We start from the raw sequence: 71306 nt of genomic DNA on the forward strand, positions 1-71306 counted from the left end.
GAGCTGCAGGGGCGAATCCCAGCGTGCCCTGTCCCATGGGATCCCATGTTGGGACTCAATGTCCCAGCCCGGGTGAGCACTGGTTGTGGCCCTGGGCTCAGCATGGCAGGCCTGGTGCTCACAGCAGTGCAGACTTCAAGCTGGCCATGCACAGCTCCGTGTTTCTCCCAAAAATATCTCTGCTGCAGCACCTGGGGTTCCCCAGTGCTGGGCTTTTTATCCCCACTGCATGGAGGATCACATGGCAGGGCAAAGGATGGGATCCCATGTGGCCTCCAACCTGCCCTGATCCAGGCTGGGCACAGCCTGATGAAGGATGAGCACATCTCGCAGGGATATGGAAACCTCCCCTGAAAACCCAGTTCAGGCAGAGCCTGAGCTCTTTTGTGGCTCTGGGCAGGAAGATGCTCAGGATCTCCCAGAGAGGCTCAGCGGGCAGTAGGATTGTGCCTGCATCTCGCTCTGGACATGCCAGTGGCTCAAGTGAGAGCTGTGGGAATGATTTATAATGCACCGAGAGGGGCCACAGTCCTGCAAGGCTCTTACATCAGGAGCAAAGAGCAGCCTGCAGGGTGGGGAAGGCTGGAGCTGTAGCACTGTGTGCTCATCCCTCACCTTAATGGGGAGCTGCCCCCAGAGTTGCTATGTATCACTTTGATGGTTCTCCTGTTGGGTGTATTTTGGAGCAGCTGTTATCTGTGGCTTTTTATGGTGATCCTGTGGAAAGCAGCCATTTACCTGCTGTGATGAACTCAAAACTAATACTAACTCTTCATTCCCTTTGGTTTTATTTGGGGTTTTTTTAGTCTCTTTGTTTGATTGGTTAGCATGGGTTTGTTTGTTTCTAGGTTTTGTCTCTTTTGGTTTGAGTCTTTTGTTTGCTTTTTCATAAGACTCAGGTGAAGTTGGCATAGCCGAAGTCAAGAGAATGTACACCAGGCTTGACTTTCCAGAAATTACTTTTGGCTGGGTTTAACTGCATTCTCCAGGCTCAGGATGACCAGTACATTTGCAGGATTTGCTCTGCAACATCAGCTTGCCCAGACTCTGCTCGGTGATTCACAAATGGAGAAGACAATGGATATTGTGCCAAGCTTCCTTTCAAACAGCCAAAACTGCAACGGCATGAGAGAAAAAAAGAAAAAAAACAGAGACTATATTCACCAATTAGAGCAGAAGCAGTGTCCCACCATCTTGCCCTCCACTCTTATTAATTTTGTACATTGAGAGGCAAACCTGGGCCTAAAGCTTCCGTCTCTCAGTTCCTGATGCCATTTGACTCCAGCCTGGACTCCCCCTGATCACACTGCCTGCTTTCCACGTGGGGCTGGGGATGCTCAGCCTGGAAAGAGGAGACCCTGGGGAGGCCTCACTGCAGCTCTGCAGGACTGCAAGGGTGCCACAAGAAAGATTGGGACAGGGTGTTCCACAGGGCCTGTGGCAACAGGACAAGGGGGGACGGCTTTCAGCTGCAGGAGGCTGATTGAAGTTGGATCTGAGGAAGCTGCTCTCTTCCACTGAGGGTGCTGAGGCACTGGCCCAGGCTGTGGATGCTCCATCCTTGGGAACAGGGCTCTGAGCACCATGGTCTGGGGGAACGTTGCTAAGCATGGAACCAAAGGCTCTCTAGCTCAGTGGTCATGTCACAATCCATGTCCCATCTGGAACTGCCAGCAGCCAGCAAGCAGCACAACACGACCGTTGGCCCTGGGCTCAGCACACGCTGCACGCTGCCCCTGCTGCTCCTGTCACCCTTCTTGTTCCTGCCCCCGAGACCTCATCTCATCAGTCTCAAAAGCTGCCTAAGGCCTGGATTGTGTCATCCATCCCTGCAGGATGCTCACATTTGTCCTGAGGAAGGTACGGTGCCATTCCATGGAGGTGGATCCCCCCAGCTGCCCGGGTGTGGGCTGGAGTTCTGGGGGGATGGGGTGGGACAGGGACCCCACTCTGAGGTTTTGCTACCTCTGCAGGCTGTTGCAGGTAGAGAAGACAAGATGGAGGTGGACAGACAGACTGATAGAGAGGAGAAGATGGAAGTGGAGGGAGAAAAGAGAGGAGATGAAGAGATGGAGGTGGACACAATAATGGATACGGAGGAGGAGATGGAGGTGGATGGAGAACAGACTGGAGAGGAAGAGATGGAGGTTGATGAGGATGAGGAGATGGACGTGGAAATGGAAGAGTACACCGAGGAGATGGACATTGATGAGGAAGATGAAGAGGAGGCCATGGTCCTGGGATGAAGAGCAATGCCAGCAGCAGGACAGGCATGTGGTCCCCACAGGCACAATGGGTTCCCTGCAGCCAGGCTGGGGCGGGATTGGGCTGGGTGATCCCTGCTCAGGCACGTGGTACCCAGTGCCTTGGGTTCTGCTGGCCATGCCCAGCCTGTCCTGTTCTTGCTTTGGGCCACACAAGCCCCATGGCAGTGCCTGGGGCCCAGCCCCCAGACCCAGCCAGCCTCAGCTCTGGCAGCAGAGTCCCAGTGTGCCAGCCTGGGGACACACGGAAGAGCCCTCTGTGCCTGACTGGAGTGACCATGGCACCTGCTTTTCTTCCCGGACTGATGGAGATCCTGGACTGAAATGGCACCCTTTTGTACATAGTTTTTAGAGTTTGTTCTTGTTTTTGCCATATAGGTTTTAGGGCTTCGTTTTGTCTTCTGTAAATACATTTCAAATATTGTTGTTAGATATGTTCTTAGGTATATACATTCTATAAATTGTTGTTATTACAAATATTCTTACAAAAGTAAATGTGTTCTGTGTTTTCATTGCTGTTCTTATGTAAATAAACAACCTTGGGTTTTCACACCCCAGTTCTCTTTCCATTTGCTTCCGGCACAGGCAGTATTGGCCAAGTTGTGTTTTCCACTTGCTCCCGGTTCCCAGGGCTGGAGGTTCATGGGGGAGCTGGCACAGCCACCCCAGCGGTGGTCGTCCCACTCAGAGGGTTCCGCTGACAGAGGTCACTGTCTCCTTGCTGTCTCTCTGGACACACTGGGGAGCTGCAGGGGCGAATCCCAGCGTGCCCTGTCCCATGGGATCCCATGTTGGGACTCAATGTCCCAGCCCGGGTGAGCACTGGTTGTGGCCCTGGGCTCAGCATGGCAGGCCTGGTGCTCACAGCAGTGCAGACTTCAAGCTGGCCATGCACAGCTCCGTGTTTCTCCCAAAAATATCTCTGCTGCAGCACCTGGGGTTCCCCAGTGCTGGGCTTTTTATCCCCACTGCATGGAGGATCACATGGCAGGGCAAAGGATGGGATCCCATGTGGCCTCCAACCTGCCCTGATCCAGGCTGGGCACAGCCTGATGAAGGATGAGCACATCTCGCAGGGATATGGAAACCTCCCCTGAAAACCCAGTTCAGGCAGAGCCTGAGCTCTTTTGTGGCTCTGGGCAGGAAGATGCTCAGGATCTCCCAGAGAGGCTCAGCGGGCAGTAGGATTGTGCCTGCATCTCGCTCTGGACATGCCAGTGGCTCAAGTGAGAGCTGTGGGAATGATTTATAATGCACCGAGAGGGGCCACAGTCCTGCAAGGCTCTTACATCAGGAGCAAAGAGCAGCCTGCAGGGTGGGGAAGGCTGGAGCTGTAGCACTGTGTGCTCATCCCTCACCTTAATGGGGAGCTGCCCCCAGAGTTGCTATGTATCACTTTGATGGTTCTCCTGTTGGGTGTATTTTGGAGCAGCTGTTATCTGTGGCTTTTTATGGTGATCCTGTGGAAAGCAGCCATTTACCTGCTGTGATGAACTCAAAACTAATACTAACTCTTCATTCCCTTTGGTTTTATTTGGGGTTTTTTTAGTCTCTTTGTTTGATTGGTTAGCATGGGTTTGTTTGTTTCTAGGTTTTGTCTCTTTTGGTTTGAGTCTTTTGTTTGCTTTTTCATAAGACTCAGGTGAAGTTGGCATAGCCGAAGTCAAGAGAATGTACACCAGGCTTGACTTTCCAGAAATTACTTTTGGCTGGGTTTAACTGCATTCTCCAGGCTCAGGATGACCAGTACATTTGCAGGATTTGCTCTGCAACATCAGCTTGCCCAGACTCTGCTCGGTGATTCACAAATGGAGAAGACAATGGATATTGTGCCAAGCTTCCTTTCAAACAGCCAAAACTGCAAGAGCATGAGAGAAAAAAAGAAAAAAACAGAGACTATATTCACCAATTAGAGCAGAAGCAGTGTCCCACCATCTTGCCCTCCACTCTTATTAATTTTGTACATTGAGAGGCAAACCTGGGCCTAAAGCTTCCATCTCTCAGTTCCTGATGCCATTTGACTCCAGCCTGGACTCCCCCAGATCACACTGCCTGCTTTCCACGTGGGGCTGGGGATGCTCAGCCTGGAAAGAGGAGACCCTGGGGAGGCCTCACTGCAGCTCTGCAGGACTGCAAGGGTGCCACAAGAAAGATTGGGACAGGGTGTTCCACAGGGCCTGTGGCAACAGGACAAGGGGGGACGGCTTTCAGCTGCAGGAGGCTGATTGAAGTTGGATCTGAGGAAGCTGCTCTCTTCCACTGAGGGTGCTGAGGCACTGGCCCAGGCTGTGGATGCTCCATCCTTGGGAAAAGGGCTCTGAGCACCATGGTCTGGGGGAACGTTACTAAGCATGGAACCAAAGGCTCTCTAGCTCAATGGTCATGTCATAATCCATGTCCCATCTGGAACTGCCAGCAGCCAGCAAGCAGCACAACACAACCGTTGGCCCTGGGCTCAGCACACGCTGCACGCTGCTCCTGCTGCTCCTGTCACCCTTCTTGTTCCTGCCCCCGAGACCTCATCTCATCAGTCTCAAAAGCTGCCTAAGGCCTGGATTGTGTCATCCATCCCTGCAGGATGCTCACATTTGTCCTGAGGAAGGTACGGTGCCATTCCATGGAGGTGGATCCCCCCAGCTGCCCGGGTGTGGGCTGGAGTTCTGGGGGGATGGGGTGGGACAGGGACCCCACTCTGAGGTTTTGCTACCTCTGCAGGCTGTTGCAGGTAGAGAAGACAAGATGGAGGTGGACAGACAGACTGATAGAGAGGAGAAGATGGAAGTGGAGGGAGAAAAGAGAGGAGAGGAAGAGATGGAGGTGGACACAATAATGGATACGGAGGAGGAGATGGAGGTGGATGGAGAACAGACTGGAGAGGAAGAGATGGAGGTTGATGAGGATGAGGAGATGGACGTGGAAATGGAAGAGTACACCGAGGAGATGGACATTGATGAGGAAGATGCAGAGAAGGCCATGGTCCTGGGATGAAGAGCAATGCCAGCAGCAGGACAGGCATGTGGTCCCCACAGGCACAGTGTGTTCCCTGCAGCCAGGCTGGGGCGGGATTGGGCTGGCTGGTCCCTGCTCAGGCACGTGGTACCCAGTGCCTTGGGTTCTGCTGGCCATGCCCAGCCTGTCCTGTTCTTGCTTTGGGCCACACAAGCCCCATGGCAGTGCCTGGGGCCCAGCCCCCAGACCCAGCCAGCCTCAGCTCTGGCAGCAGAGTCCCAGTGTGCCAGCCTGGGGACACACGGAAGAGCTCTCTGTGCCTGACTGGAGTGACCATGGCACCTGCTTTTCTTCCCGGACTGATGGAGATCCTGGACTGAAATGGCACCCTTTTGTTCATAGTTTTTAGAGTTTGTTCTTGTTTTTGCCATATAGGTTTTAGGGCTTCGTTTTGTCTTCTGTAAATACATTTCAAATATTGTTGTTAGATATGTTCTTAGGTATATACATTCTATAAATTGTTGTTATTACAAATATTCTTACAAAAGTAAATGTGTTCTGTGTTTTCATTGCTGTTCTTATGTAAATAAACAACCTTGGGTTTTCACACCCCAGTTCTCTTTCCATTTGCTTCCGGCACAGGCAGTATTGGCCAAGTTGTGTTTTCCACTTGCTCCCGGTTCCCAGGGCTGGAGGTTCATGGGGGAGCTGGCACAGCCACCCCAGCGGTGGTCGTCCCACTCAGAGGGTTCCGCTGACAGAGGTCACTGTCTCCTTGCTGTCTCTCTGGACACACTGGGGAGCTGCAGGGGCGAATCCCAGCGTGCCCTGTCCCATGGGATCCCATGTTGGGACTCAATGTCCCAGCCCGGGTGAGCACTGGTTGTGGCCCTGGGCTCAGCATGGCAGGCCTGGTGCTCACAGCAGTGCAGACTTCAAGCTGGCCATGCACAGCTCCGTGTTTCTCCCAAAAATATCTCTGCTGCAGCACCTGGGGTTCCCCAGTGCTGGGCTTTTTATCCCCACTGCATGGAGGATCACATGGCAGGGCAAAGGATGGGATCCCATGTGGCCTCCAACCTGCCCTGATCCAGGCTGGGCACAGCCTGATGAAGGATGAGCACATCTCGCAGGGATATGGAAACCTCCCCTGAAAACCCAGTTCAGGCAGAGCCTGAGCTCTTTTGTGGCTCTGGGCAGGAAGATGCTCAGGATCTCCCAGAGAGGCTCAGCGGGCAGTAGGATTGTGCCTGCATCTCGCTCTGGACATGCCAGTGGCTCAAGTGAGAGCTGTGGGAATGATTTATAATGCACCGAGAGGGGCCACAGTCCTGCAAGGCTCTTACATCAGGAGCAAAGAGCAGCCTGCAGGGTGGGGAAGGCTGGAGCTGTAGCACTGTGTGCTCATCCCTCACCTTAATGGGGAGCTGCCCCCAGAGTTGCTATGTATCACTTTGATGGTTCTCCTGTTGGGTGTATTTTGGAGCAGCTGTTATCTGTGGCTTTTTATGGTGATCCTGTGGAAAGCAGCCATTTACCTGCTGTGATGAACTCAAAACTAATACTAACTCTTCATTCCCTTTGGTTTTATTTGGGGTTTTTTTAGTCTCTTTGTTTGATTGGTTAGCATGGGTTTGTTTGTTTCTAGGTTTTGTCTCTTTTGGTTTGAGTCTTTTGTTTGCTTTTTCATAAGACTCAGGTGAAGTTGGCATAGCCGAAGTCAAGAGAATGTACACCAGGCTTGACTTTCCAGAAATTACTTTTGGCTGGGTTTAACTGCATTCTCCAGGCTCAGGATGACCAGTACATTTGCAGGATTTGCTCTGCAACATCAGCTTGCCCAGACTCTGCTCGGTGATTCACAAATGGAGAAGACAATGGATATTGTGCCAAGCTTCCTTTCAAACAGCCAAAACTGCAAGAGCATGAGAGAAAAAAAGAAAAAAACAGAGACTATATTCACCAATTAGAGCAGAAGCAGTGTCCCACCATCTTGCCCTCCACTCTTATTAATTTTGTACATTGAGAGGCAAACCTGGGCCTAAAGCTTCCATCTCTCAGTTCCTGATGCCATTTGACTCCAGCCTGGACTCCCCCAGATCACACTGCCTGCTTTCCACGTGGGGCTGGGGATGCTCAGCCTGGAAAGAGGAGACCCTGGGGAGGCCTCACTGCAGCTCTGCAGGACTGCAAGGGTGCCACAAGAAAGATTGGGACAGGGTGTTCCACAGGGCCTGTGGCAACAGGACAAGGGGGGACGGCTTTCAGCTGCAGGAGGCTGATTGAAGTTGGATCTGAGGAAGCTGCTCTCTTCCACTGAGGGTGCTGAGGCACTGGCCCAGGCTGTGGATGCTCCATCCTTGGGAAAAGGGCTCTGAGCACCATGGTCTGGGGGAACGTTACTAAGCATGGAACCAAAGGCTCTCTAGCTCAATGGTCATGTCATAATCCATGTCCCATCTGGAACTGCCAGCAGCCAGCAAGCAGCACAACACAACCGTTGGCCCTGGGCTCAGCACACGCTGCACGCTGCTCCTGCTGCTCCTGTCACCCTTCTTGTTCCTGCCCCCGAGACCTCATCTCATCAGTCTCAAAAGCTGCCTAAGGCCTGGATTGTGTCATCCATCCCTGCAGGATGCTCACATTTGTCCTGAGGAAGGTACGGTGCCATTCCATGGAGGTGGATCCCCCCAGCTGCCCGGGTGTGGGCTGGAGTTCTGGGGGGATGGGGTGGGACAGGGACCCCACTCTGAGGTTTTGCTACCTCTGCAGGCTGTTGCAGGTAGAGAAGACAAGATGGAGGTGGACAGACAGACTGATAGAGAGGAGAAGATGGAAGTGGAGGGAGAAAAGAGAGGAGAGGAAGAGATGGAGGTGGACACAATAATGGATACGGAGGAGGAGATGGAGGTGGATGGAGAACAGACTGGAGAGGAAGAGATGGAGGTTGATGAGGATGAGGAGATGGACGTGGAAATGGAAGAGTACACCGAGGAGATGGACATTGATGAGGAAGATGCAGAGAAGGCCATGGTCCTGGGATGAAGAGCAATGCCAGCAGCAGGACAGGCATGTGGTCCCCACAGGCACAGTGTGTTCCCTGCAGCCAGGCTGGGGCGGGATTGGGCTGGCTGGTCCCTGCTCAGGCACGTGGTACCCAGTGCCTTGGGTTCTGCTGGCCATGCCCAGCCTGTCCTGTTCTTGCTTTGGGCCACACAAGCCCCATGGCAGTGCCTGGGGCCCAGCCCCCAGACCCAGCCAGCCTCAGCTCTGGCAGCAGAGTCCCAGTGTGCCAGCCTGGGGACACACGGAAGAGCTCTCTGTGCCTGACTGGAGTGACCATGGCACCTGCTTTTCTTCCCGGACTGATGGAGATCCTGGACTGAAATGGCACCCTTTTGTTCATAGTTTTTAGAGTTTGTTCTTGTTTTTGCCATATAGGTTTTAGGGCTTCGTTTTGTCTTCTGTAAATACATTTCAAATATTGTTGTTAGATATGTTCTTAGGTATATACATTCTATAAATTGTTGTTATTACAAATATTCTTACAAAAGTAAATGTGTTCTGTGTTTTCATTGCTGTTCTTATGTAAATAAACAACCTTGGGTTTTCACACCCCAGTTCTCTTTCCATTTGCTTCCGGCACAGGCAATATTGGCCAAGTTGTGTTTTCCACTTGCTCCCGGTTCCCAGGGCTGGAGGTTCATGGGGGAGCTGGCACAGCCACCCCAGCAGTGGTTGTCCCACTCAGAGGGCCCCGCTGAGAGAGGTCACTGTCTCCTTGCTGTCTCTCTGGACACACTGGGGAGCTGCAGGGGCGAATCCCAGCGTGCCCTGTCCCATGGGATCCCATGTTGGGACTCAATGTCCCAGCCCGGGTGAGCACTGGTTGTGGCCCTGGGCTCAGCATGGCAGGCCTGGTGCTCACAGCAGTGCAGACTTCAAGCTGGCCATGCACAGCTCCGTGTTTCTCCCAAAAATATCACTGCTGCAGCACCTGGGGTTCCCCAGTGCTGGGCTTTTTATCCCCACTGCATGGAGGATCACATGGCAGGGCAAAGGATGGATCCCATGTGGCATCCAACCTGCCCTGATCCAGGCTGGGCACAGCCTGATGAAGGATGAGCACATCTCGCAGGGATATGGAAACCTCCCCTGAAAACACAGTTCAGGCAGAGCCTGAGCTCTTTTGTGGCTCTGGGCAGGAAGATGCTCAGAATCTCCCAGAGAGGCTCAGCGGGCAGTAGGATTGTGCCTGCATCTCGCTCTGGACATGCCAGTGGCTCAAGTGAGAGCTGTGGGAATGATTTATAATGCACCGAGAGGGGCCACAGTCCTGCAAGGCTCTTACATCAGGAGCAAAGAGCAGCCTGCAGGGTGGGGAAGGCTGGAGCTGTAGCACTGTGTGCTCATCCCTCACCTTAATGGGGAGCTGCCCCCAGACTTGCTATGTATCACTTTGATGGTTCTCCTGTTGGGTGTATTTTGGAGCAGCTGTTATCTGTGGCTTTTTATGGTGATCCTGTGGAAAGCAGCCATTTACCTGCTGTGATGAACTCAAAACTAATACTAACTCTTCATTCCCTTTGGTTTTATTTGGGGTTTTTTTAGTCTCTTTCTTTGATTGGTTTGCATGGGTTTGTTTGTTTCTAGGTTTTGTCTGTTTTGGTTTGAGTCTTTTGTTTGCTTTTTCATAAGACTCAGGTGAAGTTGGCATAGCCAAAGTCAAGAGAATGTACACCAGGCTTGACTTTCCAGAAATTCCTTTTGGCTGGGTTTAACTGCATTCTCCAGGCTCAGGATGACCAGTACATTTGCAGGATTTGCTCTGCAACATCAGCTTGCCCAGACTCTGCTCGGTGATTCACAAATGGAGAAGACAATGGATATTGTGCCAAGCTTCCTTTCAAACAGCCAAAACTGCAACGGCATGAGAGAAAAAAAGAAAAAAAACAGAGACTATATTCACCAATTAGAGCAGAAGCAGTGTCCCACCATCTTGCCCTCCACTCTTATTAATTTTGTACATTGAGAGGCAAACCTGGGCCTAAAGCTTCCGTCTCTCAGTTCCTGATGCCATTTGACTCCAGCCTGGACTCCCCCTGATCACACTGCCTGCTTTCCACGTGGGGCTGGGGATGCTCAGCCTGGAAAGAGGAGACCCTGGGGAGGCCTCACTGCAGCTCTGCAGGACTGCAAGGGTGCCACAAGAAAGATTGGGACAGGGTGTTCCACAGGGCCTGTGGCAACAGGACAAGGGGGGACGGCTTTCAGCTGCAGGAGGCTGATTGAAGTTGGATCTGAGGAAGCTGCTCTCTTCCACTGAGGGTGCTGAGGCACTGGCCCAGGCTGTGGATGCTCCATCCTTGGGAACAGGGCTCTGAGCACCATGGTCTGGGGGAACGTTGCTAAGCATGGAACCAAAGGCTCTCTAGCTCAGTGGTCATGTCACAATCCATGTCCCATCTGGAACTGCCAGCAGCCAGCAAGCAGCACAACACGACCGTTGGCCCTGGGCTCAGCACACGCTGCACGCTGCCCCTGCTGCTCCTGTCACCCTTCTTGTTCCTGCCCCCGAGACCTCATCTCATCAGTCTCAAAAGCTGCCTAAGGCCTGGATTGTGTCATCCATCCCTGCAGGATGCTCACATTTGTCCTGAGGAAGGTACGGTGCCATTCCATGGAGGTGGATCCCCCCAGCTGCCCGGGTGTGGGCTGGAGTTCTGGGGGGATGGGGTGGGACAGGGACCCCACTCTGAGGTTTTGCTACCTCTGCAGGCTGTTGCAGGTAGAGAAGACAAGATGGAGGTGGACAGACAGACTGATAGAGAGGAGAAGATGGAAGTGGAGGGAGAAAAGAGAGGAGATGAAGAGATGGAGGTGGACACAATAATGGATACGGAGGAGGAGATGGAGGTGGATGGAGAACAGACTGGAGAGGAAGAGATGGAGGTTGATGAGGATGAGGAGATGGACGTGGAAATGGAAGAGTACACCGAGGAGATGGACATTGATGAGGAAGATGAAGAGGAGGCCATGGTCCTGGGATGAAGAGCAATGCCAGCAGCAGGACAGGCATGTGGTCCCCACAGGCACAATGGGTTCCCTGCAGCCAGGCTGGGGCGGGATTGGGCTGGGTGATCCCTGCTCAGGCACGTGGTACCCAGTGCCTTGGGTTCTGCTGGCCATGCCCAGCCTGTCCTGTTCTTGCTTTGGGCCACACAAGCCCCATGGCAGTGCCTGGGGCCCAGCCCCCAGACCCAGCCAGCCTCAGCTCTGGCAGCAGAGTCCCAGTGTGCCAGCCTGGGGACACACGGAAGAGCCCTCTGTGCCTGACTGGAGTGACCATGGCACCTGCTTTTCTTCCCGGACTGATGGAGATCCTGGACTGAAATGGCACCCTTTTGTACATAGTTTTTAGAGTTTGTTCTTGTTTTTGCCATATAGGTTTTAGGGCTTCGTTTTGTCTTCTGTAAATACATTTCAAATATTGTTGTTAGATATGTTCTTAGGTATATACATTCTATAAATTGTTGTTATTACAAATATTCTTACAAAAGTAAATGTGTTCTGTGTTTTCATTGCTGTTCTTATGTAAATAAACAACCTTGGGTTTTCACACCCCAGTTCTCTTTCCATTTGCTTCCGGCACAGGCAGTATTGGCCAAGTTGTGTTTTCCACTTGCTCCCGGTTCCCAGGGCTGGAGGTTCATGGGGGAGCTGGCACAGCCACCCCAGCGGTGGTCGTCCCACTCAGAGGGTTCCGCTGACAGAGGTCACTGTCTCCTTGCTGTCTCTCTGGACACACTGGGGAGCTGCAGGGGCGAATCCCAGCGTGCCCTGTCCCATGGGATCCCATGTTGGGACTCAATGTCCCAGCCCGGGTGAGCACTGGTTGTGGCCCTGGGCTCAGCATGGCAGGCCTGGTGCTCACAGCAGTGCAGACTTCAAGCTGGCCATGCACAGCTCCGTGTTTCTCCCAAAAATATCTCTGCTGCAGCACCTGGGGTTCCCCAGTGCTGGGCTTTTTATCCCCACTGCATGGAGGATCACATGGCAGGGCAAAGGATGGGATCCCATGTGGCCTCCAACCTGCCCTGATCCAGGCTGGGCACAGCCTGATGAAGGATGAGCACATCTCGCAGGGATATGGAAACCTCCCCTGAAAACCCAGTTCAGGCAGAGCCTGAGCTCTTTTGTGGCTCTGGGCAGGAAGATGCTCAGGATCTCCCAGAGAGGCTCAGCGGGCAGTAGGATTGTGCCTGCATCTCGCTCTGGACATGCCAGTGGCTCAAGTGAGAGCTGTGGGAATGATTTATAATGCACCGAGAGGGGCCACAGTCCTGCAAGGCTCTTACATCAGGAGCAAAGAGCAGCCTGCAGGGTGGGGAAGGCTGGAGCTGTAGCACTGTGTGCTCATCCCTCACCTTAATGGGGAGCTGCCCCCAGAGTTGCTATGTATCACTTTGATGGTTCTCCTGTTGGGTGTATTTTGGAGCAGCTGTTATCTGTGGCTTTTTATGGTGATCCTGTGGAAAGCAGCCATTTACCTGCTGTGATGAACTCAAAACTAATACTAACTCTTCATTCCCTTTGGTTTTATTTGGGGTTTTTTTAGTCTCTTTGTTTGATTGGTTAGCATGGGTTTGTTTGTTTCTAGGTTTTGTCTCTTTTGGTTTGAGTCTTTTGTTTGCTTTTTCATAAGACTCAGGTGAAGTTGGCATAGCCGAAGTCAAGAGAATGTACACCAGGCTTGACTTTCCAGAAATTACTTTTGGCTGGGTTTAACTGCATTCTCCAGGCTCAGGATGACCAGTACATTTGCAGGATTTGCTCTGCAACATCAGCTTGCCCAGACTCTGCTCGGTGATTCACAAATGGAGAAGACAATGGATATTGTGCCAAGCTTCCTTTCAAACAGCCAAAACTGCAAGAGCATGAGAGAAAAAAAGAAAAAAACAGAGACTATATTCACCAATTAGAGCAGAAGCAGTGTCCCACCATCTTGCCCTCCACTCTTATTAATTTTGTACATTGAGAGGCAAACCTGGGCCTAAAGCTTCCATCTCTCAGTTCCTGATGCCATTTGACTCCAGCCTGGACTCCCCCAGATCACACTGCCTGCTTTCCACGTGGGGCTGGGGATGCTCAGCCTGGAAAGAGGAGACCCTGGGGAGGCCTCACTGCAGCTCTGCAGGACTGCAAGGGTGCCACAAGAAAGATTGGGACAGGGTGTTCCACAGGGCCTGTGGCAACAGGACAAGGGGGGACGGCTTTCAGCTGCAGGAGGCTGATTGAAGTTGGATCTGAGGAAGCTGCTCTCTTCCACTGAGGGTGCTGAGGCACTGGCCCAGGCTGTGGATGCTCCATCCTTGGGAAAAGGGCTCTGAGCACCATGGTCTGGGGGAACGTTACTAAGCATGGAACCAAAGGCTCTCTAGCTCAATGGTCATGTCATAATCCATGTCCCATCTGGAACTGCCAGCAGCCAGCAAGCAGCACAACACAACCGTTGGCCCTGGGCTCAGCACACGCTGCACGCTGCTCCTGCTGCTCCTGTCACCCTTCTTGTTCCTGCCCCCGAGACCTCATCTCATCAGTCTCAAAAGCTGCCTAAGGCCTGGATTGTGTCATCCATCCCTGCAGGATGCTCACATTTGTCCTGAGGAAGGTACGGTGCCATTCCATGGAGGTGGATCCCCCCAGCTGCCCGGGTGTGGGCTGGAGTTCTGGGGGGATGGGGTGGGACAGGGACCCCACTCTGAGGTTTTGCTACCTCTGCAGGCTGTTGCAGGTAGAGAAGACAAGATGGAGGTGGACAGACAGACTGATAGAGAGGAGAAGATGGAAGTGGAGGGAGAAAAGAGAGGAGAGGAAGAGATGGAGGTGGACACAATAATGGATACGGAGGAGGAGATGGAGGTGGATGGAGAACAGACTGGAGAGGAAGAGATGGAGGTTGATGAGGATGAGGAGATGGACGTGGAAATGGAAGAGTACACCGAGGAGATGGACATTGATGAGGAAGATGCAGAGAAGGCCATGGTCCTGGGATGAAGAGCAATGCCAGCAGCAGGACAGGCATGTGGTCCCCACAGGCACAGTGTGTTCCCTGCAGCCAGGCTGGGGCGGGATTGGGCTGGCTGGTCCCTGCTCAGGCACGTGGTACCCAGTGCCTTGGGTTCTGCTGGCCATGCCCAGCCTGTCCTGTTCTTGCTTTGGGCCACACAAGCCCCATGGCAGTGCCTGGGGCCCAGCCCCCAGACCCAGCCAGCCTCAGCTCTGGCAGCAGAGTCCCAGTGTGCCAGCCTGGGGACACACGGAAGAGCTCTCTGTGCCTGACTGGAGTGACCATGGCACCTGCTTTTCTTCCCGGACTGATGGAGATCCTGGACTGAAATGGCACCCTTTTGTTCATAGTTTTTAGAGTTTGTTCTTGTTTTTGCCATATAGGTTTTAGGGCTTCGTTTTGTCTTCTGTAAATACATTTCAAATATTGTTGTTAGATATGTTCTTAGGTATATACATTCTATAAATTGTTGTTATTACAAATATTCTTACAAAAGTAAATGTGTTCTGTGTTTTCATTGCTGTTCTTATGTAAATAAACAACCTTGGGTTTTCACACCCCAGTTCTCTTTCCATTTGCTTCCGGCACAGGCAATATTGGCCAAGTTGTGTTTTCCACTTGCTCCCGGTTCCCAGGGCTGGAGGTTCATGGGGGAGCTGGCACAGCCACCCCAGCAGTGGTTGTCCCACTCAGAGGGCCCCGCTGAGAGAGGTCACTGTCTCCTTGCTGTCTCTCTGGACACACTGGGGAGCTGCAGGGGCGAATCCCAGCGTGCCCTGTCCCATGGGATCCCATGTTGGGACTCAATGTCCCAGCCCGGGTGAGCACTGGTTGTGGCCCTGGGCTCAGCATGGCAGGCCTGGTGCTCACAGCAGTGCAGACTTCAAGCTGGCCATGCACAGCTCCGTGTTTCTCCCAAAAATATCACTGCTGCAGCACCTGGGGTTCCCCAGTGCTGGGCTTTTTATCCCCACTGCATGGAGGATCACATGGCAGGGCAAAGGATGGATCCCATGTGGCATCCAACCTGCCCTGATCCAGGCTGGGCACAGCCTGATGAAGGATGAGCACATCTCGCAGGGATATGGAAACCTCCCCTGAAAACACAGTTCAGGCAGAGCCTGAGCTCTTTTGTGGCTCTGGGCAGGAAGATGCTCAGAATCTCCCAGAGAGGCTCAGCGGGCAGTAGGATTGTGCCTGCATCTCGCTCTGGACATGCCAGTGGCTCAAGTGAGAGCTGTGGGAATGATTTATAATGCACCGAGAGGGGCCACAGTCCTGCAAGGCTCTTACATCAGGAGCAAAGAGCAGCCTGCAGGGTGGGGAAGGCTGGAGCTGTAGCACTGTGTGCTCATCCCTCACCTTAATGGGGAGCTGCCCCCAGACTTGCTATGTATCACTTTGATGGTTCTCCTGTTGGGTGTATTTTGGAGCAGCTGTTATCTGTGGCTTTTTATGGTGATCCTGTGGAAAGCAGCCATTTACCTGCTGTGATGAACTCAAAACTAATACTAACTCTTCATTCCCTTTGGTTTTATTTGGGGTTTTTTTAGTCTCTTTCTTTGATTGGTTTGCATGGGTTTGTTTGTTTCTAGGTTTTGTCTGTTTTGGTTTGAGTCTTTTGTTTGCTTTTTCATAAGACTCAGGTGAAGTTGGCATAGCCAAAGTCAAGAGAATGTACACCAGGCTTGACTTTCCAGAAATTACTTTTGGCTGGGTTTAACTGCATTCTCCAGGCTCAGGATGACCAGTACATTTGCAGGATTTGCTCTGCAACATCTACTTGCCCAGACTCTGCTCGGTGATTCACAAATGGAGAAGACAATGGATATTGTGCCAAGCTTCCTTTCAAACAGCCAAAACTGCAACGGCATGAGAGAAAAAAAGAAAAAAACAGAGACTATATTCACCAATTAGAGCAGAAGCAGTGTCCCACCATCTTGCCCTCCACTCTTATTAATTTTGTACATTGAGAGGCAAACCTGGGCCTAAAGCTTCCGTCTCTCAGTTCCTGATGCCATTTGACTCCAGCCTGGACTCCCCCTGATCACACTGCCTGCTTTCCACGTGGGGCTGGGGATGCTCAGCCTGGAAAGAGGAGACCCTGGGGAGGCCTCACTGCAGCTCTGCAGGACTGCAAGGGTGCCACAAGAAAGATTGGGACAGGGTGTTCCACAGGGCCTGTGGCAACAGGACAAGGGGGGACGGCTTTCAGCTGCAGGAGGCTGATTGAAGTTGGATCTGAGGAAGCTGCTCTCTTCCACTGAGGGTGCTGAGGCACTGGCCCAGGCTGTGGATGCTCCATCCTTGGGAACAGGGCTCTGAGCACCATGGTCTGGGGGAACGTTGCTAAGCATGGAACCAAAGGCTCTCTAGCTCAATGGTCATGTCATAATCCATGTCCCATCTGGAACTGCCAGCAGCCAGCAAGCAGCACAACACAACCGTTGGCCCTGGGCTCAGCACACGCTGCACGCTGTTCCTGCTGCTCCTGTCACCCTTCTTGTTCCTGTCCCCGAGACCTCATCTCATCAGTCTCAAAAGCTGCCTAAGGCCTGGATTGTGTCATCCATCCCTGCAGGATGCTCACATTTGTCCTGAGGAAGGTACGGTGCCATTCCATGAAGGTGGATCCCCCCAGCTGCCCGGGTGTGGGCTGGAGTTCTGGGGGGATGGGGTGGGACAGGGACCCCACTCTGAGGTTTTGCTACCTCTGCAGGCTGTTGCAGGTAGAGAAGACAAGATGGAGGTGGACAGACAGACTGATAGAGAGGAGAAGATGGAAGTGGAGGGAGAAAAGAGAGGAGAGGAAGAGATGGAGGTGGACACAATAATGGATACGGAGGAGGAGATGGATGTGGATGGAGAGCAGACTGGAGAGGAAGAGATGGAGGTTGATGAGGATGAGGAGATGGACGTGGAAATGGAAGAGTACACCGAGGAGATGGACATTGATGAGGAAGATGCAGAGAAGGCCATGGTCCTGGGATGAAGAGCAATGCCAGCAGCAGGACAGGCATGTGGTCCCCACAGGCACAGTGTGTTCCCTGCAGCCAGGCTGGGGCGGGATTGGGCTGGCTGGTCCCTGCTCAGGCACGTGGTACCCAGTGCCTTGGGTTCTGCTGGCCATGCCCAGCCTGTCCTGTTCTTGCTTTGGGCCACACAAGCCCCATGGCAGTGCCTGGGGCCCAGCCCCCAGACCCAGCCAGCCTCAGCTCTGGCAGCAGAGTCCCAGTGTGCCAGCCTGGGGACACACGGAAGAGCTCTCTGTGCCTGACTGGAGTGACCATGGCACCTGCTTTTCTTCCCGGACTGATGGAGATCCTGGACTGAAATGGCACCCTTTTGTTCATAGTTTTTAGAGTTTGTTCTTGTTTTTGCCATATAGGTTTTAGGGCTTCGTTTTGTCTTCTGTAAATACATTTCAAATATTGTTGTTAGATATGTTCTTAGGTATATACATTCTATAAATTGTTGTTATTACAAATATTCTTACAAAAGTAAATGTGTTCTGTGTTTTCATTGCTGTTCTTATGTAAATAAACAACCTTGGGTTTTCACACCCCAGTTCTCTTTCCATTTGCTTCCGGCACAGGCAATATTGGCCAAGTTGTGTTTTCCACTTGCTCCCGGTTCCCAGGGCTGGAGGTTCATGGGGGAGCTGGCACAGCCACCCCAGCAGTGGTTGTCCCACTCAGAGGGCCCCGCTGAGAGAGGTCACTGTCTCCTTGCTGTCTCTCTGGACACACTGGGGAGCTGCAGGGGCGAATCCCAGCGTGCCCTGTCCCATGGGATCCCATGTTGGGACTCAATGTCCCAGCCCGGGTGAGCACTGGTTGTGGCCCTGGGCTCAGCATGGCAGGCCTGGTGCTCACAGCAGTGCAGACTTCAAGCTGGCCATGCACAGCTCCGTGTTTCTCCCAAAAATATCACTGCTGCAGCACCTGGGGTTCCCCAGTGCTGGGCTTTTTATCCCCACTGCATGGAGGATCACATGGCAGGGCAAAGGATGGATCCCATGTGGCATCCAACCTGCCCTGATCCAGGCTGGGCACAGCCTGATGAAGGATGAGCACATCTCGCAGGGATATGGAAACCTCCCCTGAAAACACAGTTCAGGCAGAGCCTGAGCTCTTTTGTGGCTCTGGGCAGGAAGATGCTCAGAATCTCCCAGAGAGGCTCAGCGGGCAGTAGGATTGTGCCTGCATCTCGCTCTGGACATGCCAGTGGCTCAAGTGAGAGCTGTGGGAATGATTTATAATGCACCGAGAGGGGCCACAGTCCTGCAAGGCTCTTACATCAGGAGCAAAGAGCAGCCTGCAGGGTGGGGAAGGCTGGAGCTGTAGCACTGTGTGCTCATCCCTCACCTTAATGGGGAGCTGCCCCCAGACTTGCTATGTATCACTTTGATGGTTCTCCTGTTGGGTGTATTTTGGAGCAGCTGTTATCTGTGGCTTTTTATGGTGATCCTGTGGAAAGCAGCCATTTACCTGCTGTGATGAACTCAAAACTAATACTAACTCTTCATTCCCTTTGGTTTTATTTGGGGTTTTTTTAGTCTCTTTCTTTGATTGGTTTGCATGGGTTTGTTTGTTTCTAGGTTTTGTCTGTTTTGGTTTGAGTCTTTTGTTTGCTTTTTCATAAGACTCAGGTGAAGTTGGCATAGCCAAAGTCAAGAGAATGTACACCAGGCTTGACTTTCCAGAAATTACTTTTGGCTGGGTTTAACTGCATTCTCCAGGCTCAGGATGACCAGTACATTTGCAGGATTTGCTCTGCAACATCTACTTGCCCAGACTCTGCTCGGTGATTCACAAATGGAGAAGACAATGGATATTGTGCCAAGCTTCCTTTCAAACAGCCAAAACTGCAACGGCATGAGAGAAAAAAAGAAAAAAACAGAGACTATATTCACCAATTAGAGCAGAAGCAGTGTCCCACCATCTTGCCCTCCACTCTTATTAATTTTGTACATTGAGAGGCAAACCTGGGCCTAAAGCTTCCGTCTCTCAGTTCCTGATGCCATTTGACTCCAGCCTGGACTCCCCCTGATCACACTGCCTGCTTTCCACGTGGGGCTGGGGATGCTCAGCCTGGAAAGAGGAGACCCTGGGGAGGCCTCACTGCAGCTCTGCAGGACTGCAAGGGTGCCACAAGAAAGATTGGGACAGGGTGTTCCACAGGGCCTGTGGCAACAGGACAAGGGGGGACGGCTTTCAGCTGCAGGAGGCTGATTGAAGTTGGATCTGAGGAAGCTGCTCTCTTCCACTGAGGGTGCTGAGGCACTGGCCCAGGCTGTGGATGCTCCATCCTTGGGAACAGGGCTCTGAGCACCATGGTCTGGGGGAACGTTGCTAAGCATGGAACCAAAGGCTCTCTAGCTCAATGGTCATGTCATAATCCATGTCCCATCTGGAACTGCCAGCAGCCAGCAAGCAGCACAACACAACCGTTGGCCCTGGGCTCAGCACACGCTGCACGCTGTTCCTGCTGCTCCTGTCACCCTTCTTGTTCCTGTCCCCGAGACCTCATCTCATCAGTCTCAAAAGCTGCCTAAGGCCTGGATTGTGTCATCCATCCCTGCAGGATGCTCACATTTGTCCTGAGGAAGGTACGGTGCCATTCCATGAAGGTGGATCCCCCCAGCTGCCCGGGTGTGGGCTGGAGTTCTGGGGGGATGGGGTGGGACAGGGACCCCACTCTGAGGTTTTGCTACCTCTGCAGGCTGTTGCAGGTAGAGAAGACAAGATGGAGGTGGACAGACAGACTGATAGAGAGGAGAAGATGGAAGTGGAGGGAGAAAAGAGAGGAGAGGAAGAGATGGAGGTGGACACAATAATGGATACGGAGGAGGAGATGGATGTGGATGGAGAGCAGACTGGAGAGGAAGAGATGGAGGTTGATGAGGATGAGGAGATGGACGTGGAAATGGAAGAGTACACCGAGGAGATGGACATTGATGAGGAAGATGAAGAGGAGGCCATGGTCCTGGGATGAAGAGCAATGCCAGCAGCACGACAGGCATGTGGTCCCCACAGGCACAGTGTGTTCCCTGCAGCCAGGCTGGGGCGGGATTGGGCTGGCTGGTCCCTGCTCAGGCACGTGGTACCCAGTGCCTTGGGTTCTGCTGGCCATGCCCAGCCTGTCCTGTTCTTGCTTTGGGCCACACAAGCCCCATGGCAGTGCCTGGGGCCCAGCCCCCAGACCCAGCCAGCCTCAGCTCTGGCAGCAGAGTCCCAGTGTGCCAGCCTGAGGACACACGGAAGAGCTCTCTGTGCCTGACTGGAGTGACCATGGCACCTGCTTTTCTTCCCGGACTGATGGAGATCCTGGACTGAAATGGCACCCTTTTGTTCATAGTTTTTAGAGTTTGTTCTTGTTTTTGCCATATAGGTTTTAGGGCTTCGTTTTGTCTTCTGTAAATACATTTCAAATATTGTTGTTAGATATGTTCTTAGGTATATACATTCTATAAATTGTTGTTATTACAAATATTCTTACAAAAGTAAATGTGTTCTGTGTTTTCATTGCTGTTCTTATGTAAATAAACAACCTTGGGTTTTCACACCCCAGTTCTCTTTCCATTTGCTTCCGGCACAGGCAATATTGGCCAAGTTGTGTTTTCCACTTGCTCCCGGTTCCCAGGGCTGGAGGTTCATGGGGGAGCTGGCACAGCCACCCCAGCAGTGGTTGTCCCACTCAGAGGGCCCCGCTGAGAGAGGTCACTGTCTCCTTGCTGTCTCTCTGGACACACTGGGGAGCTGCAGGGGCGAATCCCAGCGTGCCCTGTCCCATGGGATCCCATGTTGGGACTCAATGTCCCAGCCCGGGTGAGCACTGGTTGTGGCCCTGGGCTCAGCATGGCAGGCCTGGTGCTCACAGCAGTGCAGACTTCAAGCTGGCCATGCACAGCTCCGTGTTTCTCCCAAAAATATCACTGCTGCAGCACCTGGGGTTCCCCAGTGCTGGGCTTTTTATCCCCACTGCATGGAGGATCACATGGCAGGGCAAAGGATGGATCCCATGTGGCATCCAACCTGCCCTGATCCAGGCTGGGCACAGCCTGATGAAGGATGAGCACATCTCGCAGGGATATGGAAACCTCCCCTGAAAACACAGTTCAGGCAGAGCCTGAGCTCTTTTGTGGCTCTGGGCAGGAAGATGCTCAGAATCTCCCAGAGAGGCTCAGCGGGCAGTAGGATTGTGCCTGCATCTCGCTCTGGACATGCCAGTGGCTCAAGTGAGAGCTGTGGGAATGATTTATAATGCACCGAGAGGGGCCACAGTCCTGCAAGGCTCTTACATCAGGAGCAAAGAGCAGCCTGCAGGGTGGGGAAGGCTGGAGCTGTAGCACTGTGTGCTCATCCCTCACCTTAATGGGGAGCTGCCCCCAGACTTGCTATGTATCACTTTGATGGTTCTCCTGTTGGGTGTATTTTGGAGCAGCTGTTATCTGTGGCTTTTTATGGTGATCCTGTGGAAAGCAGCCATTTACCTGCTGTGATGAACTCAAAACTAATACTAACTCTTCATTCCCTTTGGTTTTATTTGGGGTTTTTTTAGTCTCTTTCTTTGATTGGTTTGCATGGGTTTGTTTGTTTCTAGGTTTTGTCTGTTTTGGTTTGAGTCTTTTGTTTGCTTTTTCATAAGACTCAGGTGAAGTTGGCATAGCCAAAGTCAAGAGAATGTACACCAGGCTTGACTTTCCAGAAATTCCTTTTGGCTGGGTTTAACTGCATTCTCCAGGCTCAGGATGACCAGTACATTTGCAGGATTTGCTCTGCAACATCTACTTGCCCAGACTCTGCTCGGTGATTCACAAATGGAGAAGACAATGGATATTGTGCCAAGCTTCCTTTCAAACAGCCAAAACTGCAACGGCATGAGAGAAAAAAAGAAAAAAACAGAGACTATATTCACCAATTAGAGCAGAAGCAGTGTCCCACCATCTTGCCCTCCACTCTTATTAATTTTGTACATTGAGAGGCAAACCTGGGCCTAAAGCTTCCGTCTCTCAGTTCCTGATGCCATTTGACTCCAGCCTGGACTCCCCCTGATCACACTGCCTGCTTTCCACGTGGGGCTGGGGATGCTCAGCCTGGAAAGAGGAGACCCTGGGGAGGCCTCACTGCAGCTCTGCAGGACTGCAAGGGTGCCACAAGAAAGATTGGGACAGGGTGTTCCACAGGGCCTGTGGCAACAGGACAAGGGGGGACGGCTTTCAGCTGCAGGAGGCTGATTGAAGTTGGATCTGAGGAAGCTGCTCTCTTCCACTGAGGGTGCTGAGGCACTGGCCCAGGCTGTGGATGCTCCATCCTTGGGAACAGGGCTCTGAGCACCATGGTCTGGGGGAACGTTGCTAAGCATGGAACCAAAGGCTCTCTAGCTCAATGGTCATGTCATAATCCATGTCCCATCTGGAACTGCCAGCAGCCAGCAAGCAGCACAACACAACCGTTGGCCCTGGGCTCAGCACACGCTGCACGCTGTTCCTGCTGCTCCTGTCACCCTTCTTGTTCCTGTCCCCGAGACCTCATCTCATCAGTCTCAAAAGCTGCCTAAGGCCTGGATTGTGTCATCCATCCCTGCAGGATGCTCACATTTGTCCTGAGGAAGGTACGGTGCCATTCCATGAAGGTGGATCCCCCCAGCTGCCCGGGTGTGGGCTGGAGTTCTGGGGGGATGGGGTGGGACAGGGACCCCACTCTGAGGTTTTGCTACCTCTGCAGGCTGTTGCAGGTAGAGAAGACAAGATGGAGGTGGACAGACAGACTGATAGAGAGGAGAAGATGGAAGTGGAGGGAGAAAAGAGAGGAGAGGAAGAGATGGAGGTGGACACAATAATGGATACGGAGGAGGAGATGGATGTGGATGGAGAGCAGACTGGAGAGGAAGAGATGGAGGTTGATGAGGATGAGGAGATGGACGTGGAAATGGAAGAGTACACCGAGGAGATGGACATTGATGAGGAAGATGAAGAGGAGGCCATGGTCCTGGGATGAAGAGCAATGCCAGCAGCACGACAGGCATGTGGTCCCCACAGGCACAGTGGGTTCCCTGCAGCCAGGCTGGGGCGGGATTGGGCTGGGTGGTCCCTGCTCAGGCACGTGGTACCCAGTGCCTTGGGTTCTGCTGGCCATGCCCAGCCTGTCCTGTTCTTGCTTTGGGCCACACAAGCCCCATGGCAGTGCCTGGGGCCCAGCCCCCAGACCCAGCCAGCCTCAGCTCTGGCAGCAGAGTCCCAGTGTGCCAGCCTGAGGACACACGGAAGAGCTCTCTGTGCCTGACTGGAGTGACCATGGCACCTGCTTTTCTTCCCGGACTGATGGAGATCCTGGACTGAAATGGCACCCTTTTGTTCATAGTTTTTAGAGTTTGTTCTTGTTTTTGCCATATAGGTTTTAGGGCTTCGTTTTGTCTTCTGTAAATACATTTCAAATATTGTTGTTAGATATGTTCTTAGGTATATACATTCTATAAATTGTTGTTATTACAAATATTCTTACAAAAGTAAATGTGTTCTGTGTTTTCATTGCTGTTCTTATGTAAATAAACAACCTTGGGTTTTCACACCCCAGTTCTCTTTCCATTTGCTTCCGGCACAGGCAATATTGGCCAAGTTGTGTTTTCCACTTGCTCCCGGTTCCCAGGGCTGGAGGTTCATGGGGGAGCTGGCACAGCCACCCCAGCAGTGGTTGTCCCACTCAGAGGGCCCCGCTGAGAGAGGTCACTGTCTCCTTGCTGTCTCTCTGGACACACTGGGGAGCTGCAGGGGCGAATCCCAGCGTGCCCTGTCCCATGGGATCCCATGTTGGGACTCAATGTCCCAGCCCAGGTGAGCACTGGTTGTGGCCCTGGGCTCAGCATGGCAGGCCTGGTGCTCACAGCAGTGCAGACTTCAAGCTGGCCATGCACAGCTCCGTGTTTCTCCCAAAAATATCACTGCTGCAGCACCTGGGGTTCCCCAGTGCTGGGCTTTTTATCCCCACTGCATGGAGGATCACATGGCAGGGCAAAGGATGGATCCCATGTGGCATCCAACCTGCCCTGATCCAGGCTGGGCACAGCCTGATGAAGGATGAGCACATCTCGCAGGGATATGGAAACCTCCCCTGAAAACACAGTTCAGGCAGAGCCTGAGCTCTTTTGTGGCTCTGGGCAGGAAGATGCTCAGAATCTCCCAGAGAGGCTCAGCGGGCAGTAGGATTGTGCCTGCATCTCGCTCTGGACATGCCAGTGGCTCAAGTGAGAGCTGTGGGAATGATTTATAATGCACCGAGAGGGGCCACAGTCCTGCAAGGCTCTTACATCAGGAGCAAAGAGCAGCCTGCAGGGTGGGGAAGGCTGGAGCTGTAGCACTGTGTGCTCATCCCTCACCTTAATGGGGAGCTGCCCCCAGACTTGCTATGTATCACTTTGATGGTTCTCCTGTTGGGTGTATTTTGGAGCAGCTGTTATCTGTGGCTTTTTATGGTGATCCTGTGGAAAGCAGCCATTTACCTGCTGTGATGAACTCAAAACTAATACTAACTCTTCATTCCCTTTGGTTTTATTTGGGGTTTTTTTAGTCTCTTTCTTTGATTGGTTTGCATGGGTTTGTTTGTTTCTAGGTTTTGTCTGTTTTGGTTTGAGTCTTTTGTTTGCTTTTTCATAAGACTCAGGTGAAGTTGGCATAGCCAAAGTCAAGAGAATGTACACCAGGCTTGACTTTCCAGAAATTACTTTTGGCTGGGTTTAACTGCATTCTCCAGGCTCAGGATGACCAGTACATTTGCAGGATTTGCTCTGCAACATCTACTTGCCCAGACTCTGCTCGGTGATTCACAAATGGAGAAGACAATGGATATTGTGCCAAGCTTCCTTTCAAACAGCCAAAACTGCAACGGCATGAGAGAAAAAAAGAAAAAAACAGAGACTATATTCACCAATTAGAGCAGAAGCAGTGTCCCACCATCTTGCCCTCCACTCTTATTAATTTTGTACATTGAGAGGCAAACCTGGGCCTAAAGCTTCCGTCTCTCAGTTCCTGATGCCATTTGACTCCAGCCTGGACTCCCCCTGATCACACTGCCTGCTTTCCACGTGGGGCTGGGGATGCTCAGCCTGGAAAGAGGAGACCCTGGGGAGGCCTCACTGCAGCTCTGCAGGACTGCAAGGGTGCCACAAGAAAGATTGGGACAGGGTGTTCCACAGGGCCTGTGGCAACAGGACAAGGGGGGACGGCTTTCAGCTGCAGGAGGCTGATTGAAGTTGGATCTGAGGAAGCTGCTCTCTTCCACTGAGGGTGCTGAGGCACTGGCCCAGGCTGTGGATGCTCCATCCTTGGGAACAGGGCTCTGAGCACCATGGTCTGGGGGAACGTTGCTAAGCATGGAACCAAAGGCTCTCTAGCTCAGTGGTCATGTCACAATCCATGTCCCATCTGGAACTGCCAGCAGCCAGCAAGCAGCACAACACAGCCGTTGGCCCTGGGCTCAGCACACGCTGCACGCTGCTCCTGCTGCTCCTGTCACCCTTCTTGTTCCTGCCCCCGAGACCTCATCTCATCAGTCTCAAAAGCTGCCTAAGGCCTGGATTGTGTCATCCATCCCTGCAGGATGCTCACATTTGTCCTGAGGAAGGTACGGTGCCATTCCATGGAGGTGGATCCCCCCAGCTGCCCGGGTGTGGGCTGGAGTTCTGGGGGGATGGGGTGGGACAGGGACCCCACTCTGAGGTTTTGCTACCTCTGCAGGCTGTTGCAGGTAGAGAAGACAAGATGGAGGTGGACAGACAGACTGATAGAGAGGAGAAGATGGAAGTGGAGGGAGAAAAGAGAGGAGATGAAGAGATGGAGGTGGACACAATAATGGATACGGAGGAGGAGATGGAGGTGGATGGAGAACAGACTGGAGAGGAAGAGATGGAGGTTGATGAGGATGAGGAGATGGACGTGGAAATGGAAGAGTACACCGAGGAGATGGACATTGATGAGGAAGATGAAGAGGAGGCCATGGTCCTGGGATGAAGAGCAATGCCAGCAGCACGACAGGCATGTGGTCCCCACAGGCACAATGGGTTCCCTGCAGCCAGGCTGGGGCGGGATTGGGCTGGGTGATCCCTGCTCAGGCACGTGGTACCCAGTGCCTTGGGTTCTGGTGGCCATGCCCAGCCTGTCCTGTTCTTGCTTTGGGCCACACAAGCCCCATGGCAGTGCCTGGGGCCCAGCCCCCAGACCCAGCCAGCCTCAGCTCTGGCAGCAGAGTCCCAGTGTGCCAGCCTGGGGACACACGGAAGAGCCCTCTGTGCCTGACTGGAGTGACCATGGCACCTGCTTTTCTTCCCGGACTGATGGAGATCCTGGACTGAAATGGCACCCTTTTGTACATAGTTTTTAGAGTTTGTTCTTGTTTTTGCCATATAGGTTTTAGGGCTTCGTTTTGTCTTCTGTAAATACATTTCAAATATTGTTGTTAGATATGTTCTTAGGTATATACATTCTATAAATTGTTGTTATTACAAATATTCTTACAAAAGTAAATGTGTTCTGTGTTTTCATTGCTGTTCTTATGGAAATAAACAACCTTGGGTTTTCACACCCCAGTTCTCTTTCCATTTGCTTCCGGCACAGGCAGTATTGGCCAAGTTGTGTTTTCCACTTGCTCCCGGTTCCCAGGGCTGGAGGTTCATGGGGGAGCTGGCACAGCCACCCCAGCGGTGGTCGTCCCACTCAGAGGGTTCCGCTGACAGAGGTCACTGTCTCCTTGCTGTCTCTCTGGACACACTGGGGAGCTGCAGGGGCGAATCCCAGCGTGCCCTGTCCCATGGGATCCCATGTTGGGACTCAATGTCCCAGCCCGGGTGAGCACTGGTTGTGGCCCTGGGCTCAGCATGGCAGGCCTGGTGCTCACAGCAGTGCAGACTTCAAGCTGGCCATGCACAGCTCCGTGTTTCTCCCAAAAATATCTCTGCTGCAGCACATGGGGTTCCCCAGTGTTGGGCTTTTTATCCCCACTGCATGGAGGATCACATGGCAGGGCAAAGGATGGGATCCCATGTGGCCTCCAACCTGCCCTGATCCAGGCTGGGCACAGCCTGATGAAGGATGAGCACATCTCGCAGGGATATGGAAACCTCCCCTGAAAACCCAGTTCAGGCAGAGCCTGAGCTCTTTTGTGGCTCTGGGCAGGAAGATGCTCAGGATCTCCCAGAGAGGCTCAGCGGGCAGTAGGATTGTGCCTGCATCTCGCTCTGGACATGCCAGTGGCTCAAGTGACAGCTGTGGGAATGATTTATAATGCACCGAGAGGGGCCACAGTCCTGCAAGGCTCTTACATCAGGAGCAAAGAGCAGCCTGCAGGGTGGGGAAGGCTGGAGCTGTACCACTCTGTGCTCATCCCTCACCTTAATGGGGAGCTGCCCCCAGAGTTGCTATGTATCACTTTGATGGTTCTCCTGTTGGGTGTATTTTGGAGCAGCTGTTATCTGTGGCTTTTTATGGTGATCCTGTGGAAAGCAGCCATTTACCTGCTGTGATGAACTCAAAACTAATACTAACTCTTCATTCCCTTTGGTTTTATTTGGGGTTTTTTTAGTCTCTTTGTTTGATTGGTTAGCATGGGTTTGTTTGTTTCTAGGTTTTGTCTCTTTTGGTTTGAGTCTTTTGTTTGCTTTTTCATAAGACTCAGGTGAAGTTGGCATAGCCGAAGTCAAGAGAATGTACACCAGGCTTGACTTTCCAGAAATTACTTTTGGCTGGGTTTAACTGCATTCTCCAGGCTCAGGATGACCAGTACATTTGCAGGATTTGCTCTGCAACATCAGCTTGCCCAGACTCTGCTCGGTGATTCACAAATGGAGAAGACAATGGATATTGTGCCAAGCTTCCTTTCAAACAGCCAAAACTGCAACGGCATGAGAGAAAAAAAGAAAAAAAACAGAGACTATATTCACCAATTAGAGCAGAAGCAGTGTCCCACCATCTTGCCCTCCACTCTTATTAATTTTGTACATTGAGAGGCAAACCTGGGCCTAAAGCTTCCGTCTCTCAGTTCCTGATGCCATTTGACTCCAGCCTGGACTCCCCCTGATCACACTGCCTGCTTTCCACGTGGGGCTGGGGATGCTCAGCCTGGAAAGAGGAGACCCTGGGGAGGCCTCACTGCAGCTCTGCAGGACTGCAAGGGTGCCACAAGAAAGATTGGGACAGGGTGTTCCACAGGGCCTGTGGCAACAGGACAAGGGGGGACGGCTTTCAGCTGCAGGAGGCTGATTGAAGTTGGATCTGAGGAAGCTGCTCTCTTCCACTGAGGGTGCTGAGGCACTGGCCCAGGCTGTGGATGCTCCATCCTTGGGAACAGGGCTCTGAGCACCATGGTCTGGGGGAACGTTGCTAAGCATGGAACCAAAGGCTCTCTAGCTCAGTGGTCATGTCACAATCCATGTCCCATCTGGAACTGCCAGCAGCCAGCAAGCAGCACAACACGACCGTTGGCCCTGGGCTCAGCACACGCTGCACGCTGCTCCTGCTGCTCCTGTCACCCTTCTTGTTCCTGCCCCCGAGACCTCATCTCATCAGTCTCAAAAGCTGCCTAAGGCCTGGATTGTGTCATCCATCCCTGCAGGATGCTCACATTTGTCCTGAGGAAGGTACGGTGCCATTCCATGGAGGTGGATCCCCCCAGCTGCCCGGGTGTGGGCTGGAGTTCTGGGGGGATGGGGTGGGACAGGGACCCCACTCTGAGGTTTTGCTACCTCTGCAGGCTGTTGCAGGTAGAGAAGACAAGATGGAGGTGGACAGACAGACTGATAGAGAGGAGAAGATGGAAGTGGAGGGAGAAAAGAGAGGAGATGAAGAGATGGAGGTGGACACAATAATGGATACGGAGGAGGAGATGGAGGTGGATGGAGAACAGACTGGAGAGGAAGAGATGGAGGTTGATGAGGATGAGGAGATGGACGTGGAAATGGAAGAGTACACCGAGGAGATGGACATTGATGAGGAAGATGAAGAGGAGGCCATGGTCCTGGGATGAAGAGCAATGCCAGCAGCAGGACAGGCATGTGGTCCCCACAGGCACAATGGGTTCCCTGCAGCCAGGCTGGGGCGGGATTGGGCTGGGTGATCCCTGCTCAGGCACGTGGTACCCAGTGCCTTGGGTTCTGCTGGCCATGCCCAGCCTGTCCTGTTCTTGCTTTGGGCCACACAAGCCCCATGGCAGTGCCTGGGGCCCAGCCCCCAGACCCAGCCAGCCTCAGCTCTGGCAGCAGAGTCCCAGTGTGCCAGCCTGGGGACACACGGAAGAGCCCTCTGTGCCTGACTGGAGTGACCATGGCACCTGCTTTTCTTCCCGGACTGATGGAGATCCTGGACTGAAATGGCACCCTTTTGTACATAGTTTTTAGAGTTTGTTCTTGTTTTTGCCATATAGGTTTTAGGGCTTCGTTTTGTCTTCTGTAAATACATTTCAAATATTGTTGTTAGATATGTTCTTAGGTATATACATTCTATAAATTGTTGTTATTACAAATATTCTTACAAAAGTAAATGTGTTCTGTGTTTTCATTGCTGTTCTTATGTAAATAAACAACCTTGGGTTTTCACACCCCAGTTCTCTTTCCATTTGCTTCCGGCACAGGCAGTATTGGCCAAGTTGTGTTTTCCACTTGCTCCCGGTTCCCAGGGCTGGAGGTTCATGGGGGAGCTGGCACAGCCACCCCAGCAGTGGTTGTCCCACTCAGAGGGCCCCGCTGAGAGAGGTCACTGTCTCCTTGCTGTCTCTCTGGACACACTGGGGAGCTGCAGGGGCGAATCCCAGCGTGCCCTGTCCCATGGGATCCCATGTTGGGACTCAATGTCCCAGCCCGGGTGAGCACTGGTTGTGGCCCTGGGCTCAGCATGGCAGGCCTGGTGCTCACAGCAGTGCAGACTTCAAGCTGGCCATGCACAGCTCCGTGTTTCTCCCAAAAATATCTCTGCTGCAGCACCTGGGGTTCCCCAGTGCTGGGCTTTTTATCCCCACTGCATGGAGGATCACATGGCAGGGCAAAGGATGGGATCCCATGTGGCCTCCAACCTGCCCTGATCCAGGCTGGGCACAGCCTGATGAAGGATGAGCACATCTCGCAGGGATATGGAAACCTCCCCTGAAAACCCAGTTCAGGCAGAGCCTGAGCTCTTTTGTGGCTCTGGGCAGGAAGATGCTCAGGATCTCCCAGAGAGGCTCAGCGGGCAGTAGGATTGTGCCTGCATCTCGCTCTGGACATGCCAGTGGCTCAAGTGAGAGCTGTGGGAATGATTTATAATGCACCGAGAGGGGCCACAGTCCTGCAAGGCTCTTACATCAGGAGCAAAGAGCAGCCTGCAGGGTGGGGAAGGCTGGAGCTGTACCACTCTGTGCTCATCCCTCACCTTAATGGGGAGCTGCCCCCAGAGTTGCTATGTATCACTTTGATGGTTCTCCTGTTGGGTGTATTTTGGAGCAGCTGTTATCTGTGGCTTTTTATGGTGATCCTGTGGAAAGCAGCCATTTACCTGCTGTGATGAACTCAAAACTAATACTAACTCTTCATTCCCTTTGGTTTTATTTGGGGTTTTTTTAGTCTCTTTGTTTGATTGGTTAGCATGGGTTTGTTTGTTTCTAGGTTTTGTCTCTTTTGGTTTGAGTCTTTTGTTTGCTTTTTCATAAGACTCAGGTGAAGTTGGCATAGCCGAAGTCAAGAGAATGTACACCAGGCTTGACTTTCCAGAAATTACTTTTGGCTGGGTTTAACTGCATTCTCCAGGCTCAGGATGACCAGTACATTTGCAGGATTTGCTCTGCAACATCAGCTTGCCCAGACTCTGCTCGGTGATTCACAAATGGAGAAGACAATGGATATTGTGCCAAGCTTCCTTTCAAACAGCCAAAACTGCAACGGCATGAGAGAAAAAAAGAAAAAAAACAGAGACTATATTCACCAATTAGAGCAGAAGCAGTGTCCCACCATCTTGCCCTCCACTCTTATTAATTTTGTACATTGAGAGGCAAACCTGGGCCTAAAGCTTCCGTCTCTCAGTTCCTGATGCCATTTGACTCCAGCCTGGACTCCCCCTGATCACACTGCCTGCTTTCCACGTGGGGCTGGGGATGCTCAGCCTGGAAAGAGGAGACCCTGGGGAGGCCTCACTGCAGCTCTGCAGGACTGCAAGGGTGCCACAAGAAAGATTGGGACAGGGTGTTCCACAGGGCCTGTGGCAACAGGACAAGGGGGGACGGCTTTCAGCTGCAGGAGGCTGATTGAAGTTGGATCTGAGGAAGCTGCTCTCTTCCACTGAGGGTGCTGAGGCACTGGCCCAGGCTGTGGATGCTCCATCCTTGGGAACAGGGCTCTGAGCACCATGGTCTGGGGGAACGTTGCTAAGCATGGAACCAAAGGCTCTCTAGCTCAGTGGTCATGTCACAATCCATGTCCCATCTGGAACTGCCAGCAGCCAGCAAGCAGCACAACACAGCCGTTGGCCCTGGGCTCAGCACACGCTGCACGCTGCTCCTGCTGCTCCTGTCACCCTTCTTGTTCCTGCCCCCGAGACCTCATCTCATCAGTCTCAAAAGCTGCCTAAGGCCTGGATTGTGTCATCCATCCCTGCAGGATGCTCACATTTGTCCTGAGGAAGGTACGGTGCCATTCCATGGAGGTGGATCCCCCCAGCTGCCCGGGTGTGGGCTGGAGTTCTGGGGGGATGGGGTGGGACAGGGACCCCACTCTGAGGTTTTGCTACCTCTGCAGGCTGTTGCAGGTAGAGAAGACAAGATGGAGGTGGACAGACAGACTGATAGAGAGGAGAAGATGGAAGTGGAGGGAGAAAAGAGAGGAGATGAAGAGATGGAGGTGGACACAATAATGGATACGGAGGAGGAGATGGAGGTGGATGGAGAACAGACTGGAGAGGAAGAGATGGAGGTTGATGAGGATGAGGAGATGGACGTGGAAATGGAAGAGTACACCGAGGAGATGGACATTGATGAGGAAGATGAAGAGGAGGCCATGGTCCTGGGATGAAGAGCAATGCCAGCAGCACGACAGGCATGTGGTCCCCACAGGCACAATGGGTTCCCTGCAGCCAGGCTGGGGCGGGATTGGGCTGGGTGGTCCCTGCTCAGGCACGTGGTACCCAGTGCCTTGGGTTCTGGTGGCCATGCCCAGCCTGTCCTGTTCTTGCTTTGGGCCACACAAGCCCCATGGCAGTGCCTGGGGCCCAGCCCCCAGACCCAGCCAGCCTCAGCTCTGGCAGCAGAGTCCCAGTGTGCCAGCCTGGGGACACACGGTAGAGCCCTCTGTGCCTGACTGGAGTGACCACGGCACCTGCTTTTCTTCCCGGACTGATGGAGATCCTGGACTGAAATGGCACCCTTTTGTACATAGTTTTTAGAGTTTGTTCTTGTTTTTGCCATATAGGTTTTAGGGCTTCGTTTTGTCTTCTGTAAATACATTTCAAATATTGTTGTTAGATATGTTCTTAGGTATATACATTCTATAAATTGTTGTTATTACAAATATTCTTACAAAAGTAAATGTGTTCTGTGTTTTCATTGCTGTTCTTATGTAAATAAACAACCTTGGGTTTTCACACCCCAGTTCTCTTTCCATTTGCTTCCGGCACAGGCAATATTGGCCAAGTTGTGTTTTCCACTTGCTCCCGCTTCCCAGGGCTGGAGGTTCATGGGGGAGCTGGCACAGCCACCCCAGCAGTGGTTGTCCCACTCAGAGGGTCCCGCTGACAGAGGTCACTGTCTCCTTGCTGTCTCTCTGGACACACTGGGGAGCTGCAGGGGCGAATCCCAGCGTGCCCTGTCCCATGGGATCCCATGTTGGGACTCAATGTCCCAGCCCGGGTGAGCACTGGTTGTGGCCCTGGGCTCAGCATGGCAGGCCTGGTGCTCACAGCAGTGCAGACTTCAAGCTGGCCATGCACGGCTCCGTGTTTCTCCCAAAACTATCACTGCTGCAGCACCTGGGGTTCCCCAGTGCTGGGCTTTTTATCCCCACTGCATGGAGGATCACATGGCAGGGCAAAGGATGGATCCCATGTGGCATCCAACCTGCCCTGATCCAGGCTGGGCACAGCCTGATGAAGGATGAGCACATCTCGCAGGGATATGGAAACCTCCCCTGAAAACACAGTTCAGGCAGAGCCTGAGCTCTTTTGTGGCTCTGGGCAGGAAGATGCTCAGGATCTCCCAGAGAGGCTCAGCGGGCAGTAGGATTGTGCCTGGATCTCGCTCTGGACATGCCAGTGGCTCAAGTGAGAGCTGTGGGAATGATTTATAATGCACCGAGAGGGGCCACAGTCCTGCAAGGCTCTTACATCAGGAGCAAAGAGCAGCCTGCAGGGTGGGGAAGGCTGGAGCTGTAGCACTGTGTGCTCATCCCTCACCTTAATGGGGAGCTGCCCCCAGAGTTGCTATGTATCACTTTGATGGTTCTCCTGTTGGGTGTATTTTGGAGCAGCTGTTATCTGTGGCTTTTTATGGTGATCCTGTGGAAAGCAGCCATTTACCTGCTGTGATGAACTCAAAACTAATACTAACTCTTCATTCCCTTTGGTTTTATTTGGGGTTTTTTTAGTCTCTTTCTTTGATTGGTTTGCATGGGTTTGTTTGTTTCTAGGTTTTGTCTGTTTTGGTTTGAGTCTTTTGTTTGCTTTTTCATAAGACTCAGGTGAAGTTGGCATAGCCAAAGTCAAGAGAATGTACACCAGGCTTGACTTTCCAGAAATTACTTTTGGCTGGGTTTAACTGCATTCTCCAGGCTCAGGATGACCAGTACATTTGCAGGATTTGCTCTGCAACATCAGCTTGCCCAGACTCTGCTCGGTGATTCACAAATGGAGAAGAAAATGGATATTGTGCCAAGCTTCCTTTCAAACAGCCAAAACTGCAAGAGCATGAGAGAAAAAAAGAAAAAAACAGAGACTATATTCACCAATTAGAGCAGAAGCAGTGTCCCACCATCTTGCCCTCCACTCTTATTAATTTTGTACATTGAGAGGCAAACCTGGGCCTAAAGCTTCCATCTCTCAGTTCCTGATGCCATTTGACTCCAGCCTGGACTCCCCCAGATCACACTGCCTGCTTTCCACGTGGGGCTGGGGATGCTCAGCCTGGAAAGAGGAGACCCTGGGGAGGCCTCACTGCAGCTCTGCAGGACTGCAAGGGTGCCACAAGAAAGATTGGGACAGGGTGTTCCACAGGGCCTGTGGCAACAGGACAAGGGGGGACGGCTTTCAGCTGCAGGAGGCTGATTGAAGTTGGATCTGAGGAAGCTGCTCTCTTCCACTGAGGGTGCTGAGGCACTGGCCCAGGCTGTGGATGCTCCATCCTTGGGAAAAGGGCTCTGAGCACCATGGTCTGGGGGAACGTTACTAAGCATGGAACCAAAGGCTCTCTAGCTCAATGGTCATGTCATAATCCATGTCCCATCTGGAACTGCCAGCAGCCAGCAAGCAGCACAACACAACCGTTGGCCCTGGGCTCAGCACACGCTGCACGCTGCTCCTGCTGCTCCTGTCACCCTTCTTGTTCCTGCCCCCGAGACCTCATCTCATCAGTCTCAAAAGCTGCCTAAGGCCTGGATTGTGTCATCCATCCCTGCAGGATGCTCACATTTGTCCTGAGGAAGGTACGGTGCCATTCCATGGAGGTGGATCCCCCCAGCTGCCCGGGTGTGGGCTGGAGTTCTGGGGGGATGGGGTGGGACAGGGACCCCACTCTGAGGTTTTGCTACCTCTGCAGGCTGTTGCAGGTAGAGAAGACAAGATGGAGGTGGACAGACAGACTGATAGAGAGGAGAAGATGGAAGTGGAGGGAGAAAAGAGAGGAGAGGAAGAGATGGAGGTGGACACAATAATGGATACGGAGGAGGAGATGGAGGTGGATGGAGAACAGACTGGAGAGGAAGAGATGGAGGTTGATGAGGATGAGGAGATGGACGTGGAAATGGAAGAGTACACCGAGGAGATGGACATTGATGAGGAAGATGCAGAGAAGGCCATGGTCCTGGGATGAAGAGCAATGCCAGCAGCAGGACAGGCATGTGGTCCCCACAGGCACAGTGTGTTCCCTGCAGCCAGGCTGGGGCGGGATTGGGCTGGCTGGTCCCTGCTCAGGCACGTGGTACCCAGTGCCTTGGGTTCTGCTGGCCATGCCCAGCCTGTCCTGTTCTTGCTTTGGGCCACACAAGCCCCATGGCAGTGCCTGGGGCCCAGCCCCCAGACCCAGCCAGCCTCAGCTCTGGCAGCAGAGTCCCAGTGTGCCAGCCTGGGGACACACGGAAGAGCTCTCTGTGCCTGACTGGAGTGACCATGGCACCTGCTTTTCTTCCCGGACTGATGGAGATCCTGGACTGAAATGGCACCCTTTTGTTCATAGTTTTTAGAGTTTGTTCTTGTTTTTGCCATATAGGTTTTAGGGCTTCGTTTTGTCTTCTGTAAATACATTTCAAATATTGTTGTTAGATATGTTCTTAGGTATATACATTCTATAAATTGTTGTTATTACAAATATTCTTACAAAAGTAAATGTGTTCTGTGTTTTCATTGCTGTTCTTATGTAAATAAACAACCTTGGGTTTTCACACCCCAGTTCTCTTTCCATTTGCTTCCGGCACAGGCAATATTGGCCAAGTTGTGTTTTCCACTTGCTCCCGGTTCCCAGGGCTGGAGGTTCATGGGGGAGCTGGCACAGCCACCCCAGCAGTGGTTGTCCCACTCAGAGGGCCCCGCTGAGAGAGGTCACTGTCTCCTTGCTGTCTCTCTGGACACACTGGGGAGCTGCAGGGGCGAATCCCAGCGTGCCCTGTCCCATGGGATCCCATGTTGGGACTCAATGTCCCAGCCCGGGTGAGCACTGGTTGTGGCCCTGGGCTCAGCATGGCAGGCCTGGTGCTCACAGCAGTGCAGACTTCAAGCTGGCCATGCACAGCTCCGTGTTTCTCCCAAAAATATCACTGCTGCAGCACCTGGGGTTCCCCAGTGCTGGGCTTTTTATCCCCACTGCATGGAGGATCACATGGCAGGGCAAAGGATGGATCCCATGTGGCATCCAACCTGCCCTGATCCAGGCTGGGCACAGCCTGATGAAGGATGAGCACATCTCGCAGGGATATGGAAACCTCCCCTGAAAACACAGTTCAGGCAGAGCCTGAGCTCTTTTGTGGCTCTGGGCAGGAAGATGCTCAGAATCTCCCAGAGAGGCTCAGCGGGCAGTAGGATTGTGCCTGCATCTCGCTCTGGACATGCCAGTGGCTCAAGTGAGAGCTGTGGGAATGATTTATAATGCACCGAGAGGGGCCACAGTCCTGCAAGGCTCTTACATCAGGAGCAAAGAGCAGCCTGCAGGGTGGGGAAGGCTGGAGCTGTAGCACTGTGTGCTCATCCCTCACCTTAATGGGGAGCTGCCCCCAGACTTGCTATGTATCACTTTGATGGTTCTCCTGTTGGGTGTATTTTGGAGCAGCTGTTATCTGTGGCTTTTTATGGTGATCCTGTGGAAAGCAGCCATTTACCTGCTGTGATGAACTCAAAACTAATACTAACTCTTCATTCCCTTTGGTTTTATTTGGGGTTTTTTTAGTCTCTTTCTTTGATTGGTTTGCATGGGTTTGTTTGTTTCTAGGTTTTGTCTGTTTTGGTTTGAGTCTTTTGTTTGCTTTTTCATAAGACTCAGGTGAAGTTGGCATAGCCAAAGTCAAGAGAATGTACACCAGGCTTGACTTTCCAGAAATTACTTTTGGCTGGGTTTAACTGCATTCTCCAGGCTCAGGATGACCAGTACATTTGCAGGATTTGCTCTGCAACATCTACTTGCCCAGACTCTGCTCGGTGATTCACAAATGGAGAAGACAATGGATATTGTGCCAAGCTTCCTTTCAAACAGCCAAAACTGCAACGGCATGAGAGAAAAAAAGAAAAAAACAGAGACTATATTCACCAATTAGAGCAGAAGCAGTGTCCCACCATCTTGCCCTCCACTCTTATTAATTTTGTACATTGAGAGGCAAACCTGGGCCTAAAGCTTCCGTCTCTCAGTTCCTGATGCCATTTGACTCCAGCCTGGACTCCCCCTGATCACACTGCCTGCTTTCCACGTGGGGCTGGGGATGCTCAGCCTGGAAAGAGGAGACCCTGGGGAGGCCTCACTGCAGCTCTGCAGGACTGCAAGGGTGCCACAAGAAAGATTGGGACAGGGTGTTCCACAGGGCCTGTGGCAACAGGACAAGGGGGGACGGCTTTCAGCTGCAGGAGGCTGATTGAAGTTGGATCTGAGGAAGCTGCTCTCTTCCACTGAGGGTGCTGAGGCACTGGCCCAGGCTGTGGATGCTCCATCCTTGGGAACAGGGCTCTGAGCACCATGGTCTGGGGGAACGTTGCTAAGCATGGAACCAAAGGCTCTCTAGCTCAATGGTCATGTCATAATCCATGTCCCATCTGGAACTGCCAGCAGCCAGCAAGCAGCACAACACAACCGTTGGCCCTGGGCTCAGCACACGCTGCACGCTGTTCCTGCTGCTCCTGTCACCCTTCTTGTTCCTGTCCCCGAGACCTCATCTCATCAGTCTCAAAAGCTGCCTAAGGCCTGGATTGTGTCATCCATCCCTGCAGGATGCTCACATTTGTCCTGAGGAAGGTACGGTGCCATTCCATGAAGGTGGATCCCCCCAGCTGCCCGGGTGTGGGCTGGAGTTCTGGGGGGATGGGGTGGGACAGGGACCCCACTCTGAGGTTTTGCTACCTCTGCAGGCTGTTGCAGGTAGAGAAGACAAGATGGAGGTGGACAGACAGACTGATAGAGAGGAGAAGATGGAAGTGGAGGGAGAAAAGAGAGGAGAGGAAGAGATGGAGGTGGACACAATAATGGATACGGAGGAGGAGATGGATGTGGATGGAGAGCAGACTGGAGAGGAAGAGATGGAGGTTGATGAGGATGAGGAGATGGACGTGGAAATGGAAGAGTACACCGAGGAGATGGACATTGATGAGGAAGATGAAGAGGAGGCCATGGTCCTGGGATGAAGAGCAATGCCAGCAGCACGACAGGCATGTGGTCCCCACAGGCACAGTGGGTTCCCTGCAGCCAGGCTGGGGCGGGATTGGGCTGGGTGGTCCCTGCTCAGGCACGTGGTACCCAGTGCCTTGGGTTCTGCTGGCCATGCCCAGCCTGTCCTGTTCTTGCTTTGGGCCACACAAGCCCCATGGCAGTGCCTGGGGCCCAGCCCCCAGACCCAGCCAGCCTCAGCTCTGGCAGCAGAGTCCCAGTGTGCCAGCCTGAGGACACACGGAAGAGCTCTCTGTGCCTGACTGGAGTGACCATGGCACCTGCTTTTCTTCCCGGACTGATGGAGATCCTGGACTGAAATGGCACCCTTTTGTTCATAGTTTTTAGAGTTTGTTCTTGTTTTTGCCATATAGGTTTTAGGGCTTCGTTTTGTCTTCTGTAAATACATTTCAAATATTGTTGTTAGATATGTTCTTAGGTATATACATTCTATAAATTGTTGTTATTACAAATATTCTTACAAAAGTAAATGTGTTCTGTGTTTTCATTGCTGTTCTTATGTAAATAAACAACCTTGGGTTTTCACACCCCAGTTCTCTTTCCATTTGCTTCCGGCACAGGCAATATTGGCCAAGTTGTGTTTTCCACTTGCTCCCGGTTCCCAGGGCTGGAGGTTCATGGGGGAGCTGGCACAGCCACCCCAGCAGTGGTTGTCCCACTCAGAGGGCCCCGCTGAGAGAGGTCACTGTCTCCTTGCTGTCTCTCTGGACACACTGGGGAGCTGCAGGGGCGAATCCCAGCGTGCCCTGTCCCATGGGATCCCATGTTGGGACTCAATGTCCCAGCCCGGGTGAGCACTGGTTGTGGCCCTGGGCTCAGCATGGCAGGCCTGGTGCTCACAGCAGTGCAGACTTCAAGCTGGCCATGCACAGCTCCGTGTTTCTCCCAAAAATATCACTGCTGCAGCACCTGGGGTTCCCCAGTGCTGGGCTTTTTATCCCCACTGCATGGAGGATCACATGGCAGGGCAAAGGATGGATCCCATGTGGCATCCAACCTGCCCTGATCCAGGCTGGGCACAGCCTGATGAAGGATGAGCACATCTCGCAGGGATATGGAAACCTCCCCTGAAAACACAGTTCAGGCAGAGCCTGAGCTCTTTTGTGGCTCTGGGCAGGAAGATGCTCAGAATCTCCCAGAGAGGCTCAGCGGGCAGTAGGATTGTGCCTGGATCTCGCTCTGGACATGCCAGTGGCTCAAGTGAGAGCTGTGGGAATGATTTATAATGCACCGAGAGGGGCCACAGTCCTGCAAGGCTCTTACATCAGGAGCAAAGAGCAGCCTGCAGGGTGGGGAAGGCTGGAGCTGTAGCACTGTGTGCTCATCCCTCACCTTAATGGGGAGCTGCCCCCAGACTTGCTATGTATCACTTTGATGGTTCTCCTGTTGGGTGTATTTTGGAGCAGCTGTTATCTGTGGCTTTTTATGGTGATCCTGTGGAAAGCAGCCATTTACCTGCTGTGATGAACTCAAAACTAATACTAACTCTTCATTCCCTTTGGTTTTATTTGGGGTTTTTTTAGTCTCTTTCTTTGATTGGTTTGCATGGGTTTGTTTGTTTCTAGGTTTTGTCTGTTTTGGTTTGAGTCTTTTGTTTGCTTTTTCATAAGACTCAGGTGAAGTTGGCATAGCCAAAGTCAAGAGAATGTACACCAGGCTTGACTTTCCAGAAATTCCTTTTGGCTGGGTTTAACTGCATTCTCCAGGCTCAGGATGACCAGTACATTTGCAGGATTTGCTCTGCAACATCTACTTGCCCAGACTCTGCTCGGTGATTCACAAATGGAGAAGACAATGGATATTGTGCCAAGCTTCCTTTCAAACAGCCAAAACTGCAACGGCATGAGAGAAAAAAAGAAAAAAACAGAGACTATATTCACCAATTAGAGCAGAAGCAGTGTCCCACCATCTTGCCCTCCACTCTTATTAATTTTGTACATTGAGAGGCAAACCTGGGCCTAAAGCTTCCGTCTCTCAGTTCCTGATGCCATTTGACTCCAGCCTGGACTCCCCCTGATCACACTGCCTGCTTTCCACGTGGGGCTGGGGATGCTCAGCCTGGAAAGAGGAGACCCTGGGGAGGCCTCACTGCAGCTCTGCAGGACTGCAAGGGTGCCACAAGAAAGATTGGGACAGGGTGTTCCACAGGGCCTGTGGCAACAGGACAAGGGGGGACGGCTTTCAGCTGCAGGAGGCTGATTGAAGTTGGATCTGAGGAAGCTGCTCTCTTCCACTGAGGGTGCTGAGGCACTGGCCCAGGCTGTGGATGCTCCATCCTTGGGAACAGGGCTCTGAGCACCATGGTCTGGGGGAACGTTGCTAAGCATGGAACCAAAGGCTCTCTAGCTCAATGGTCATGTCATAATCCATGTCCCATCTGGAACTGCCAGCAGCCAGCAAGCAGCACAACACAACCGTTGGCCCTGGGCTCAGCACACGCTGCACGCTGTTCCTGCTGCTCCTGTCACCCTTCTTGTTCCTGTCCCCGAGACCTCATCTCATCAGTCTCAAAAGCTGCCTAAGGCCTGGATTGTGTCATCCATCCCTGCAGGATGCTCACATTTGTCCTGAGGAAGGTACGGTGCCATTCCATGAAGGTGGATCCCCCCAGCTGCCCGGGTGTGGGCTGGAGTTCTGGGGGGATGGGGTGGGACAGGGACCCCACTCTGAGGTTTTGCTACCTCTGCAGGCTGTTGCAGGTAGAGAAGACAAGATGGAGGTGGACAGACAGACTGATAGAGAGGAGAAGATGGAAGTGGAGGGAGAAAAGAGAGGAGAGGAAGAGATGGAGGTGGACACAATAATGGATACGGAGGAGGAGATGGATGTGGATGGAGAGCAGACTGGAGAGGAAGAGATGGAGGTTGATGAGGATGAGGAGATGGACGTGGAAATGGAAGAGTACACCGAGGAGATGGACATTGATGAGGAAGATGAAGAGGAGGCCATGGTCCTGGGATGAAGAGCAATGCCAGCAGCACGACAGGCATGTGGTCCCCACAGGCACAGTGGGTTCCCTGCAGCCAGGCTGGGGCGGGATTGGGCTGGGTGGTCCCTGCTCAGGCACGTGGTACCCAGTGCCTTGGGTTCTGCTGGCCATGCCCAGCCTGTCCTGTTCTTGCTTTGGGCCACACAAGCCCCATGGCAGTGCCTGGGGCCCAGCCCCCAGACCCAGCCAGCCTCAGCTCTGGCAGCAGAGTCCCAGTGTGCCAGCCTGAGGACACACGGAAGAGCTCTCTGTGCCTGACTGGAGTGACCATGGCACCTGCTTTTCTTCCCGGACTGATGGAGATCCTGGACTGAAATGGCACCCTTTTGTTCATAGTTTTTAGAGTTTGTTCTTGTTTTTGCCATATAGGTTTTAGGGCTTCGTTTTGTCTTCTGTAAATACATTTCAAATATTGTTGTTAGATATGTTCTTAGGTATATACATTCTATAAATTGTTGTTATTACAAATATTCTTACAAAAGTAAATGTGTTCTGTGTTTTCATTGCTGTTCTTATGTAAATAAACAACCTTGGGTTTTCACACCCCAGTTCTCTTTCCATTTGCTTCCGGCACAGGCAATATTGGCCAAGTTGTGTTTTCCACTTGCTCCCGGTTCCCAGGGCTGGAGGTTCATGGGGGAGCTGGCACAGCCACCCCAGCAGTGGTTGTCCCACTCAGAGGGCCCCGCTGAGAGAGGTCACTGTCTCCTTGCTGTCTCTCTGGACACACTGGGGAGCTGCAGGGGCGAATCCCAGCGTGCCCTGTCCCATGGGATCCCATGTTGGGACTCAATGTCCCAGCCCGGGTGAGCACTGGTTGTGGCCCTGGGCTCAGCATGGCAGGCCTGGTGCTCACAGCAGTGCAGACTTCAAGCTGGCCATGCACAGCTCCGTGTTTCTCCCAAAAATATCACTGCTGCAGCACCTGGGGTTCCCCAGTGCTGGGCTTTTTATCCCCACTGCATGGAGGATCACATGGCAGGGCAAAGGATGGATCCCATGTGGCATCCAACCTGCCCTGATCCAGGCTGGGCACAGCCTGATGAAGGATGAGCACATCTCGCAGGGATATGGAAACCTCCCCTGAAAACACAGTTCAGGCAGAGCCTGAGCTCTTTTGTGGCTCTGGGCAGGAAGATGCTCAGAATCTCCCAGAGAGGCTCAGCGGGCAGTAGGATTGTGCCTGCATCTCGCTCTGGACATGCCAGTGGCTCAAGTGAGAGCTGTGGGAATGATTTATAATGCACCGAGAGGGGCCACAGTCCTGCAAGGCTCTTACATCAGGAGCAAAGAGCAGCCTGCAGGGTGGGGAAGGCTGGAGCTGTAGCACTGTGTGCTCATCCCTCACCTTAATGGGGAGCTGCCCCCAGACTTGCTATGTATCACTTTGATGGTTCTCCTGTTGGGTGTATTTTGGAGCAGCTGTTATCTGTGGCTTTTTATGGTGATCCTGTGGAAAGCAGCCATTTACCTGCTGTGATGAACTCAAAACTAATACTAACTCTTCATTCCCTTTGGTTTTATTTGGGGTTTTTTTAGTCTCTTTCTTTGATTGGTTTGCATGGGTTTGTTTGTTTCTAGGTTTTGTCTGTTTTGGTTTGAGTCTTTTGTTTGCTTTTTCATAAGACTCAGGTGAAGTTGGCATAGCCAAAGTCAAGAGAATGTACACCAGGCTTGACTTTCCAGAAATTACTTTTGGCTGGGTTTAACTGCATTCTCCAGGCTCAGGATGACCAGTACATTTGCAGGATTTGCTCTGCAACATCTACTTGCCCAGACTCTGCTCGGTGATTCACAAATGGAGAAGACAATGGATATTGTGCCAAGCTTCCTTTCAAACAGCCAAAACTGCAACGGCATGAGAGAAAAAAAGAAAAAAACAGAGACTATATTCACCAATTAGAGCAGAAGCAGTGTCCCACCATCTTGCCCTCCACTCTTATTAATTTTGTACATTGAGAGGCAAACCTGGGCCTAAAGCTTCCGTCTCTCAGTTCCTGATGCCATTTGACTCCAGCCTGGACTCCCCCTGATCACACTGCCTGCTTTCCACGTGGGGCTGGGGATGCTCAGCCTGGAAAGAGGAGACCCTGGGGAGGCCTCACTGCAGCTCTGCAGGACTGCAAGGGTGCCACAAGAAAGATTGGGACAGGGTGTTCCACAGGGCCTGTGGCAACAGGACAAGGGGGGACGGCTTTCAGCTGCAGGAGGCTGATTGAAGTTGGATCTGAGGAAGCTGCTCTCTTCCACTGAGGGTGCTGAGGCACTGGCCCAGGCTGTGGATGCTCCATCCTTGGGAACAGGGCTCTGAGCACCATGGTCTGGGGGAACGTTGCTAAGCATGGAACCAAAGGCTCTCTAGCTCAATGGTCATGTCATAATCCATGTCCCATCTGGAACTGCCAGCAGCCAGCAAGCAGCACAACACAACCGTTGGCCCTGGGCTCAGCACACGCTGCACGCTGTTCCTGCTGCTCCTGTCACCCTTCTTGTTCCTGTCCCCGAGACCTCATCTCATCAGTCTCAAAAGCTGCCTAAGGCCTGGATTGTGTCATCCATCCCTGCAGGATGCTCACATTTGTCCTGAGGAAGGTACGGTGCCATTCCATGAAGGTGGATCCCCCCAGCTGCCCGGGTGTGGGCTGGAGTTCTGGGGGGATGGGGTGGGACAGGGACCCCACTCTGAGGTTTTGCTACCTCTGCAGGCTGTTGCAGGTAGAGAAGACAAGATGGAGGTGGACAGACAGACTGATAGAGAGGAGAAGATGGAAGTGGAGGGAGAAAAGAGAGGAGAGGAAGAGATGGAGGTGGACACAATAATGGATACGGAGGAGGAGATGGATGTGGATGGAGAGCAGACTGGAGAGGAAGAGATGGAGGTTGATGAGGATGAGGAGATGGACGTGGAAATGGAAGAGTACACCGAGGAGATGGACATTGATGAGGAAGATGAAGAGGAGGCCATGGTCCTGGGATGAAGAGCAATGCCAGCAGCACGACAGGCATGTGGTCCCCACAGGCACAGTGGGTTCCCTGCAGCCAGGCTGGGGCGGGATTGGGCTGGGTGGTCCCTGCTCAGGCACGTGGTACCCAGTGCCTTGGGTTCTGCTGGCCATGCCCAGCCTGTCCTGTTCTTGCTTTGGGCCACACAAGCCCCATGGCAGTGCCTGGGGCCCAGCCCCCAGACCCAGCCAGCCTCAGCTCTGGCAGCAGAGTCCCAGTGTGCCAGCCTGGGGACACACGGTAGAGCCCTCTGTGCCTGACTGGAGTGACCACGGCACCTGCTTTTCTTCCCGGACTGATGGAGATCCTGGACTGAAATGGCACCCTTTTGTACATAGTTTTTAGAGTTTGTTCTTGTTTTTGCCATATAGGTTTTAGGGCTTCGTTTTGTCTTCTGTAAATACATTTCAAATATTGTTGTTAGATATGTTCTTAGGTATATACATTCTATAAATTGTTGTTATTACAAATATTCTTACAAAAGTAAATGTGTTCTGTGTTTTCATTGCTGTTCTTATGGAAATAAACAACCTTGGGTTTTCACACCCCAGTTCTCTTTCCATTTGCTTCCGGCACAGGCAGTATTGGCCAAGTTGTGTTTTCCACTTGCTCCCGGTTCCCAGGGCTGGAGGTTCATGGGGGAGCTGGCACAGCCACCCCAGCAGTGGTTGTCCCACTCAGAGGGCCCCGCTGACAGAGGTCACTGTCTCCTTGCTGTCTCTCTGGACACACTGGGGAGCTGCAGGGGCGAATCCCAGCGTGCCCTGTCCCATGGGATCCCATGTTGGGACTCAATGTCCCAGCCCGGGTGAGCACTGGTTGTGGCCCTGGGCTCAGCATGGCAGGCCTGGTGCTCACAGCAGTGCAGACTTCAAGCTGGCCATGCACAGCTCCGTGTTTCTCCCAAAAATATCACTGCTGCAGCACATGGGGTTCCCCAGTGCTGGGCTTTTTATCCCCACTGCATGGAGGATCACATGGCAGGGCAAAGGATGGATCCCATGTGGCATCCAACCTGCCCTGATCCAGGCTGGGCACAGCCTGATGAAGGATGAGCACATCTCGCAGGGATATGGAAACCTCCCCTGAAAACACAGTTCAGGCAGAGCCTGAGCTCTTTTGTGGCTCTGGGCAGGAAGATGCTCAGGATCTCCCAGAGAGGCTCAGCGGGCAGTAGGATTGTGCCTGCATCTCGCTCTGGACATGCCAGTGGCTCAAGTGAGAGCTGTGGGAATGATTTATAATGCACCGAGAGGGGCCACAGTCCTGCAAGGCTCTTACATCAGGAGCAAAGAGCAGCCTGCAGGGTGGGGAAGGCTGGAGCTGTAGCACTGTGTGCTCATCCCTCACCTTAATGGGGAGCTGCCCCCAGAGTTGCTATGTATCACTTTGATGGTTCTCCTGTTGGGTGTATTTTGGAGCAGCTGTTATCTGTGGCTTTTTATGGTGATCCTGTGGAAAGCAGCCATTTACCTGCTGTGATGAACTCAAAACTAATACTAACTCTTCATTCCCTTTGGTTTTATTTGGGGTTTTTTTAGTCTCTTTCTTTGATTGGTTTGCATGGGTTTGTTTGTTTCTAGGTTTTGTCTGTTTTGGTTTGAGTCTTTTGTTTGCTTTTTCATAAGACTCAGGTGAAGTTGGCATAGCCAAAGTCAAGAGAATGTACACCAGGCTTGACTTTCCAGAAATTACTTTTGGCTGGGTTTAACTGCATTCTCCAGGCTCAGGATGACCAGTACATTTGCAGGATTTGCTCTGCAACATCTACTTGCCCAGACTCTGCTCGGTGATTCACAAATGGAGAAGACAATGGATATTGTGCCAAGCTTCCTTTCAAACAGCCAAAACTGCAACGGCATGAGAGAAAAAAAGAAAAAAACAGAGACTATATTCACCAATTAGAGCAGAAGCAGTGTCCCACCATCTTGCCCTCCACTCTTATTAATTTTGTACATTGAGAGGCAAACCTGGGCCTAAAGCTTCCGTCTCTCAGTTCCTGATGCCATTTGACTCCAGCCTGGACTCCCCCTGATCACACTGCCTGCTTTCCACGTGGGGCTGGGGATGCTCAGCCTGGAAAGAGGAGACCCTGGGGAGGCCTCACTGCAGCTCTGCAGGACTGCAAGGGTGCCACAAGAAAGATTGGGACAGGGTGTTCCACAGGGCCTGTGGCAACAGGACAAGGGGGGACGGCTTTCAGCTGCAGGAGGCTGATTGAAGTTGGATCTGAGGAAGCTGCTCTCTTCCACTGAGGGTGCTGAGGCACTGGCCCAGGCTGTGGATGCTCCATCCTTGGGAACAGGGCTCTGAGCACCATGGTCTGGGGGAACGTTGCTAAGCATGGAACCAAAGGCTCTCTAGCTCAGTGGTCATGTCACAATCCATGTCCCATCTGGAACTGCCAGCAGCCAGCAAGCAGCACAACACGACCGTTGGCCCTGGGCTCAGCACACGCTGCACGCTGCTCCTGCTGCTCCTGTCACCCTTCTTGTTCCTGCCCCCGAGACCTCATCTCATCAGTCTCAAAAGCTGCCTAAGGCCTGGATTGTGTCATCCATCCCTGCAGGATGCTCACATTTGTCCTGAGGAAGGTACGGTGCCATTCCATGGAGGTGGATCCCCCCAGCTGCCCGGGTGTGGGCTGGAGTTCTGGGGGGATGGGGTGGGACAGGGACCCCACTCTGAGGTTTTGCTACCTCTGCAGGCTGTTGCAGGTAGAGAAGACAAGATGGAGGTGGACAGACAGACTGATAGAGAGGAGAAGATGGAAGTGGAGGGAGAAAAGAGAGGAGATGAAGAGATGGAGGTGGACACAATAATGGATACGGAGGAGGAGATGGAGGTGGATGGAGAACAGACTGGAGAGGAAGAGATGGAGGTTGATGAGGATGAGGAGATGGACGTGGAAATGGAAGAGTACACCGAGGAGATGGACATTGATGAGGAAGATGAAGAGGAGGCCATGGTCCTGGGATGAAGAGCAATGCCAGCAGCACGACAGGCATGTGGTCCCCACAGGCACAATGGGTTCCCTGCAGCCAGGCTGGGGCGGGATTGGGCTGGGTGATCCCTGCTCAGGCACGTGGTACCCAGTGCCTTGGGTTCTGGTGGCCATGCCCAGCCTGTCCTGTTCTTGCTTTGGGCCACACAAGCCCCATGGCAGTGCCTGGGGCCCAGCCCCCAGACCCAGCCAGCCTCAGCTCTGGCAGCAGAGTCCCAGTGTGCCAGCCTGGGGACACACGGAAGAGCCCTCTGTGCCTGACTGGAGTGACCATGGCACCTGCTTTTCTTCCCGGACTGATGGAGATCCTGGACTGAAATGGCACCCTTTTGTACATAGTTTTTAGAGTTTGTTCTTGTTTTTGCCATATAGGTTTTAGGGCTTCGTTTTGTCTTCTGTAAATACATTTCAAATATTGTTGTTAGATATGTTCTTAGGTATATACATTCTATAAATTGTTGTTATTACAAATATTCTTACAAAAGTAAATGTGTTCTGTGTTTTCATTGCTGTTCTTATGTAAATAAACAACCTTGGGTTTTCACACCCCAGTTCTCTTTCCATTTGCTTCCGGCACAGGCAGTATTGGCCAAGTTGTGTTTTCCACTTGCTCCCGGTTCCCAGGGCTGGAGGTTCATGGGGGAGCTGGCACAGCCACCCCAGCGGTGGTCGTCCCACTCAGAGGGTTCCGCTGACAGAGGTCACTGTCTCCTTGCTGTCTCTCTGGACACACTGGGGAGCTGCAGGGGCGAATCCCAGCGTGCCCTGTCCCATGGGATCCCATGTTGGGACTCAATGTCCCAGCCCGGGTGAGCACTGGTTGTGGCCCTGGGCTCAGCATGGCAGGCCTGGTGCTCACAGCAGTGCAGACTTCAAGCTGGCCATGCACAGCTCCGTGTTTCTCCCAAAAATATCTCTGCTGCAGCACATGGGGTTCCCCAGTGTTGGGCTTTTTATCCCCACTGCATGGAGGATCACATGGCAGGGCAAAGGATGGGATCCCATGTGGCCTCCAACCTGCCCTGATCCAGGCTGGGCACAGCCTGATGAAGGATGAGCACATCTCGCAGGGATATGGAAACCTCCCCTGAAAACCCAGTTCAGGCAGAGCCTGAGCTCTTTTGTGGCTCTGGGCAGGAAGATGCTCAGGATCTCCCAGAGAGGCTCAGCGGGCAGTAGGATTGTGCCTGCATCTCGCTCTGGACATGCCAGTGGCTCAAGTGAGAGCTGTGGGAATGATTTATAATGCACCGAGAGGGGCCACAGTCCTGCAAGGCTCTTACATCAGGAGCAAAGAGCAGCCTGCAGGGTGGGGAAGGCTGGAGCTGTACCACTCTGTGCTCATCCCTCACCTTAATGGGGAGCTGCCCCCAGAGTTGCTATGTATCACTTTGATGGTTCTCCTGTTGGGTGTATTTTGGAGCAGCTGTTATCTGTGGCTTTTTATGGTGATCCTGTGGAAAGCAGCCATTTACCTGCTGTGATGAACTCAAAACTAATACTAACTCTTCATTCCCTTTGGTTTTATTTGGGGTTTTTTTAGTCTCTTTGTTTGATTGGTTAGCATGTGTTTGTTTGTTTCTAGGTTTTGTCTCTTTTGGTTTGAGTCTTTTGTTTGCTTTTTCATAAGACTCAGGTGAAGTTGGCATAGCCGAAGTCAAGAGAATGTACACCAGGCTTGACTTTCCAGAAATTACTTTTGGCTGGGTTTAACTGCATTCTCCAGGCTCAGGATGACCAGTACATTTGCAGGATTTGCTCTGCAACATCAGCTTGCCCAGACTCTGCTCGGTGATTCACAAATGGAGAAGACAATGGATATTGTGCCAAGCTTCCTTTCAAACAGCCAAAACTGCAACGGCATGAGAGAAAAAAAGAAAAAAAACAGAGACTATATTCACCAATTAGAGCAGAAGCAGTGTCCCACCATCTTGCCCTCCACTCTTATTAATTTTGTACATTGAGAGGCAAACCTGGGCCTAAAGCTTCCGTCTCTCAGTTCCTGATGCCATTTGACTCCAGCCTGGACTCCCCCTGATCACACTGCCTGCTTTCCACGTGGGGCTGGGGATGCTCAGCCTGGAAAGAGGAGACCCTGGGGAGGCCTCACTGCAGCTCTGCAGGACTGCAAGGGTGCCACAAGAAAGATTGGGACAGGGTGTTCCACAGGGCCTGTGGCAACAGGACAAGGGGGGACGGCTTTCAGCTGCAGGAGGCTGATTGAAGTTGGATCTGAGGAAGCTGCTCTCTTCCACTGAGGGTGCTGAGGCACTGGCCCAGGCTGTGGATGCTCCATCCTTGGGAACAGGGCTCTGAGCACCATGGTCTGGGGGAACGTTGCTAAGCATGGAACCAAAGGCTCTCTAGCTCAGTGGTCATGTCACAATCCATGTCCCATCTGGAACTGCCAGCAGCCAGCAAGCAGCACAACACGACCGTTGGCCCTGGGCTCAGCACACGCTGCACGCTGCTCCTGCTGCTCCTGTCACCCTTCTTGTTCCTGCCCCCGAGACCTCATCTCATCAGTCTCAAAAGCTGCCTAAGGCCTGGATTGTGTCATCCATCCCTGCAGGATGCTCACATTTGTCCTGAGGAAGGTACGGTGCCATTCCATGGAGGTGGATCCCCCCAGCTGCCCGGGTGTGGGCTGGAGTTCTGGGGGGATGGGGTGGGACAGGGACCCCACTCTGAGGTTTTGCTACCTCTGCAGGCTGTTGCAGGTAGAGAAGACAAGATGGAGGTGGACAGACAGACTGATAGAGAGGAGAAGATGGAAGTGGAGGGAGAAAAGAGAGGAGATGAAGAGATGGAGGTGGACACAATAATGGATACGGAGGAGGAGATGGAGGTGGATGGAGAACAGACTGGAGAGGAAGAGATGGAGGTTGATGAGGATGAGGAGATGGACGTGGAAATGGAAGAGTACACCGAGGAGATGGACATTGATGAGGAAGATGAAGAGGAGGCCATGGTCCTGGGATGAAGAGCAATGCCAGCAGCACGACAGGCATGTGGTCCCCACAGGCACAATGGGTTCCCTGCAGCCAGGCTGGGGCGGGATTGGGCTGGGTGGTCCCTGCTCAGGCACGTGGTACCCAGTGCCTTGGGTTCTGGTGGCCATGCCCAGCCTGTCCTGTTCTTGCTTTGGGCCACACAAGCCCCATGGCAGTGCCTGGGGCCCAGCCCCCAGACCCAGCCAGCCTCAGCTCTGGCAGCAGAGTCCCAGTGTGCCAGCCTGGGGACACACGGAAGAGCCCTCTGTGCCTGACTGGAGTGACCATGGCACCTGCTTTTCTTCCCGGACTGATGGAGATCCTGGACTGAAATGGCACCCTTTTGTACATAGTTTTTAGAGTTTGTTCTTGTTTTTGCCATATAGGTTTTAGGGCTTCGTTTTGTCTTCTGTAAATACATTTCAAATATTGTTGTTAGATATGTTCTTAGGTATATACATTCTATAAATTGTTGTTATTACAAATATTCTTACAAAAGTAAATGTGTTCTGTGTTTTCATTGCTGTTCTTATGTAAATAAACAACCTTGGGTTTTCACACCCCAGTTCTCTTTCCATTTGCTTCCGGCACAGGCAGTATTGGCCAAGTTGTGTTTTCCACTTGCTCCCGGTTCCCAGGGCTGGAGGTTCATGGGGGAGCTGGCACAGCCACCCCAGCGGTGGTCGTCCCACTCAGAGGGTCCCGCTGACAGAGGTCACTGTCTCCTTGCTGTCTCTCTGGACACACTGGGGAGCTGCAGGGGCGAATCCCAGCGTGCCCTGTCCCATGGGATCCCATGTTGGGACTCAATGTCCCAGCCCGGGTGAGCACTGGTTGTGGCCCTGGGCTCAGCATGGCAGGCCTGGTGCTCACAGCAGTGCAGACTTCAAGCTGGCCATGCACAGCTCCGTGTTTCTCCCAAAAATATCACTGCTGCAGCACATGGGGTTCCCCAGTGCTGGGCTTTTTATCCCCACTGCATGGAGGATCACATGGCAGGGCAAAGGATGGGATCCCATGTGGCCTCCAACCTGCCCTGATCCAGGCTGGGCACAGCCTGATGAAGGATGAGCACATCTCGCAGGGATATGGAAACCTCCCCTGAAAACACAGTTCAGGCAGAGCCTGAGCTCTTTTGTGGCTCTGGGCAGGAAGATGCTCAGGATCTCCCAGAGAGGCTCAGCGGGCAGTAGGATTGTGCCTGCATCTCGCTCTGGACATGCCAGTGGCTCAAGTGAGAGCTGTGGGAATGATTTATAATGCACCGAGAGAGGCCACAGTCCTGCAAGGCTCTTACATCAGGAGCAAAGAGCAGCCTGCAGGGTGGGGAAGGCTGGAGCTGTACCACTCTGTGCTCATCCCTCACCTTAATGGGGAGCTGCCCCCAGAGTTGCTATGTATCACTTTGATGGTTCTCCTGTTGGGTGTATTTTGGAGCAGCTGTTATCTGTGGCTTTTTATGGTGATCCTGTGGAAAGCAGCCATTTACCTGCTGTGATGAACTCAAAACTAATACTAACTCTTCATTCCCTTTGGTTTTATTTGGGGTTTTTTTAGTCTCTTTGTTTGATTGGTTAGCATGGGTTTGTTTGTTTCTAGGTTTTGTCTCTTTTGGTTTGAGTCTTTTGTTTGCTTTTTCATAAGACTCAGGTGAAGTTGGCATAGCCGAAGTCAAGAGAATGTACACCAGGCTTGACTTTCCAGAAATTACTTTTGGCTGGGTTTAACTGCATTCTCCAGGCTCAGGATGACCAGTACATTTGCAGGATTTGCTCTGCAACATCAGCTTGCCCAGACTCTGCTCGGTGATTCACAAATGGAGAAGACAATGGATATTGTGCCAAGCTTCCTTTCAAACAGCCAAAACTGCAACGGCATGAGAGAAAAAAAGAAAAAAAACAGAGACTATATTCACCAATTAGAGCAGAAGCAGTGTCCCACCATCTTGCCCTCCACTCTTATTAATTTTGTACATTGAGAGGCAAACCTGGGCCTAAAGCTTCCGTCTCTCAGTTCCTGATGCCATTTGACTCCAGCCTGGACTCCCCCTGATCACACTGCCTGCTTTCCACGTGGGGCTGGGGATGCTCAGCCTGGAAAGAGGAGACCCTGGGGAGGCCTCACTGCAGCTCTGCAGGACTGCAAGGGTGCCACAAGAAAGATTGGGACAGGGTGTTCCACAGGGCCTGTGGCAACAGGACAAGGGGGGACGGCTTTCAGCTGCAGGAGGCTGATTGAAGTTGGATCTGAGGAAGCTGCTCTCTTCCACTGAGGGTGCTGAGGCACTGGCCCAGGCTGTGGATGCTCCATCCTTGGGAACAGGGCTCTGAGCACCATGGTCTGGGGGAACGTTGCTAAGCATGGAACCAAAGGCTCTCTAGCTCAGTGGTCATGTCACAATCCATGTCCCATCTGGAACTGCCAGCAGCCAGCAAGCAGCACAACACGACCGTTGGCCCTGGGCTCAGCACACGCTGCACGCTGCTCCTGCTGCTCCTGTCACCCTTCTTGTTCCTGCCCCCGAGACCTCATCTCATCAGTCTCAAAAGCTGCCTAAGGCCTGGATTGTGTCATCCATCCCTGCAGGATGCTCACATTTGTCCTGAGGAAGGTACGGTGCCATTCCATGGAGGTGGATCCCCCCAGCTGCCCGGGTGTGGGCTGGAGTTCTGGGGGGATGGGGTGGGACAGGGACCCCACTCTGAGGTTTTGCTACCTCTGCAGGCTGTTGCAGGTAGAGAAGACAAGATGGAGGTGGACAGACAGACTGATAGAGAGGAGAAGATGGAAGTGGAGGGAGAAAAGAGAGGAGATGAAGAGATGGAGGTGGACACAATAATGGATACGGAGGAGGAGATGGAGGTGGATGGAGAACAGACTGGAGAGGAAGAGATGGAGGTTGATGAGGATGAGGAGATGGACGTGGAAATGGAAGAGTACACCGAGGAGAAGGACATTGATGAGGAAGATGAAGAGGAGGCCATGGTCCTGGGATGAAGAGCAATGCCAGCAGCACGACAGGCATGTGGTCCCCACAGGCACAATGGGTTCCCTGCAGCCAGGCTGGGGCGGGATTGGGCTGGGTGGTCCCTGCTCAGGCACGTGGTACCCAGTGCCTTGGGTTCTGCTGGCCATGCCCGGCCTGTCCTGTGCTTGCTTTGGGCCACACAAGCCCCATGGCAGTGCCTGGGGCCCAGCCCCCAGACCCAGCCAGCCTCAGCTCTGGCAGCAGAGTCCCAGTGTGCCAGCCTGGGGACACACGGAAGAGCCCTCTGTGCCTGACTGGAGTGACCATGGCACCTGCTTTTCTTCCCGGACTGATGGAGATCCTGGACTGAAATGGCACCCTTTTGTACATAGTTTTTAGAGTTTGTTCTTGTTTTTGCCATATAGGTTTTAGGGCTTCGTTTTGTCTTCTGTAAATACATTTCAAATATTGTTGTTAGATATGTTCTTAGGTATATACATTCTATAAATTGTTGTTATTACAAATATTCTTACAAAAGTAAATGTGTTCTGTGTTTTCATTGCTGTTCTTATGTAAATAAACAACCTTGGGTTTTCACACCCCAATTCTCTTTCCATTTGCTTCCGGCACAGGCAGTATTGGCCAAGTTGTGTTTTCCACTTGCTCCCGGTTCCCAGGGCTGGAGGTTCATGGGGGAGCTGGCACAGCCACCCCAGCGGTGGTCGTCCCACTCAGAGGGTTCCGCTGACAGAGGTCACTGTCTCCTTGCTGTCTCTCTGGACACACTGGGGAGCTGCAGGGGCGAATCCCAGCGTGCCCTGTCCCATGGGATCCCATGTTGGGACTCAATGTCCCAGCCCGGGTGAGCACTGGTTGTGGCCCTGGGCTCAGCATGGCAGGCCTGGTGCTCACAGCAGTGCAGACTTCAAGCTGGCCATGCACAGCTCCGTGTTTCTCCCAAAAATATCACTGCTGCAGCACATGGGTTTCCCCAGTGCTGGGCTTTTTATCCCCACTGCATGGAGGATCACATGGCAGGGCAAAGGATGGGATCCCATGTGGCCTCCAACCTGCCCTGATCCAGGCTGGGCACAGCCTGATGAAGGATGAGCACATCTCGCAGGGATATGGAAACCTCCCCTGAAAACACAGTTCAGGCAGAGCCTGAGCTCTTTTGTGGCTCTGGGCAGGAAGATGCTCAGGATCTCCCAGAGAGGCTCAGCGGGCAGTAGGATTGTGCCTGCATCTCGCTCTGGACATGCCAGTGGCTCAAGTGAGAGCTGTGGGAATGATTTATAATGCACCGAGAGAGGCCACAGTCCTGCAAGGCTCTTACATCAGGAGCAAAGAGCAGCCTGCAGGGTGGGGAAGGCTGGAGCTGTACCACTCTGTGCTCATCCCTCACCTTCATGGGGAGCTGCCCCCAGAGTTGCTATGTATCACTTTGATGGTTCTCCTGTTGGGTGTATTTTGGAGCAGCTGTTATCTGTGGCTTTTTATGGTGATCCTGTGGAAAGCAGCCATTTACCTGCTGTGATGAACTCAAAACTAATACTAACTCTTCATTCCCTTTGGTTTTATTTGGGGTTTTTTTAGTCTCTTTGTTTGATTGGTTAGCATGTGTTTGTTTGTTTCTAGGTTTTGTCTCTTTTGGTTTGAGTCTTTTGTTTGCTTTTTCATAAGACTCAGGTGAAGTTGGCATAGCCGAAGTCAAGAGAATGTACACCAGGCTTGACTTTCCAGAAATTACTTTTGGCTGGGTTTAACTGCATTCTCCAGGCTCAGGATGACCAGTACATTTGCAGGATTTGCTCTGCAACATCAGCTTGCCCAGACTCTGCTCGGTGATTCACAAATGGAGAAGACAATGGATATTGTGCCAAGCTTCCTTTCAAACAGCCAAAACTGCAACGGCATGAGAGAAAAAAAGAAAAAAAACAGAGACTATATTCACCAATTAGAGCAGAAGCAGTGTCCCACCATCTTGCCCTCCACTCTTATTAATTTTGTACATTGAGAGGCAAACCTGGGCCTAAAGCTTCCGTCTCTCAGTTCCTGATGCCATTTGACTCCAGCCTGGACTCCCCCTGATCACACTGCCTGCTTTCCACGTGGGGCTGGGGATGCTCAGCCTGGAAAGAGGAGACCCTGGGGAGGCCTCACTGCAGCTCTGCAGGACTGCAAGGGTGCCACAAGAAAGATTGGGACAGGGTGTTCCACAGGGCCTGTGGCAACAGGACAAGGGGGGACGGCTTTCAGCTGCAGGAGGCTGATTGAAGTTGGATCTGAGGAAGCTGCTCTCTTCCACTGAGGGTGCTGAGGCACTGGCCCAGGCTGTGGATGCTCCATCCTTGGGAACAGGGCTCTGAGCACCATGGTCTGGGGGAACGTTGCTAAACATGGAACCAAAGGCTCTCTAGCTCAGTGGTCATGTCACAATCCATGTCCCATCTGGAACTGCCAGCAGCCAGCAAGCAGCACAACACGACCGTTGGCCCTGGGCTCAGCACACGCTGCACGCTGCTCCTGCTGCTCCTGTCACCCTTCTTGTTCCTGCCCCCGAGACCTCATCTCATCAGTCTCAAAAGCTGCCTAAGGCCTGGATTGTGTCATCCATCCCTGCAGGATGCTCACATTTGTCCTGAGGAAGGTACGGTGCCATTCCATGAAGGTGGATCCCCCCAGCTGCCCGGGTGTGGGCTGGAGTTCTGGGGGGATGGGGTGGGACAGGGACCCCACTCTGAGGTTTTGCTACCTCTGCAGGCTGTTGCAGGTAGAGAAGACAAGATGGAGGTGGACAGACAGACTGATAGAGAGGAGAAGATGGAAGTGGAGGGAGAAAAGAGAGGAGATGAAGAGATGGAGGTGGACACAATAATGGATACGGAGGAGGAGATGGAGGTGGATGGAGAACAGACTGGAGAGGAAGAGATGGAGGTTGATGAGGATGAGGAGATGGACGTGGAAATGGAAGAGTACACCGAGGAGATGGACATTGATGAGGAAGATGAAGAGGAGGCCATGGTCCTGGGATGAAGAGCAATGCCAGCAGCACGACAGGCATGTGGTCCCCACAGGCACAATGGGTTCCCTGCAGCCAGGCTGGGGCGGGATTGGGCTGGGTGGTCCCTGCTCAGGCACGTGGTACCCAGTGCCTTGGGTTCTGGTGGCCATGCCCAGCCTGTCCTGTGCTTGCTTTGGGCCACACAAGCCCCATGGCAGTGCCTGGGGCCCAGCCCCCAGACCCAGCCAGCCTCAGCTCTGGCAGCAGAGTCCCAGTGTGCCAGCCTGGGGACACACGGAAGAGCCCTCTGTGCCTGACTGGAGTGACCATGGCACCTGCTTTTCTTCCCGGACTGATGGAGATCCTGGACTGAAATGGCACCCTTTTGTACATAGTTTTTAGAGTTTGTTCTTGTTTTTGCCATATAGGTTTTAGGGCTTCGTTTTGTCTTCTGTAAATACATTTCAAATATTGTTGTTAGATATGTTCTTAGGTATATACCTTCTATAAATTGTTGTTATTACAAATATTCTTACAAAAGTAAATGTGTTCTGTGTTTTCATTGCTGTTTTTATGTAAATAAACAACCTTGGGTTTTCACACCCCAGTTCTCTTTCCATTTGCTTCCGGCACAGGCAGTATTGGCCAAGTTGTGTTTTCCACTTGCTCCCGGTTCCCAGGGCTGGAGGTTCATGGGGGAGCTGGCACAGCCACCCCAGCAGTGGTTGTCCCACTCAGAGGGTCCCGCTGACAGAGGTCACTGTCTCCTTGCTGTCTTTCTGGACACACTGGGGAGCTGCAGGGGCGAATCCCAGCGTGCCCTGTCCCATGGGATCCCATGTTGGGACTCAATGTCCCAGCCCGGGTGAGCACTGGTTGTGGCCCTGGGCTCAGCATGGCAGGCCTGGTGCTCGCAGCAGTGCACACTTCAAGCTGGCCATGCACAGCTCCGTGTTTCTCCCAAAACTATCACTGCTCCACCACGTGGGGTTCCCCAGTGCTGGGCTTTTTATCCCCACTGCATGGAGGATCACATGGCAGGGCAAAGGATGGATCCCATGTGGCATCCAACCTGCCCTGATCCAGGCTGGGCACAGCCTGATGAAGGATGAGCACATCTCGCAGGGATATGGAAACCTCCCCTGAAAACACAGTTCAGGCAGAGCCTGAGCTCTTTTGTGGCTCTGGGCAGGAAGATGCTCAGGATCTCCCAGAGAGGCTCAGCGGGCAGTAGGATTGTGCCTGGATCTCGCTCTGGACATGCCAGTGGCTCAAGTGAGAGCTGTGGGAATGATTTATAATGCACCGAGAGGGGCCACAGTCCTGCAAGGCTCTTACATCAGGAGCAAAGAGCAGCCTGCAGGGTGGGGAAGGCTGGAGCTGTAGCACTGTGTGCTCATCCCTCACCTTAATGGGGAGCTGCCCCCAGAGTTGCTATGTATCACTTTGATGGTTCTCCTGTTGGGTGTATCTTGGAGCAGCTGTTATCTGTGGCTTTTTATGGTGATCCTGTGGAAAGCAGCCATTTACCTGCTGTGATGAACTCAAAACTAATACTAACTCTTCATTCCCTTTGGTTTTATTTGGGGTTTTTTTAGTCTCTTTCTTTGATTGGTTTGCATGGGTTTGTTTGTTTCTAGGTTTTGTCTGTTTTGGTTTGAGTCTTTTGTTTGCTTTTTCATAAGACTCGGGTGAAGTTGGCATAGCCAAAGTCAAGAGAATGTACACCAGGCTTGACTTTCCAGAAATTACTTTTGGCTGGGTTTAACTGCATTCTCCAGGCTCAGGATGACCAGTACATTTGCAGGATTTGCTCTGCAACATCAGCTTGCCCAGACTCTGCTCGGTGATTCACAAATGGAGAAGACAATGGATATTGTGCCAAGCTTCCTTTCAAACAGCCAAAACTGCAACGGCATGAGAGAAAAAAAGAAAAAAAACAGAGACTATATTCACCAATTAGAGCAGAAGCAGTGTCCCACCATCTTGCCCTCCACTCTTATTAATTTTGTACATTGAGAGGCAAACCTGGGCCTAAAGCTTCCGTCTCTCAGTTCCTGATGCCATTTGACTCCAGCCTGGACTCCCCCTGATCACACTGCCTGCTTTCCACGTGGGGCTGGGGATGCTCAGCCTGGAAAGAGGAGACCCTGGGGAGGCCTCACTGCAGCTCTGCAGGACTGCAAGGGTGCCACAAGAAAGATTGGGACAGGGTGTTCCACAGGGCCTGTGGCAACAGGACAAGGGGGGACAGCTTTCAGCTGCAGGAGGCTGATTGAAGTTGGATCTGAGGAAGCTGCTCTCTTCCACTGAGGGTGCTGAGGCACTGGCCCAGGCTGTGGATGCTCCATCCTTGGGAACAGGGCTCTGAGCACCATGGTCTGGGGGAACGTTGCTAAGCATGGAACCAAAGGCTCTCTAGCTCAGTGGTCATGTCACAATCCATGTCTCATCTGGAACTGCCAGCAGCCAGCAAGCAGCACAACACGACCGTTGGCCCTGGGCTCAGCACACGCTGCACGCTGCTCCTGCTGCTCCTGTCACCCTTCTTGTTCCTGTCCCCGAGACCTCATCTCATCAGTCTCAAAAGCTGCCTAAGGCCTGGATTGTGTCATCCATCCCTGCAGGATGCTCACATTTGTCCTGAGGAAGGTACGGTGCCATTCCATGGAGGTGGATCCCCCCAGCTGCCCGGGTGTGGGCTGGAGTTCTGGGGGGATGGGGTGGGACAGGGACCCCACTCTGAGGTTTTGCTACCTCTGCAGGCTGTTGCAGGTAGAGAAGACAAGATGGAGGTGGACAGACAGACTGATAGAGAGGAGAAGATGGAAGTGGAGGGAGAAAAGAGAGGAGATGAAGAGATGGAGGTGGACACAATAATGGATACGGAGGAGGAGATGGAGGTGGATGGAGAACAGACTGGAGAGGAAGAGATGGAGGTTGATGAGGATGAGGAGATGGACGTGGAAATGGAAGAGTACACCGAGGAGATGGACATTGATGAGGAAGATGAAGAGGAGGCCATGGTCCTGGGATGAAGAGCAATGCCAGCAGCACGACAGGCATGTGGTCCCCACAGGCACAATGGGTTCCCTGCAGCCAGGCTGGGGCGGGATTGGGCTGGGTGGTCCCTGCTCAGGCACGTGGTACCCAGTGCCTTGGGTTCTGGTGGCCATGCCCAGCCTGTCCTGTGCTTGCTTTGGGCCACACAAGCCCCATGGCAGTGCCTGGGGCCCAGCCCCCAGACCCAGCCAGCCTCAGCTCTGGCAGCAGAGTCCCAGTGTGCCAGCCTGGGGACACACGGAAGAGCCCTCTGTGCCTGACTGGAGTGACCATGGCACCTGCTTTTCTTCCCGGACTGATGGAGATCCTGGACTGAAATGGCACCCTTTTGTACATAGTTTTTAGAGTTTGTTCTTGTTTTTGCCATATAGGTTTTAGGGCTTCGTTTTGTCTTCTGTAAATACATTTCAAATATTGTTGTTAGATATGTTCTTAGGTATATACATTCTATAAATTGTTGTTATTACAAATATTCTTACAAAAGTAAATGTGTTCTGTGTTTTCATTGCTGTTCTTATGTAAATAAACAACCTTGGGTTTTCACACCCCAATTCTCTTTCCATTTGCTTCCGGCACAGGCAGTATTGGCCAAGTTGTGTTTTCCACTTGCTCCCGGTTCCCAGGGCTGGAGGTTCATGGGGGAGCTGGCACAGCCACCCCAGCAGTGGTTGTCCCACTCAGAGGGTCCCGCTGACAGAGGTCACTGTCTCCTTGCTGTCTCTCTGGACACACTGGGGAGCTGCAGGGGCGAATCCCAGCGTGCCCTGTCCCATGGGATCCCATGTTGGGACTCAATGTCCCAGCCCGGGTGAGCACTGGTTGTGGCCCTGGGCTCAGCATGGCAGGCCTGGTGCTCGCAGCAGTGCAGACTTCAAGCTGGCCATGCACAGCTCCGTGTTTCTCCCAAAACTATCACTGCTGCAGCACCTGGGGTTCCCCAGTGCTGGGCTTTTTATCCCCACTGCATGGAGGATCACGTGGCAGGGCAAAGGATGGATCCCATGTGGCATCCAACCTGCCCTGATCCAGGCTGGGCACAGCCTGATGAAGGATGAGCACATCTCGCAGGGATATGGAAACCTCCCCTGAAAACACAGTTCAGGCAGAGCCTGAGCTCTTTTGTGGCTCTGGGCAGGAAGATGCTCAGGATCTCCCAGAGAGGCTCAGTGGGCAGTAGGATTGTGCCTGGATCTCGCTCTGGACATGCCAGTGGCTCAAGTGAGAGCTGTGGGAATGATTTATAATGCACCGAGAGGGGCCACAGTCCTGCAAGGCTCTTACATCAGGAGCAAAGAGCAGCCTGCAGGGTGGGGAAGGCTGGAGCTGTAGCACTGTGTGCTCATCCCTCACCTTAATGGGGAGCTGCCCCCAGACTTGCTATGTATCACTTTGATGGTTCTCCTGTTGGGTGTATTTTGGAGCAGCTGTTATCTGTGGCTTTTTATGGTGATCCTGTGGAAAGCAGCCATTTACCTGCTGTGATGAACTCAAAACTAATACTAACTCTTCATTCCCTTTGGTTTTATTTGGGGTTTTTTTAGTCTCTTTCTTTGATTGGTTTGCATGGGTTTGTTTGTTTCTAGGTTTTGTCTGTTTTGGTTTGAGTCTTTTGTTTGCTTTTTCATAAGACTCAGGTGAAGTTGGCATAGCCAAAGTCAAGAGAATGTACACCAGGCTTGACTTTCCAGAAATTACTTTTGGCTGGGTTTAACTGCATTCTCCAGGCTCAGGATGACCAGTACATTTGCAGGATTTGCTCTGCAACATCAGCTTGCCCAGACTCTGCTCGGTGATTCACAAATGGAGAAGACAATGGATATTGTGCCAAGCTTCCTTTCAAACAGCCAAAACTGCAACGGCATGAGAGAAAAAAAGAAAAAAAACAGAGACTATATTCACCAATTAGAGCAGAAGCAGTGTCCCACCATCTTGCCCTCCACTCTTATTGATTTTGTACATTGAGAGGCAAACCTGGGCCTAAAGCTTCCGTCTCTCAGTTCCTGATGCCATTTGACTCCAGCCTGGACTCCCCCTGATCACACTGCCTGCTTTCCACGTGGGGCTGGGGATGCTCAGCCTGGAAAGAGGAGACCCTGGGGAGGCCTCACTGCAGCTCTGCAGGACTGCAAGGGTGCCACAAGAAAGATTGGGACAGGGTGTTCCACAGGGCCTGTGGCAACAGGACAAGGGGGGACGGCTTTCAGCTGCAGGAGGCTGATTGAAGTTGGATCTGAGGAAGCTGCTCTCTTCCACTGAGGGTGCTGAGGCACTGGCCCAGGCTGTGGATGCTCCATCCTTGGGAACAGGGCTCTGAGCACCATGGTCTGGGGGAACGTTGCTAAGCATGGAACCAAAGGCTCTCTAGCTCAGTGGTCATGTCACAATCCATGTCTCATCTGGAACTGCCAGCAGCCAGCAAGCAGCACAACACGACCGTTGGCCCTGGGCTCAGCACACGCTGCACGCTGCTCCTGCTGCTCCTGTCACCCTTCTTGTTCCTGTCCCCGAGACCTCATCTCATCAGTCTCAAAAGCTGCCTAAGGCCTGGATTGTGTCATCCATCCCTGCAGGATGCTCACATTTGTCCTGAGGAAGGTACGGTGCCATTCCATGGAGGTGGATCCCCCCAGCTGCCCGGGTGTGGGCTGGAGTTCTGGGGGGATGGGGTGGGACAGGGACCCCACTCTGAGGTTTTGCTACCTCTGCAGGCTGTTGCAGGTAGAGAAGACAAGATGGAGGTGGACAGACAGACTGATAGAGAGGAGAAGATGGAAGTGGAGGGAGAAAAGAGAGGAGATGAAGAGATGGAGGTGGACACAATAATGGATACGGAGGAGGAGATGGAGGTGGATGGAGAACAGACTGGAGAGGAAGAGATGGAGGTTGATGAGGATGAGGAGATGGACGTGGAAATGGAAGAGTACACCGAGGAGATGGACATTGATGAGGAAGATGAAGAGGAGGCCATGGTCCTGGGATGAAGAGCAATGCCAGCAGCACGACAGGCATGTGGTCCCCACAGGCACAGTGGGTTCCCTGCAGCCAGGCTGGGGCGGGATTGGGCTGGGTGGTCCCTGCTCAGGCACGTGGTACCCAGTGCCTTGGGTTCTGCTGGCCATGCCCAGCCTGTCCTGTTCTTGCTTTGGGCCACACAAGCCCCATGGCAGTGCCTGGGGCCCAGCCCCCAGACCCAGCCAGCCTCAGCTCTGGCAGCAGAGTCCCAGTGTGCCAGCCTGGGGACACACGGAAGAGCCCTCTGTGCCTGACTGGAGTGACCACGGCACCTGCTTTTCTTCCCGGACTGATGGAGATCCTGGACTGAAATGGCACCCTTTTGTACATAGTTTTTAGAGTTTGTTCTTGTTTTTGCCATATAGGTTTTAGGGCTTCGTTTTGTCTTCTGTAAATACATTTCAAATATTGTTGTTAGATATGTTCTTAGGTATATACATTCTATAAATTGTTGTTATTACAAATATTCTTACAAAAGTAAATGTGTTCTGTGTTTTCATTGCTGTTCTTATGTAAATAAACAACCTTGGGTTTTCACACCCCAGTTCTCTTTCCATTTGCTTCCGGCACAGGCAGTATTGGCCAAGTTGTGTTTTCCACTTGCTCCCGGTTCCCAGGGCTGGAGGTTCATGGGGGAGCTGGCACAGCCACCCCAGCAGTGGTTGTCCCACTCAGAGGGTCCCGCTGACAGAGGTCACTGTCTCCTTGCTGTCTTTCTGGACACACTGGGGAGCTGCAGGGGCGAATCCCAGCGTGCCCTGTCCCATGGGATCCCATGTTGGGACTCAATGTCCCAGCCCGGGTGAGCACTGGTTGTGGCCCTGGGCTCAGCATGGCAGGCCTGGTGCTCGCAGCAGTGCAGACTTCAAGCTGGCCATGCACAGCTCCGTGTTTCTCCCAAAACTATCACTGCTGCAGCACCTGGGGTTCCCCAGTGCTGGGCTTTTTATCCCCACTGCATGGAGGATCACATGGCAGGGCAAAGGATGGATCCCATGTGGCATCCAACCTGCCCTGATCCAGGCTGGGCACAGCCTGATGAAGGATGAGCACATCTCGCAGGGATATGGAAACCTCCCCTGAAAACACAGTTCAGGCAGAGCCTGAGCTCTTTTGTGGCTCTGGGCAGGAAGATGCTCAGGATCTCCCAGAGAGGCTCAGCGGGCAGTAGGATTGTGCCTGGATCTCGCTCTGGACATGCCAGTGGCTCAAGTGAGAGCTGTGGGAATGATTTATAATGCACTGAGAGGGGCCACAGTCCTGCAAGGCTCTTACATCAGGAGCAAAGAGCAGCCTGCAGGGTGGGGAAGGCTGGAGCTGTAGCACTGTGTGCTCATCCCTCACCTTAATGGGGAGCTGCCCCCAGAGTTGCTATGTATCACTTTGATGGTTCTCCTGTTGGGTGTATCTTGGAGCAGCTGTTATCTGTGGCTTTTTATGGTGATCCTGTGGAAAGCAGCCATTTACCTGCTGTGATGAACTCAAAACTAATACTAACTCTTCATTCCCTTTGGTTTTATTTGGGGTTTTTTTAGTCTCTTTCTTTGATTGGTTTGCATGGGTTTGTTTGTTTCTAGGTTTTGTCTGTTTTGGTTTGAGTCTTTTGTTTGCTTTTTCATAAGACTCAGGTGAAGTTGGCATAGCCAAAGTCAAGAGAATGTACACCAGGCTTGACTTTCCAGAAATTACTTTTGGCTGGGTTTAACTGCATTCTCCAGGCTCAGGATGACCAGTACATTTGCAGGATTTGCTCTGCAACATCAGCTTGCCCAGACTCTGCTCGGTGATTCACAAATGGAGAAGACAATGGATATTGTGCCAAGCTTCCTTTCAAACAGCCAAAACTGCAACGGCATGAGAGAAAAAAAGAAAAAAAACAGAGACTATATTCACCAATTAGAGCAGAAGCAGTGTCCCACCATCTTGCCCTCCACTCTTATTAATTTTGTACATTGAGAGGCAAACCTGGGCCTAAAGCTTCCGTCTCTCAGTTCCTGATGCCATTTGACTCCAGCCTGGACTCCCCCTGATCACACTGCCTGCTTTCCACGTGGGGCTGGGGATGCTCAGCCTGGAAAGAGGAGACCCTGGGGAGGCCTCACTGCAGCTCTGCAGGACTGCAAGGGTGCCACAAGAAAGATTGGGACAGGGTGTTCCACAGGGCCTGTGGCAACAGGACAAGGGGGGACAGCTTTCAGCTGCAGGAGGCTGATTGAAGTTGGATCTGAGGAAGCTGCTCTCTTCCACTGAGGGTGCTGAGGCACTGGCCCAGGCTGTGGATGCTCCATCCTTGGGAACAGGGCTCTGAGCACCATGGTCTGGGGGAACGTTGCTAAACATGGAACCAAAGGCTCTCTAGCTCAGTGGTCATGTCACAATCCATGTCTCATCTGGAACTGCCAGCAGCCAGCAAGCAGCACAACACGACCGTTGGCCCTGGGCTCAGCACACGCTGCACGCTGCTCCTGCTGCTCCTGTCACCCTTCTTGTTCCTGTCCCCGAGACCTCATCTCATCAGTCTCAAAAGCTGCCTAAGGCCTGGATTGTGTCATCCATCCCTGCAGGATGCTCACATTTGTCCTGAGGAAGGTACGGTGCCATTCCATGGAGGTGGATCCCCCCAGCTGCCCGGGTGTGGGCTGGAGTTCTGGGGGGATGGGGTGGGACAGGGACCCCACTCTGAGGTTTTGCTACCTCTGCAGGCTGTTGCAGGTAGAGAAGACAAGATGGAGGTGGACAGACAGACTGATAGAGAGGAGAAGATGGAAGTGGAGGGAGAAAAGAGAGGAGATGAAGAGATGGAGGTGGACACAATAATGGATACGGAGGAGGAGATGGAGGTGGATGGAGAACAGACTGGAGAGGAAGAGATGGAGGTTGATGAGGATGAGGAGATGGACGTGGAAATGGAAGAGTACACCGAGGAGATGGACATTGATGAGGAAGATGAAGAGGAGGCCATGGTCCTGGGATGAAGAGCAATGCCAGCAGCACGACAGGCATGTGGTCCCCACAGGCACAATGGGTTCCCTGCAGCCAGGCTGGGGCGGGATTGGGCTGGGTGGTCCCTGCTCAGGCACGTGGTACCCAGTGCCTTGGGTTCTGCTGGCCATGCCCAGCCTGTCCTGTTCTTGCTTTGGGCCACACAAGCCCCATGGCAGTGCCTGGGGCCCAGCCCCCAGACCCAGCCAGCCTCAGCTCTGGCAGCAGAGTCCCAGTGTGCCAGCCTGGGGACACACGGAAGAGCCCTCTGTGCCTGACTGGAGTGACCATGGCACCTGCTTTTCTTCCCGGACTGATGGAGATCCTGGACTGAAATGGCACCCTTTTGTACATAGTTTTTAGAGTTTGTTCTTGTTTTTGCCATATAGGTTTTAGGGCTTCGTTTTGTCTTCTGTAAATACATTTCAAATATTGTTGTTAGATATGTTCTTAGGTATATACATTCTATAAATTGTTGTTATTACAAATATTCTTACAAAAGTAAATGTGTTCTGTGTTTTCATTGCTGTTCTTATGTAAATAAACAACCTTGGGTTTTCACACCCCAGTTCTCTTTCCATTTGCTTCCGGCACAGGCAGTATTGGCCAAGTTGTGTTTTCCACTTGCTCCCGCTTCCCAGGGCTGGAGGTTCATGGGGGAGCTGGCACAGCCACCCCAGCAGTGGTTGTCCCACTCAGAGGGTCCCGCTGACAGAGGTCACTGTCTCCTTGCTGTCTCTCTGGACACACTGGGGAGCTGCAGGGGCGAATCCCAGCGTGCCCTGTCCCATGGGATCCCATGTTGGGACTCAATGTCCCAGCCCGGGTGAGCACTGGTTGTGGCCCTGGGCTCAGCATGGCAGGCCTGGTGCTCGCAGCAGTGCACACTTCAAGCTGGCCATGAACAGCTCCGTGTTTCTCCCAAAACTATCACTGCTGCAGCACCTGGGGTTCCCCAGTGCTGGGCTTTTTATCCCCACTGCATGGAGGATCACATGGCAGGGCAAAGGATGGATCCCATGTGGCATCCAACCTGCCCTGATCCAGGCTGGGCACAGCCTGATGAAGGATGAGCACATCTCGCAGGGATATGGAAACCTCCCCTGAAAACACAGTTCAGGCAGAGCCTGAGCTCTTTTGTGGCTCTGGGCAGGAAGATGCTCAGGATCTCCCAGAGAGGCTCAGCGGGCAGTAGGATTGTGCCTGGATCTCGCTCTGGACATGCCAGTGGCTCAAGTGAGAGCTGTGGGAATGATTTATAATGCACCGAGAGGGGCCACAGTCCTGCAAGGCTCTTACATCAGGAGCAAAGAGCAGCCTGCAGGGTGGGGAAGGCTGGAGCTGTAGCACTGTGTGCTCATCCCTCACCTTAATGGGGAGCTGCCCCCAGAGTTGCTATGTATCACTTTGATGGTTCTCCTGTTGGGTGTATCTTGGAGCAGCTGTTATCTGTGGCTTTTTATGGTGATCCTGTGGAAAGCAGCCATTTACCTGCTGTGATGAACTCAAAACTAATACTAACTCTTCATTCCCTTTGGTTTTATTTGGGGTTTTTTTAGTCTCTTTCTTTGATTGGTTTGCATGGGTTTGTTTGTTTCTAGGTTTTGTCTGTTTTGGTTTGAGTCTTTTGTTTGCTTTTTCATAAGACTCGGGTGAAGTTGGCATAGCCAAAGTCAAGAGAATGTACACCAGGCTTGACTTTCCAGAAATTACTTTTGGCTGGGTTTAACTGCATTCTCCAGGCTCAGGATGACCAGTACATTTGCAGGATTTGCTCTGCAACATCAGCTTGCCCAGACTCTGCTCGGTGATTCACAAATGGAGAAGACAATGGATATTGTGCCAAGCTTCCTTTCAAACAGCCAAAACTGCAACGGCATGAGAGAAAAAAAGAAAAAAAACAGAGACTATATTCACCAATTAGAGCAGAAGCAGTGTCCCACCATCTTGCCCTCCACTCTTATTAATTTTGTACATTGAGAGGCAAACCTGGGCCTAAAGCTTCCGTCTCTCAGTTCCTGATGCCATTTGACTCCAGCCTGGACTCCCCCTGATCACACTGCCTGCTTTCCACGTGGGGCTGGGGATGCTCAGCCTGGAAAGAGGAGACCCTGGGGAGGCCTCACTGCAGCTCTGCAGGACTGCAAGGGTGCCACAAGAAAGATTGGGACAGGGTGTTCCACAGGGCCTGTGGCAACAGGACAAGGGGGGACAGCTTTCAGCTGCAGGAGGCTGATTGAAGTTGGATCTGAGGAAGCTGCTCTCTTCCACTGAGGGTGCTGAGGCACTGGCCCAGGCTGTGGATGCTCCATCCTTGGGAACAGGGCTCTGAGCACCATGGTCTGGGGGAACGTTGCTAAGCATGGAACCAAAGGCTCTCTAGCTCAGTGGTCATGTCACAATCCATGTCTCATCTGGAACTGCCAGCAGCCAGCAAGCAGCACAACACGACCGTTGGCCCTGGGCTCAGCACACGCTGCACGCTGCTCCTGCTGCTCCTGTCACCCTTCTTGTTCCTGTCCCCGAGACCTCATCTCATCAGTCTCAAAAGCTGCCTAAGGCCTGGATTGTGTCATCCATCCCTGCAGGATGCTCACATTTGTCCTGAGGAAGGTACGGTGCCATTCCATGGAGGTGGATCCCCCCAGCTGCCCGGGTGTGGGCTGGAGTTCTGGGGGGATGGGGTGGGACAGGGACCCCACTCTGAGGTTTTGCTACCTCTGCAGGCTGTTGCAGGTAGAGAAGACAAGATGGAGGTGGACAGACAGACTGATAGAGAGGAGAAGATGGAAGTGGAGGGAGAAAAGAGAGGAGATGAAGAGATGGAGGTGGACACAATAATGGATACGGAGGAGGAGATGGAGGTGGATGGAGAACAGACTGGAGAGGAAGAGATGGAGGTTGATGAGGATGAGGAGATGGACGTGGAAATGGAAGAGTACACCGAGGAGATGGACATTGATGAGGAAGATGAAGAGGAGGCCATGGTCCTGGGATGAAGAGCAATGCCAGCAGCACGACAGGCATGTGGTCCCCACAGGCACAATGGGTTCCCTGCAGCCAGGCTGGGGCGGGATTGGGCTGGGTGGTCCCTGCTCAGGCACGTGGTACCCAGTGCCTTGGGTTCTGCTGGCCATGCCCAGCCTGTCCTGTTCTTGCTTTGGGCCACACAAGCCCCATGGCAGTGCCTGGGGCCCAGCCCCCAGACCCAGCCAGCCTCAGCTCTGGCAGCAGAGTCCCAGTGTGCCAGCCTGGGGACACACGGAAGAGCCCTCTGTGCCTGACTGGAGTGACCATGGCACCTGCTTTTCTTCCCGGACTGATGGAGATCCTGGACTGAAATGGCACCCTTTTGTACATAGTTTTTAGAGTTTGTTCTTGTTTTTGCCATATAGGTTTTAGGGCTTCGTTTTGTCTTCTGTAAATACATTTCAAATATTGTTGTTAGATATGTTCTTAGGTATATACATTCTATAAATTGTTGTTATTACAAATATTCTTACAAAAGTAAATGTGTTCTGTGTTTTCATTGCTGTTCTTATGTAAATAAACAACCTTGGGTTTTCACACCCCAGTTCTCTTTCCATTTGCTTCCGGCACAGGCAGTATTGGCCAAGTTGTGTTTTCCACTTGCTCCCGCTTCCCAGGGCTGGAGGTTCATGGGGGAGCTGGCACAGCCACCCCAGCAGTGGTTGTCCCACTCAGAGGGTCCCGCTGACAGAGGTCACTGTCTCCTTGCTGTCTTTCTGGACACACTGGGGAGCTGCAGGGGCGAATCCCAGCGTGCCCTGTCCCATGGGATCCCATGTTGGGACTCAATGTCCCAGCCCGGGTGAGCACTGGTTGTGGCCCTGGGCTCAGCATGGCAGGCCTGGTGCTCACAGCAGTGCACACTTCAAGCTGGCCATGCACAGCTCCGTGTTTCTCCCAAAACTATCACTGCTGCAGCACCTGGGGTTCCCCAGTGCTGGGCTTTTTATCCCCACTGCATGGAGGATCACATGGCAGGGCAAAGGATGGATCCCATGTGGCATCCAACCTGCCCTGATCCAGGCTGGGCACAGCCTGATGAAGGATGAGCACATCTCGCAGGGATATGGAAACCTCCCCTGAAAACACAGTTCAGGCAGAGCCTGAGCTCTTTTGTGGCTCTGGGCAGGAAGATGCTCAGGATCTCCCAGAGAGGCTCAGCGGGCAGTAGGATTGTGCCTGGATCTCGCTCTGGACATGCCAGTGGCTCAAGTGAGAGCTGTGGGAATGATTTATAATGCACCGAGAGGGGCCACAGTCCTGCAAGGCTCTTACATCAGGAGCAAAGAGCAGCCTGCAGGGTGGGGAAGGCTGGAGCTGTAGCACTGTGTGCTCATCCCTCACCTTAATGGGGAGCTGCCCCCAGAGTTGCTATGTATCACTTTGATGGTTCTCCTGTTGGGTGTATCTTGGAGCAGCTGTTATCTGTGGCTTTTTATGGTGATCCTGTGGAAAGCAGCCATTTACCTGCTGTGATGAACTCAAAACTAATACTAACTCTTCATTCCCTTTGGTTTTATTTGGGGTTTTTTTAGTCTCTTTCTTTGATTGGTTTGCATGGGTTTGTTTGTTTCTAGGTTTTGTCTGTTTTGGTTTGAGTCTTTTGTTTGCTTTTTCATAAGACTCAGGTGAAGTTGGCATAGCCAAAGTCAAGAGAATGGACACCAGGCTTGACTTTCCAGAAATTACTTTTGGCTGGGTTTAACTGCATTCTCCAGGCTCGGGATGACCAGTACATTTGCAGGATTTGCTCTGCAACATCAGCTTGCCCAGACTCTGCTCGGTGATTCACAAATGGAGAAGACAATGGATATTGTGCCAAGCTTCCTTTCAAACAGCCAAAACTGCAACGGCATGAGAGAAAAAAAGAAAAAAAACAGAGACTATATTCACCAATTAGAGCAGAAGCAGTGTCCCACCATCTTGCCCTCCACTCTTATTGATTTTGTACATTGAGAGGCAAACCTGGGCCTAAAGCTTCCGTCTCTCAGTTCCTGATGCCATTTGACTCCAGCCTGGACTCCCCCTGATCACACTGCCTGCTTTCCACGTGGGGCTGGGGATGCTCAGCCTGGAAAGAGGAGACCCTGGGGAGGCCTCACTGCAGCTCTGCAGGACTGCAAGGGTGCCACAAGAAAGATTGGGACAGGGTGTTCCACAGGGCCTGTGGCAACAGGACAAGGGGGGACAGCTTTCAGCTGCAGGAGGCTGATTGAAGTTGGATCTGAGGAAGCTGCTCTCTTCCACTGAGGGTGCTGAGGCACTGGCCCAGGCTGTGGATGCTCCATCCTTGGGAACAGGGCTCTGAGCACCATGGTCTGGGGGAACGTTGCTAAGCATGGAACCAAAGGCTCTCTAGCTCAGTGGTCATGTCACAATCCATGTCTCATCTGGAACTGCCAGCAGCCAGCAAGCAGCACAACACGACCGTTGGCCCTGGGCTCAGCACACGCTGCACGCTGCTCCTGCTGCTCCTGTCACCCTTCTTGTTCCTGTCCCCGAGACCTCATCTCATCAGTCTCAAAAGCTGCCTAAGGCCTGGATTGTGTCATCCATCCCTGCAGGATGCTCACATTTGTCCTGAGGAAGGTACGGTGCCATTCCATGGAGGTGGATCCCCCCAGCTGCCCGGGTGTGGGCTGGAGTTCTGGGGGGATGGGGTGGGACAGGGACCCCACTCTGAGGTTTTGCTACCTCTGCAGGCTGTTGCAGGTAGAGAAGACAAGATGGAGGTGGACAGACAGACTGATAGAGAGGAGAAGATGGAAGTGGAGGGAGAAAAGAGAGGAGATGAAGAGATGGAGGTGGACACAATAATGGATACGGAGGAGGAGATGGAGGTGGATGGAGAACAGACTGGAGAGGAAGAGATGGAGGTTGATGAGGATGAGGAGATGGACG

The sequence above is a fragment of the Lonchura striata genome, chromosome 33 (genome assembly GCF_050655825.1).
Source record: "Lonchura striata isolate lonStrDom1 chromosome 33, ASM5065582v1, whole genome shotgun sequence".
Classification (NCBI taxonomy): Eukaryota; Metazoa; Chordata; class Aves; order Passeriformes; family Estrildidae; genus Lonchura; species Lonchura striata.